Consider the following 72,089-nt stretch of genomic DNA (forward strand, 5'->3'; position numbering starts at 1 on the left):
CGAGCCCATAAACAAGATGAGTCGGGGTGAAGAGGTTGGGTGGCGTTACGAGCTTTGCAGAGGATGGGCCGCCCTTGGGAGCCTTGTCATAGATTGCTGAAGTTGTTCCCAACTCCAGATTCTCGAGTTTCTCAAGGAGGACTTCAAATGAAAGAAACCGTGTGTAATTCAAGCAGGCGATTCAGGAAAATTACAACGCAGCAAGTTCATTAATTGAAATGCAGTCTATATTTGTTTTTTTTTTTAAGTAAGCTAGTAATTTTTAGCTATTTTTCAAAATGCCTAAAATGTTTCTTATTTCACATATATTATAAAGAATTCCGGAACAAGGAAAGTGTGTGTTTCGTATTTGCACTTAAGTTAAATTTATTAAAGTCACAGAAAATGAAATTTGATGCCTATGCTAGTGCTTGGACCAAAGGCAGGGCTAACACCAAAGCTGAAGCTGCTGAATTGCATGTAGAACTCAGGACAGGTCGGCACTAATCAAAAACATAAATTCACATAAAAATATCAGGGAGCAGCATCCACATGGACGTTGATGTAAGGACACCTGCATAATGTCCTTGCCGATGCTAAAGTTGAAGGTTTATGAGCTGCACACAAAAATGGAAATTGTCTACTGTAGCTGTCACTGTTGATGCTCCCACTTGTGCATTCATTTACACGGAGAAACTAAATATATTTTAATTTTACATACGCATTTCCGTGATCAAAGCTAGTTTATCTAATTGACTTCATATACTCACGAATATCTACCATTTTTCTATAACAAATCAAAGCTCTGCGAGCATAAATGCACAGAAAAGCACATTGGGACGTATCCCTTGCTAGGAATTCTATGTCGGCGATTCCTACATTTCTAAAGAAATATCTTTAATTTTAAACATATTTTTGCTCAGTGTATCAGCTGTAATAGTTTGGCGCAGACACCTCGGCACTTAAGCAGACTGCTCAGAAATGGGCCTAACTGCCGGAGACACCAGACGACTGTTGACTCCTCGTCTGGTTTGGTCTGGTTGGTCTGTCTTCCCTTGAGTGTGTGCACATGTAATAAGCATAACAACACTAAATGGCTACTTATGCATGCAAAGGCAAAACACTCGGCCCAGTGACAAAAATTGAGTGCATACGAGCACCACAATTACCCACTGCACGATCCCAAGTGCAGTTGCCTGAGCCAATTTTCCCATTTCCCAAGAAGACGTCTCCGGCGACAGGCTGTTTCAGCCAAGCCCCGCTTTATGGCTCATTCCCCAAATGGTCTGCAGCAGCAGTAAGCGGCGGTTTCTGGACTATCTAGTGCTGAGCTAGTTTCAGAACAGGTAAAAACGACTGAGTACTAGTGCGCCATTAATGCACCAGTCTATTATGTTTACTTAACATTTTTTATATATTTAACTGTATGTACACATAACTAATTCCAATATGAAATTAAATATATCTTGGACACCTAAATTAGCTAGAAAATTCATTGTAACGTGATTGTACATATGTGAAATATTCCATGCCATATGAAAGTCAGCAAGCAAATGCTGGGTCCCCAATTTGGCCCGCAATCAACCGAAATATCCTTGTCGCAATGCCCGCTTATCTTGCAGCTGTAACTCTCTGACAGAGCAATTATAACCACATCTCGCCTTGTGTCCTGTCCCTTTGACCGCGGTAATCGCTGGAGGAGATCTGCAACAGTTTTTGGCAGCATTCCGCCTGCAATGGCCATGAAATGGAGCCGGGTTACGGGTCGTTTAGTTCGGTCAATGCGTGTGTAATTCCAACCCATTGGCTCTGCGGCCTGACATCTATGCGATTATACGGCGGGACTCGCATTTCGGGTAGTGGAAAGTAGAAAATCGGAACGGGGTTGCATGTGTCATCTGAGCCCAGTGTGCAATTGACAGTCGGTCAGATGAGGGGCAAAGCAGCCGGGGGGCATTGGAAGCGGAGCGGCAAGTGACGGTGCCCCATTTGCTCTGAATTGCTGTTCTTGTTTTCGATCGCGAACACACATTGCGCATTTCAATTCAATGTTGCTGACTGATGGCCAAAAGGAGGCGTCGCTGCTTTTGTGGCCAAATGGCCCACGTGCCACATGGCCCCCATTCGGCGATGCTTTGACTGAATGCTCCACATTGTTTGGTTCCCCGAGTGGCAAGTGAAACAAGCTGGAGCTGTCACGTCGGAGCGGCATGCTAGACACTCTGATCCACGGAGGTACAGCTTAAAGCACTGGGACAAACTAATAATTTCAACAAGATCAGCACGATAAAATATGAAATAAATTCATTTAAAATCTGAAGGCCCAAAAAGTGGTTGTTCAGAGAGTTTTCGCTTTTTAAATTATGATTGCTATTTTTTAATACATATTCGAAATATATTGACATCACTGATGTCGAGCTAATTATTGCCGAAGTCATAGAAATGAGTTCCATTTCGAACCCAATGAAATGAGCAAAAATTAAATTTGCTCTCTTTGCCAGAAATGAATACTTTACTTCAAGGTACTTGCTGAAAAGTCCCTCACTGCGTTGCGTAACGTTTCGCTTTTCTTTAGATATCTGCAACCCCCATTCTCACCAGTTATCTCATTTGTGCCCTTAACTTTCTGAATGCATCCTTTTGCCAGGCAGCTAGCTGCCCTTTTAGCATATTGCCAAGCACTTGGCTGCCTGCCCAAAGTACGAGTATCACTTGACACGGGATGACCTCCCTTCCGACCCCAAACAACACCTTATCTCGCACAAAAACACACACATGACAGGTGCACGTCTTCTGGATTCGAGGAATGCTAAAATGAATTGCCGCTTTTGTTAAGATTTCTTGCATGCTCCTTAGAACCGTTGCAAATGCAGCTGCCGAGTGTTCGTCTTCCTTCGCCTTTGGCAGGAGTTCTTGTGTAACAAGTTTCACGTGCATGTTCTCAACAATGTCGCCATTGCCAGTTGCATTCGCCGTCGTCGTCGCTGTAGCCATTGCCGTTTCCGTTTCCGCTTTCGTCCTTGGCATCAGGGAACGCTCGGACGCGCTTCCATGGAGAATGCCATGCAAAAACATTAATGCTACCTTTCAACTGCTCCGCACTTGCTGCCGTTATCCGGTAGATAAATTGTTGCTCACACCCTGAGACATTTGGCTACAAATTTTTCCCATTTCTTCACCTGCCAAGCGTTTGTGCATCGCATTAGCCCAGATAAGTGTGGTCGAGCGTTTTTATTTATTAATTCGGTTTGTTTAAGGATATTTATGATATTCTATGCACTTGTACAAGAATATATGCTATTAAACAAATTACCAGTGTGGTACATAAACAACTGACGAGGCCCGATTTGGTTCTAATGAAAAAGTAGAAATGGCAGAAATCGAAGTGCTGTCTATATCGTTTTCCGACCCTCAACCCAATTGCGGTTTAGCTTTTCCCCTTTCCTCGACGAATGCATTTTAAAAATAAATTTTGCCCAACGGTGCAATTTCCGTGCTAACAAATTTATGTGCTCAACAATTGATTTTCCAGTGCAGCAGAGGTAGCAGCCATTTTATAAAAGGCGTCAAATTGGGGGGCAGGGCAGCCGCAAACGGTGCGGCACTTCATAAAATATGAAATTAGATTTGCAAGCAGCTCAAACCGTAGTCCACAGGCCATCGCCCATCGTCCTTTTTGCTACCGAGGATGTCGATGTCCATATATACATACATACATCCGGATGCTAGTCGAAAAAAAGCTTAATGCTCGCGCGCGGCCAAAGAATGAAGGAAATTGCTGGAAGGGGCGGGGCAAGCGGATGGGTATGGCCAAGTGGAAGTGGATGCGGAATGGTCATGGCATGGTCAACCAAGCGACCGACATTGACTTGAATGACTTGACATTCGATCAAAAAGTTCGACGGAGAGCACCACGAACAGAGGCGGAATCAGCAGCCGCGTCGGAGAAAAAAAGAAGCTGAAAAAATTGCCTGGATTGGGTAACAAAGAATACTGAGTCACCCTGAAGTCAATATATTTTTACAAGATTATTAATAATCAGAATTGTGTGTTATATAGGGCAAAAAAAAGAAAAAAACATATAATTAATATCATATTTATGAATGAATGCAGAAATTCAAAAGATTATGTAAAATAATCCTATCTAGGTATTGACTACTCGAATATATATTGTGATATTATTCCTCTAAATTTCAAATCGAGTAAAAGGAGGACTCGACAATGCCTAACACTTTATCCGTGATTTGTAGCGCATTGAATCCGGTTAAAGGGGGTTCCCAATTCTGAGGGAAATATATATCTATATATATGTAGAAAAAAGTAAAAGAGAAGGGGCGTTGGAAAATACAAAGCGCAACGCGCGGCTAATGCCGCTTAATAGTTTTTACATTTTTTGCCCTGGTCTTTGTTCGCTCGCTTGGCCAGAGACCCAGAGACATGCTGACTTAACTGGTTTGCCCCCAATCCTGCCCAGGATTGAAACTCCGACTACCGTCCGATGCTTTAAGACCCAGCCACCGTGTTCAATAGCTGGAAAATGTAAATCCCATTGAGTTGGTCGCTGGTTTTTTGTACTTTCCTTTTAGCCTTCCCTCTTTTTCCATTTTATCCAGACTGAGGGGTTAAATGCTAAGGCTAATGCAACAAAAGGGGGCGTGGTCAAATGTCTTCATCGGTTTGATTTTCAATTTGATTGCATTTAAGCGACATCCGGCATAAGCTTCCAGTCGTCCTTTGTCGTCCTTATATTTATATGAGTGAGTATCGTAAAAATTTATCGCCCGTCGAAAGTCCAGCTTTTGCTATTCCTGCCTTGTCCCGGATTGACGATTTATGCGATGATTGATGATAGCCGACACATCTTGAATGCAATTTACTCGCTTATCATTCGACATAACCATATATGAATAATAGCCACAACCGAGCTGGGATTAAGCAGTGCAGGCCAGGTAGAAGTATTTATTTCGTATTTGAGCTGTCTGGAACATTGTCCAAGCTAATAAACATAAATTTGCAGCTTTTTCCTTCGATTTGTTATTGCCGCTGCGAAAGCCACAATTGTTGACATCCCAGACAGCTGCACAGGGAATAAAAAAGTTACAGATTCTCTAGATAATAATAGAAAAGAATGTGCATTTGTCAGTTATTGGGCGCAAATAATATTTTCATTCCTTTATATATCTACCATTGTAAACACCTTATCATGTCTTATAATAATGATACTTTAACTAATAAGGTCAATCCGCTTCGTCGCAGGTTCTTTCTCTGTACAACATCCGCAAGGTAAACGAGTCAACATTGGAGACAACTCTGCTGCTTGACAACAATCAATCAATATTTATGTCCTAAGGCAGGTTTGTAGGTAGCTGTCAAAACTTGCCACAGTCTTTATATAGACGTGTATCTGGAAGATGCTTTCTACCCCAAACCAGCAGCTGTGATTGTTGGTGGCTGTTGTGGCACTCTAATGATAATGACAATGGCAATAATAGTCAGAACAACAAGGGCGACCAAGGACGAGAAATCTCAACCAACCTCCTGCCAAAGGCAAGGGCCTTGTTCCCGAACTTTTGTCATTTACACTTTGCAGATTTATGTTTATCCGCTCGACGGGCTTTGGCATATACACTCCTTCCCCGCTCCTCTCGTCCTTCGGAAAATCCTTTGATTGATGTCCAGACTAAGCTAATTACGTGACTCAAAAAGTGCCCGGCAACTGAGACGAACTTAAGCTGAGGTGCTCAAAAACTTTCGCCCTGGCTAGTGGCGCGATTAATTGATTATTTTCAAGGGTGCCAAACAAAGCACTCAGCTCGAGGGTATAATAACGATAATAGCAAAAATAATAGTCTTGAGGTGCTGTCATCATAATGTTTATAACATTTCTCTCCTCATCTCTTGCGTGGCAGGCGTTGGCAGAGATTACGCATTAAATAAATCATCGGCCTACGAGCGCGTTGATGTTCCTAACACTTCACTTTGGCCCGGAGACTGCTGGAACGGAGCGCCGGAGTCGAGATTTATTGTAAATAAGCATGATTATCATAGCATCACGTATACGCCATGTTGAGCTCGGCACCATCAGACAAACAATTGAGATGCTGATGGCAAGGCCAGCATTTCAAGTATAATTAGCAGTGGCCAAACAATGGTGTTAGTGCGGGCATTACTTTTTATTTATATTCATTTCCAGAACTCCTTTTGTACAGAAATTCCTGTAATTTCTTTGTTCAGATGAAAACTATTCAAAGCTTGAAAAATGCTACGAAGCTTGTTTATTGCTTCTTCTTATTGGTTCGTAATACTAGAAAAATTTGATTTAAAATATCGAGTGACAGAGGCTTTTGTTAAAGTGCACTTACATATTTTGTAGTTTATGTTTCTATACACTGCATCGGAGTATGCAGCATTGCGCTAAACCCAATATCACAGTCAGACCCTGTCACAACTCGACTTGGCTTGAATCTGAGCTTGATACTGCTGTCTGGCTGTCTCCATTCGCTTCGCGTAACCTCAATGTGTTGCCAGGGCCCATCAGAGTCAGCATCCGCATCGTGTCCTTGGCATCCTGCGCCCTATTTCTGCGCGACCAGCATCCACCGCACACCGTCCCTTTGCCACTCCTTAAACCACCCGAAACGGCAGCTTTGGTCGCATTACTGTGGCGCTTAAAAGGTTAAAACGTTTTTGACTTTGAGCGTCGACGTCTGCAACCAGCAAATCGTCTAATGAAAGCGACTTTTGCAAATGAAATAATTCCGCAGCCATTTTTTCCGCGGTTGTTGTGCTTTTCGCTTTCCATTTCTGGATGTGGCAGGGCTGTGCCATTTTAATTGAGCCAGTTTGTTTAATTAAACATTGAAATTTGAAAATTATAAAGTCAAATATTTCAGGCTGCCGCGTGGGCGTTGAAATTGAATGTGGCAGCAAGGTGAGACTTTCCGTGTCAAGAAGCAAAGGTTTCATTTACGTTTGCTTTAAGGTTCACTACAAGTTTTTCAGTTGAACAAAATCCTTCCATTGGCTTTTTAGAAATACATTTCCAAACAAATATTAAAAAGAGTAATAAAGCAAATTTCAGTATTTGTGTTCCTTACACATCAAAAACATGATTGCGTTGTGGACTATGAAGAATTCGACAAATGTTGTGCAAAAACTCATCATACGCAAATTAAGCGCATTATAAGGCTCATTGCTAGCCAAATGACCTAGACAAGGGCTCAAACTGCTCGTTAGATGAGCCCAGTGAACTTTGTGGTTGGAAAGGGACTGCCAACTGAAGAAAACTCCTCTCAAACTTGACCCAGTCTGTGGCCGAGTTTTCTAGTAGCATCTAGGCAGTGTTACCTGTTTGCCAGAGCGAGAGCGAAAATAGACGTTAAGTCATTTGCAACTCGCTTTTCTATGGTTTTTCCTTTTCACTTTTCGCTTTTCTTTTCCTTTCGTCTCTCTTGAATCTGGGCAAACGACATTCATAATTTTTATTTACTTTCCTTCTCTCATTTTCGTTTCGCCCTTGGTTTTTCTTATTGCATTTTTATGCCCTCTCCCTCGGCGACATGGCGCGTACCACATTTCGTGTACTTAATGAGATTTTTCGCAGACATATTTGCAATTTGGTAAGACCAGTGTGTAAAAGTTGGAACCGCAAAATATTCCATCCCTTTGCCGCCGTCTTTGGTTCAATTTGAAAGTTTCCCTCCAGTTAAACCCAGGAGCAACAAAAACTAATTACAATCTCAAGTTGTTTTTTCAACACTCGGCCAACTTAAAGCTAAATGTTGGTTGGGCTACAAAAAGTATATAATGGAAATTATATTAAACAGTGCTGCAGCCTGCAGTCGCAGAGCCAGTTTAATTTTAGTTTTTCCAACTATTTCTCCTTTGCTGCTTATTCTTATTCGTATCCTTATTGCTGTTTTGTTTGTGCTCTCAACTTGGCACTTTGTGCGCGAATTTATTCTTTCTTTTGCCCGCTGCAAATTGCACCTCTGTGATTATGGCCACTTGGCATCGTCTTCGCCGGGGCTTTGCTACGGCATTTGGCCATTTAAGAGGTGTTCCCGGGATGGTGGCTCTAATGACATTCTTTCCCCCAGCGAAATGCACTAGACACTGTTCATTAGGAGCCATGCCCGCTCGTTGGGCACGAACCCAAGACAACTTCAGCCAATTCGCGATTGGCCGGAGAAAGAGCAGCTGCCGGGATTCCAGATGGATCTTTGGCGTAAGACGGTACCGGAACATCCTTCAAAACTTGCAGCTAATCTCTGCCAGCAGTCCGACGAGCGTCTCCCACTGGGCAAGTCCAATTGGAATCTCCGTTGGTGGCCTGTGCCCTGGGAAAACTGTCAATACACGTCTAAAAATTAAGTGGTTATTTAACTTAAATGTAATATGACCTGCAATACTTTTAAATAATTAAGCATATCTAACTTTCAAAAAGAATCTTCTATATTATTTAAACTTTGTGTTAACATTTAATTATAGTTTTCGGATTCGTTCAATTTTTAGTCGTGCAGTTCCCATTCAAATAGTGTTGCGTCATTATTCAAAATGTCAATGTCATTTCAGTTTCTTGTGCTCTCTGGCGGGCTCCTTTCTCGCTCAGTGACACTGCAGACTCGTTTTTTGGTGGCTGAAGTCTCAACTCACTGCACTGACAGCTGATGATTTTGGAAGGATAATGGAGGGGTGTCCTCCCGAGATGCCCCGGCGTTTTGTCATGCTTAACTGCCGCTGCTTTTGAGGCCTTCTGACAGCCCCCCAGTTTAAAGTTTCATCGAAACTGTGAACAATGGTGGCTGGGCTGTGGATTCCAGTGCCATTTTCTGGCCTCCCTTAAATCATAAGCTCAATATTAGCTTTTCCGGTTATTTCAGCCACTTGTGTCCCTTTTCGTATTTACTTGCTATTTGCCGAGCGGTCCGCAATGGCCATCAATTTATTTAACAAATGACAAACGCTTTGCAAATCAAACAACAATAACTAATAGACAGTTTGTTTGCCGGTCGTTCGTCCGTTTATTTTTTGTTGTTCCAGTTATTTAGTACAAATGGGCCCGAGGGCCGCTTATCTTTGAGTCCAGGCCGAACGAAAAGGCCGCGTGTGGGATCGGGCGTTACAATCAGACAACCGCAGTAATGCACCATCGAAAATATGCGATATAAATGTGTGTGTCTAAAATACGTTTGCATTATAGCTAATAACCGATTTGCGTGCCCAACGCACATAAGCCAACTCTGAGGTCGGAGGTCGCATTTGGCCGACGGCATTGTTGCTATTATCGCCCGGGCCTTGTGTGTTTTTGTTACGGCACAATGCACCATACATGATAATCTTTTATTAAGTTTTCGTATGGGGAAGTCCTTTCAGCAGGATAGTTGCATTAGTGAAATTGTGATTTAAGTTATTAAACTTACTAAATACAAACATTCTTTTAATCGGAAATGTTGAATTGTTTATATCATATCCATCACAAAAATGAAAAAAGGTATACTAGCAGGGACTGGAACCACTTGGTCTATTGCATTAAACGATCAAAGCTCAATTTCCAAATGATCTGCTGTAAGCTTAGCATAGCAAAGACTTCCACCGTGACTCAGATCTGTTCCCACCTGTGCACTGTGGTCCAGAATTCGATTTTTTTGGCATAAAGTCTAAAAATTGAGCTACAGACTTGAAACTTTGTACATTTTGTTGTTAAATCACAAATAGTTTGCACAGAAAATTTGAAGTCTGTGCGACCACGCCCTCTCTTGCCTCCCATATTAACTACTGGTATGACTCAGGAGTCAACGAAATATAATTTTTTTTTTTTTTTTTTTTTAAAGTCGTGTATATTGTTGTTTTAAAAATTATCGCCCTCTTCTTTTTCTAGTTCTACATTTTAAATTTCCGAATCTGAACTCGAATCAGAATCAGATTGTGAATCCAATATTTTGTCTCATGGATCAGGTTTAAAATTATACTGTATTTCCAAAAGACTTATTACTGCCTTCGGAAGTGGTTTTTCCTATTTTTTCTCTCTCTTTCTTTTAAACTAATTGTTGATAATAGTGGGTCCGAGTTATCAATCGCTCTGTGGAAAATATCACTCATCCTATTGATCCGACTATTTTTCCTTGCATGTGATAGTCGATCCCTTTTGTAAAGCTTATTCCGGGCTTCACTCGTATTTTCAGTTTCCTTTTTAATCTTTCTCCTGCATTTTGGTAAGATAAGTTTCGGCGTCCCATTTGCTTCGGCGTCGTGGAGTTTTCAAAATCTCTAACAAGAATAGTTTTCTTTGTCGCCATCCACTTGGTATGTTTGGAAATAAATCGGTCTAGTTATCTGTTACACTCGGGCAGTTTTTTTTTAATAAATAATTCAAAATTTACTATTTTTTTGTCAATATCTTCTGTCTGTTTCGCTTCCTGATTATTGTTGTTGATTGCGGAATAAACGTAATCTGAAACATAACTTATTTGCCTATTGTTACGCCTCCAAATGTCCAGGAGGTCGCTATGTCTGAACTCAAAATTGCCTATATAAAATCAAATTTTTAAGAAAACGAGCAAAAATGGGCAAAAGATATTACTTTACCGTGAAAGACAATAGTTAAAGGTACAAACTGACGTTTTTAACTTTTGTCAGAAATTGTCAGAAAATTAGTTATACTCCACGAAACACAGGGGACACGTTAGAATTTTCTGTTAAAATACACATAAATTGGATGTCACACAACATAAAAACAGTACAACTATACATATATTACCTAAATAAGTTAAAAACATCATACCTTGGCATTTATTTTCCATATTTTACTATAATTTTTTGATGCGTATTAACGATCATACCACATGCAAAAGTAAGCAAGTAATTTTTCGGAAATTGAATTCTCTCAATCAGCTTTTTAACACTTCAACTTTAAAAGCTCATAAAAGGATTTAGTGAAGCTTTCGGTCAATTTTGTTTTTGGTTTTTATTTATATGATCAATTTTCTATTAGAAAATAATTGCTAGAGGACGATATATTGACATAAAAATTTAGACTTTATGCCAAAAAAAACGAATTCTGGACCATAGTGCTGTGCTAGTCAAGTGGGGAGAGTTTCGGCCACAGAAGTCGAAGCACTCTACTTACTATTTTTGATCTTTTAGACGGGTCGTTTAGACGGCTTCATAAACGCGGCTATAAACAAGAGACGTCGCTGCCGACGCCGCCGTCGATAAGGCCGATGCTATTTTCGAATTGGGCGATCTGTCAGCGATACGAAGTCGGTTTTGTTGAGTTGATCAGTTGAATTCACGTCGTCGGCGAGTCGAGAAGCAAAACGCGGAAACGCTTGAGCAAACAAAGCCGAGAACCTGAGCTGAGTGTTAAGATACTTTAAGTGTGGTTTTGCGCGCGGGTTTTTCGCTTTGACATAAATCAGAGCAATTTGCAGATCGTTGTTTCTTGCAAGCGTTGTGAATGAGCCAACTTTAGCGGCGATTATTGTGCAGTGCAGCTTTCAAATCCATCTCAGTGTGGTAATTTTTCAGTTGGCTAATTGTGCAAGTAAAACAAAAATTCAAAACAACAACCACGCTTCGTCTAGTCGGCAATAGTATCTGTGTGCGTTTCGGTGTATTTGTATCTGTGTCCGCTCAATCTTTGCTCAATCGCAATCTTTGGGCATTGCCAAAACAGGTTAACTAAAAGCAAACGTGTTCTTTACGTTTCTGTTGACTTTTGCCAGCCGCAAAGCCAAAAGTTAGTCAGCAAAAAAAAAACAAAACAACAAAAATATAGGGGAAAAATACAAATTACGAGGAAAATCAATAACAGACTGTTGCCACAGTTCCTGCAATCCGTGGTTTCTCGTCGGAATAAAAGCAGCTGCGGTCCATTTAAGAACTTCAAGGAGCACAGGTAACCGCAGGCCATTGGCCTCCTTCACATTAAAATGCCAAGGGCTGAAGTGGATGCTGAGGGGATTTCCCACTCAAGCAGCTCAAGGATGCCCAGATAATGCAGGGCTTCGCATTCCCAAAAGAAAAAAACCATTAAGAAAAAACACCAGCTTCGTCAACGACCTGCTCCAATTCGATTTATGCAGCCCAAGGTCAACAGCAACGGCTTTAAAATGCAAACTCAGGCGAAGTTGAATCTCCAAATGAATGCTTCTGCTTTTGCTGCTGCCTTTGTTGCCGCGACTTTTGTCTCGCGTTTTTTGAACTTTTCAGTTTCGGCCGACTTTTGTCGAAGCGGTGTAAAGATGTAGCGAATGACTTAAGGTTAAAGCACAGAATAACCATGTTTAAAGAAGTACATTTTAAGAGGGATCATTTAAATTTATGTGTACTTTGTTGTAGTTTAGTGGAGAGTAATATTTTGTTGTAACTTTATCTAATACTTTATTTGACTGAACAATTAAGTACATATTTTTTGGCATATATGTAGGTTTTTAAAGGAAATGTCTGGCTTAAATTAACAAAATATTTATGTTTTTGCCGTGCACTAGAGTAAGAGAGAAGTGTCTTCTGCTTAAGAGGTGTGCATATCAGCTGTCCTTCTGCGAAGGGCTCATAACTGTGGCTCTTTAACAGCCGTTTATAATTATTTAATTTGCTGACTGTAACCGGGTACTTAACCTTTCTAAAATTTACACACAAACCGCAACAATGAGAGTTGCCGCAAGAACAACAACAATAATCGAGGTGGCCGCGTTACTTGGCACAATTAAAACCGCAAAACTCGACTCGTTAGTTAACTTTGACCTGCTCAGCAAAAAAAAGCTGTTTTAACCAACTAAAAAAGCAGAAAGGTTACGATGCACCCACTGAGTTTAACGATTACATTTAAAGAGGAGCGCCCAAAGAAGGAACCCATTAAACTCTGACTAATTTTTATATGATGGTTTAACTAATGAAAAATTATTAACTTTATGTTGGTCAAGGCGTGTGCTCTTGAGTCTGCTTATATTAATTATTTCACATAAGTTGCGCAAAAGTGGAAATCCAGTGACTAACACTTATTAAAGCATTTTTTTTCAATTTTTGCCAGGAAAGCCATAAAGCCGATGAGGAGTATGTAGATCCGCGCAAAAGGTTCTTAAGATCTTGCAAGTCAGAATGAGCGACACGAAACTCGCTTTTCGCATTTTATTAAAAATCAACTTAGTCCACAACAACTCAATCAACAATGACTGCCCACCGCCTTTGTTGGAGCATGAGTAATAAATTTCGCATTCATCAGCTGTCAATTCTATTAGCGGAAATTAAATAAAACTTTTCGGGTCATTTTTTTCGCTAAATTGAAATAATTGTGCTTAAATTGCTAATTGTTTTGACCAAAAATTCTAATTAGTGCATCCGTGTTCAATTTGAAGCACTCGTTAGCTGCCAATTGCCGACGGCAATAAATTGCATTTACCATTTCGGCACTTGTTTGGGACTTTTTAAAGTGCAATTAACGCCAAGCCGCTGCACAATTATTTATTTATACATTGAATGCTTTTTTTTTACTTTTCCATTTGTCGAGCTTTGACAACTCTTAACTGTGGGAAGTGGGCCTTTATTGAGTTTGTCAAGGCGCATCGTCGTTTTGGCCATTTGTTACATTTGCATTCCAGCCAGCGGATGCACATGTAATGGCAATTGATTTACAAGCTATACGAATCAATACAAGCCGAGTAGCAAAAAAATTATAGGCATATACGCGGGTATGTGTGTATATAATTATTCAATTAAACGACCGCACAGCGAGCCAAAGGTAACCGCCAATAAAAGTATTCGCTCAAATACAAATAAATATATTTTCCTTTTTTGTACGATTTTCCGGCGTGAGACATGGTGCCACGAATGCAATCAAAGTCAAACTTTATGGAAACGAGGAAAAAATATAAAAAAAAGTCAAAACGACAGCCAAAAGTCTGTGGCAAATTTAATTTATCTGTTTGATTTTATTTGCAAAAAGTGTCAGATATCTGAAAAACATCATAATAAATGAGCAGCGCGTGAGAAGCCAAAGAATGTGCTATAAAAAAAGGTATATTTATTTCTGGATTCGTAAAATGAATTGCAAAAGGGTGTTATAATTGCCCTTAAAATACTGATACAATAATTGTCAATTTAAATTCCCATTCGCCTACAAAAGCAAGCATTTAAAAGTTTATATTTGAGTTGAAACGATATGCAATGCGGCCATTATAAAATATTTGTTGCCCTAATTCCTCGCTGTCTTGGCCCATTAATAAATATCAATAAAATCAATTTGCAAGTTTCCACACTGACAATTCAGTCAAGTTTAATTATTGTAAATAGCGTTTGAGAAGGAAGTAAAATCAATTATGCAAATACCCCTAACAAAGTTATGAAATACGTTGGGCAAATGGCCGGAATAAAATTGACTTTGATGCGAAATCAATGGATTCAATTTGGCGATAAACATAAACAGTCTCCAAAGGCGAAAGTAGATTTTCCAACTCATAGCTTTTTTATGCCGCCAAAAATGTTCATGAGAATATGCAAAGTTTCCTTTCTCGTCATATTTGCAACGTTTATCCCACTTCCTGACAGCCGACAAACACTAACTGTAATAAGCCACTTGTAAGGCAGCAATAATGTAGATCTATGGGCCAGATAGATGTGGTGCCCTCCTTTCGGCACATTTGCATAATCTCAGGAAAATCTTTGCTAACAAGTAATCGAAAATAAATTTGCATAACAAATGCCAGCTTAGTGTGGCAGTGTCAGTGGGAAAAATGAGACATAATCTGCGAGGCTGCTCAGGCCAACAATCAATAAATTGTATACAGATGCAAAAAATATATAGACGACTTTCTGCATTGAAGCGCACTGAAATTTAATCAGAATTTAAATTGAAATTCCCCAGAAGCAAAACGAGACGAAAGGTCGCCGCCATTCGGCTATAAATGTATGTATGTCTTTTTGCACACTTATTTGTATGTCAGCAAATAGAACAAACAGCGGCCTCCAGGCAGAAAAAAAAAAAAAAATATAAAAGAAACAAAGACACCGCTCCGGTGCCGAGTAATTGCCAAATGTTTACGCACATATGTACGATATGTAATATTTGCATATAAACAGGCATATGTAGCCGCTTTTCATTCCGACATTGCAACGCTTTTTTAGGGCTCCCCATTTGCATTTCATTTCAAAGCTGGTTTTTTCAGATACTCCTCCTCCTTCTTTTTTCGGCGCTGGGAATCGGTCTCCTAGGGGCACACCGAATATGAAGTGCCAAACGATGGGCTGTGATTTCATTTGGCGAGCGGAATTCGGTGTTGTTTTATGAATGGAACGGACGGAAAATGCGATGACATGATTTTCAAGGGTTTACAGATCGCTGACATTGAGGGAACTCTTTATGGATGGCATTGCAATGCGCAAATCGCAGCACTTAATTAAATTTCCTTTTGTCACCGTCTTAATTGAAAACTGTACCATCCGCCCGTCCGTCCATCATCGTGTCCAGGGGCGACTCCTTAAGTCACTCTCGACAGATTATTCCGGGTTAATGACTCTTTCAAGTGACACTTGAATGCTTCTCCCCGCTAAAAGCCGCTTACATTCTGGCCTTTTTGGTTGGCGGTCTTGCCCAAGCAAGGAGAAAAGCCAAAAACACAGAAGTGAAGCAAGTAAAGCAGAATTCAGTTTGCGATTACTCACCCAGCAAAGTTGACTAAGCAACTAAGCTCAGCTGGGAGCTGAAAGCCGTGGCTTGAAATTGGATCACAGCGCTCTAGTTTACCATCTATTTTCCATTTTTTTGGAAGTGTTTGTTTTTGACTGAAAGCGCTCAACTGTTAAACCGAATAAAATGCAATGCCAGCGCATTTTTAATTGTTATTGCCACTGTTGTTGGTTTGTTGGCCGATGGCCGTTGGTGTTGACTAAATTTAGTTGAAACTACAGCTGAACCTTGAAAATGAGCGTGGAAATCTGTGCATAATTGTTTGGAAAATGTTTGCACAATTCACACATCACACCGTAAACCAAAACCAAAGTCTGCAGCTCGCGTGAGGCCGTCTGTTAATTATTACAATGCGAACTCTATAAAAGAATACAAATTGAATACTGAATGCCAGGCAAAGTAATTACTGCAGAAATATTAAAGTCCCATACGAATGACCCTCTTTTTTCGGTTAGTTAAATCATAGCCAAACAATTCCTGGCGATAGTCATTGCAAACACTTGAATAAAAGAGAAATACAAAGCATTTGTCACCGATATTTATTTATACCTATATCCAGAAAATACAGCTGTGTTCAACAAAGTAAAAGCACTACAAAAAGTTGTATTTTTACATAACAAGGGTTTTTACTTTCTTACAGAATAAAATAAATAACATTTTGTGGTCTAAATAAGTAACAGTAATTAAATGTTTTGAATAATCAACATTTTCCTAATACTTCGATTACAACTGTATGCATGAATATGGAGACGAAGCGATGTGTATAAAAATGCAATCATATAAATTTGTATTTTCATTTTTATGGTAAAACAAAATGGCTTTTGACTTGTGCATTTCATGTGCATTTGACGCTCGTTTTGCTGCCCTTTATTTATATTCGTATTTTACTGTTTCAGGAGACCCCGGAGACCTTTTGTCGTGAATATTTATTTTAGCCAATTAATTGTCGTTTCGATTGAACAACTTTCTTGCCCTCCTCCCCTGGGGCCGAAGTGACTTAAAAGGTCTTTAAAGCTCTGAAGAGGGCATAATTTGCCCAGTGTCTGCTATTGCCATTCACGAATATGAATGAAAAATTCTGGCCCCGCCAGGAGAAAAGCAATAAAAGCCTTTAAATATTTACACACTCAGCCAGAAAAGAGCAAACAAGCGGGCGCGCAATCTTCTTCTTATATGCAAATAAATGCTAAACAGTTGAGGGCCTTGAATCCCTTCGTATTTTTTTGGCTTATGGGGCGAGTGCGTTTGCAAGGATTTTGACTTCAAGTTTTGCCAGCTTACCACACGGCGTATACTTGATCGATTTGCCAAATGTTGAATGTGAGCCGCGCTTGCCGCATTGTTTGTTTGCTTATGTGAACTGCTGGGCTGAAAAGTGATTGTCGGTGTCGCACAGATTTGTTCTAGCTCCCCTTCGCATTTTACCCTACGGCTGTGTGTTGCGTTTGTCGCACAAATAACAGCAACACTTTGTGTGCAGCTGCAGTTGCATCTGGCATGTTATTTGCTGTCTGATGATACCTAAACCCAGCCCCTGAGCCACCAAGTTTTCATTCCCCCGATAACCGCCCAGACGCAATGCACTTTATGTCTTGATGCTGCTGACGGCGGCGCCAGTTTCTAGGGAGTTTGCTTCTGAAACTGCTTCTGAGCACTGAGATTAAAGGGAAAAGTTGGGAGAATTTGAAAATCAGTGCATTGAAAGCATTAAATTCAATAATCAGTTAAGAAATCTCAATTATATTTGGAGATTATTCCTTCGTTTTTCTTTATAATAGAGTACCCTAGCTTTGTATTGCTTTAATTTATGCATTTAGTTGAATGGGCATTTTTGTCATTTTATTTTAATCATTTTATTGATGAGTTAGATATTATTTGTGTCCTTTGTTCTCTGTGCAACTAGGCTGCTCTGCATCTTTCCCTCTTTTGCACTGATTGTCACCAGCAACAGCAGTACAATATCATCATTACAATCATCATCATCATCGTCGCCGTCGTCGTCGTCATCCCTGTCCTCGTAGTCCTTGTAGTCCTGGGCGTCATCCCCTCCACGCTAATCCTTGTCATGCTCCGACGACCTAGCGACTGCTTCGCTTGTTCCTCCCTGTTGCTATTGTCAAGTGGAAATGTGTCGGTGAAATATGCAAAGACATAAATATTTCAACGTGTTTGAGGGTTCAATGGTGCGGGTGTGGCAAAAACTACTGGGAATGTGTGAAAATCACCGACTGGGAACTAAGAATCACGATGCAATCCTTTGCCCCTGCGACATTGGACATTGGACATTGTCTTATACAACGGCCGTAACTGACCTTAGCCAATTTCCCGGACATTGCGCACATGCGATTCAATTGGAAGCTGGAAAATTTATGAACCCAGACACACAACTCGTGTGCTCATAAATAGAAATCACATTCGCATGCTTGAAGCTTCTAGATTTCCATGGATATATCACAGTTTTTATATTTTATTTAATGGGTAGTGTCCAAATTGCATACACTTTGCAATCATTTGCATTTCGTATTAGCCGGAACCGCATGCGACGGAGTCTGACGTCATTGCACTGGAAGAAAATTAAGGAAAAACTTCGTTAACAATCCCACTCTCTTTGTCTCAAATATAAGGAAAAATATATAAGATTAAAAGGGTGCAATGTTCTCTTTATCTTTATTAGATTCCTCTTAAAAATTTAAATCATACATCAGTAAATTTTTACTGTCCGTTTTTAGTGTATGTCTGTCTGTGTATTGACCAATCATGCCTCCGTTTTGGGCAAACAACGGGCCATATTCATTGCCAAGTGCAGGCCTCAAGTGCTGGGTCGTAAGTCAAAGATACGGAAACTTAACCGCACGAGCTGCCGGTTATGGGTACTTGCGAAACGGCAATGGCTATAAGACGATAGCCGACCAAAGTGCGACCTTAGCTGACCCCCATATTATGACAGATCTGTCATAGGCGAGTTGGTTAACAAGTCGGAATCCGGTTTTTTCACACCAAGCTGTGGCCGAGCGACTGTTGATCTATTGGGACTCAGTTGGTCCAGCCCCTTTTTTAAATCCCCGATGATGACTTCATTGTTTGCCACTTGCGGATGCACATGCCGCGAGATGCACCTAGGTTCTAGATGATTCGGAGGTCAAAGGCGTGGTGTTTTAGGTAGTTCTATAATGTAGTTGTATAAGCTATTTGCCGGCCTAATCATTGCACACTGCAGGTAATTGGCGGGCAATTGCTAATTTAACTCGGTTCAAAGTGCACAGATCAGGCAATGCATATTATGAGAAAGTTCACGTAAAAGGTGGTCGGCAATTAGGAGAAATAACAATTATTTAATATTAGCTCAACCTGATTGGCTGAAAATACTCCACAATAGCTATTAATTTCCCTCTCAATTTGCACTGTAATTAGAGAGCAATCAGCTTAGAACTATTTGTAGAGTTGTTAATGGAAATACATATGAAGCTGTTGAGGTTGAGAGGCTGATTGCATTGAAATCGGATCACTGGTTCAGCTTGTAATTATTATGCGATTCAATTCAGACAAAAGACAACCGTCGAAATATCTTGGCTCCTCAAATTTTAACTCCCATTCCGATTGGAACATGTTTTAATTGCAATCAGCAAACCATTCTGCCGCTGCAGCGATTCGCTTGCCTGATCAGTTATTTGTCAAAGCTGATTTCGTGGCCGTCTGCCTCGTATTTCGACGTTATTTCATTGCATCGAACATGGCTATTCCGCCCAGGCCAGCTGTAAACTAGAATTTTGAATTCACAAATTTCAATTAACATCGCTGGCAAAATGCGCTGACTCAGGCCAGTAGGAAATTGCGAATACCCATGCATCGCATGGTCGCAAAAATACGAGACTGGGAAATCGTTCATAACTGGGCGGGTTACGGCTCTCCACCGACATTGTGACAGCTTAATTGGGCCAGATGTGGGTTGAGTGGGCACCAGTTTGCCTCAGTGTATGCACATGTCTTATGCAACAGCTGGAAACTCACAAATGTATGCTATTCGAAATAGGGCAGGCCTAAACAACTGCAATGGTTTTGCACAATGGCCTTAAAAAGCCACCATCATATCGATTGAATAATTTATTAAGCTTCTCAATCAATTATTGTGTTTTTTTTAGCCATGTACAAGTGCAAGCCAAATAAGTTTGCGCTTTAATAAATTTATGTAGGTCACTTAAAGTGAGGAATTTATACCCATTCAATCAAATTTTTAATAATAATCTTTTTTTTTGCATTTTCTCTAATACAATAACATTTTTTCAATTTGGCCAAATATTTTTGGCAACTCAAAATTTTGGAGCTGCTGTCTGTGATGAGAGCAGGCAGAAACCTCTCGTTATGCATTAGAGCAGGAACTTCTAACAGGAAAACAGGCAACTAATGACTCGTAATAATTGCGGCTCATGTTCGGTAAGAAAAATAGGCTTCATTAAATACAAAAGCGCTTAGCTGAGGGCAGGAGGCCCCCACATGCACATACAAATCCCAGGCAAAGTATAGTAACAACATTGGCAAAACCAAACCAACGAGCATAACAAACGATCTATGAACATTTCTGGCCATTTCAACAACCTCGAACATTTTGCGGTTACACCCAGGAAATTGTTTGTTGGATTTCTGAATTATATTTTGCCAGCCAAGCAGGCAGGATGCAAAATTTAAACCGGCGAACAAATATTCCAGCATATGTGTGCCAGTTTGTCTCGAGTGAGTTAAAGTCGGTTGATTAAGTTGTGCGGCAGCCTTTCAATTTTTAGGAGCTTCAAAATTATGTGAAAATGGAATTTAAATGCAAACAATTTGTTATTAGCCATTTAAGCCGGTTTCCCAATGCAATTATCCTCCTCTGTGGCCGAGTACACGAGGCGTATACAATTATGTTAAACGGTTTAAGGCCTAAAGCCGAGCAGCCCTGAAGAGGAATCCTCCTTTGACTTGTGCCAAATTATTTGCACATTTGCAGCTCACCGAATGGAGAATGGGTTGCTCCGAATTATTTGCTAACTATTTGGTAAACCTTTTACTCCTCACACGAAATGTGTGGCCATTACTAACACATGAGCGCATTTTTTGGCGCTGTCCGGCGAAATTTTTGTTGTGCAAATTTATTGAGCGTAAAATTTCGTGGAAATTCGCTTTTTTTCCCCGCATGTGCAAAACTAAAAATAAACATAAATATTTATCAGTCTGCAAGAGTTGTCCCATCGCTTTGCATATATATGTGTGCATGCAAATGACAGTGTGGCGATCTGGGGCCTGTCATTGACCCATTTCCGGATGGCCTCAAACTCGTGGCAAAGCACACAGTTAATGTGCTGGAAGCTTAGGCCTGTACTCAAAAGATTCACTCAGGCAGATTCGAGTGTGCATAATTTTCAACACCAAAATTGATAGATATTGAATATAATAAACAATTAACCAACATATATTTAGAGGCTAGAAGATTTAGAAGGTTACAACGACTGCTGGTTATGAGAGCACAGCTTTTGGGATTACTTCTTACCAAGCCTAGATCGTATCTGTAATCGAAGGCTTAGTTAACTCTAAACACACCCCATAAATGCGGCAAAAATCGAGCCGTATATACACTCGGCACATTGTGCGCACAAATAAAAACGCACTAAAGCAAATGCTCGGAAAAGATGTGACTCGCATTCCGTGGGGGTTAAACATTTCGGTTATTTACCTGCCTAAAAACAAATCCCCGTATAGAGAGATACGTGTATCTATGGCTAGACAAGTGTCAGGCACCAGATAATCATTTCAGTTTACAACTTTTTCCCTGTTCCCCGTGTTGTTGTTGCTGCCGTTGTTTGTTTTGGCAAAAAAGTTTTTGGCATCCCTCTCGACTCATTGTCGCGCCTGCTTTATGGACGTAGCTATTGCCATTGAAGTCGTCGTGGCCGTTGTTCCTTTTTATTGCGGCGTTTATATTTGTTGGCAGGAAATAGCTTTCGTGTGCTCACATTCGATAGATACAATCGCAGCACGCAACAATTTGCACTTCTTTATGTTGCTGAACTTCAAACTTTGTTTGGGATCTTTACCTCGCACCACGAAGCCCCACCGATACTTCGGTCTTTTATTTATATAAACATATTTTACCTTTCATGCATGTGCGCACCTGTTCCCCCTGCCATCTGTCGGTTTATCCGGTGCTATGTGTGATTTTATTTATTTCCGACTGCCTGCCAACTCTTACAAAAAGCCCATAAAGATTCCCAGAATGCGGATACAAATCTGTGCAGGCACACGTACCTACTATCCGAAAGATACACTCTGGGCAAGGCCAAGTTTAAAGATTCGCCCGGCCGCAAAACAGTTTCCCTTTCGCCTCCGCATTCCGCAATCGGATTCTGCAGGCTTTATTACATTAAAGGATACTCGTAACGGGTTTGGGAATTTGCCACTAACACCTTCCTCTTCGTGCCTTGAAAAATGACTGCAGCAAAGTTTTATTGTTTTTTTGTAACTTCCAGGCAATCTCCGCATTAGCAGCGCAGGCTAACATTTGAGGTCCAAGGTTGACCTAAACAAATCGATGAATTTTTAGAAGATATCGTGTTTAATTTACCCTAATAAATTGAAATCATGATTAGCTAACAAATTTTTTCAGTCTAACTTTTAACAAAAGATGTAATGTGTAATTAAAATCATATCCATATCCATATTTGGTCATATCTAAGGCACTTTGCCTGTGGGTGTACACAAAATACGATACGATAGCTTTTGATCATCTTGAATTTCTATTCCTTGATATTAATTACTATTTTTGCCGGAAGTCTTTTATAATATGTGAGGAGAGTAAGAGAGGTAGTTATGTATGTTTGTTTCTGGCCGTACAGTTCTTAGAAATGAAATTCTCTGGGATGGTTCAAAAGTTTTAATTAGAGCCCAAGATTCATTCAGAGTCCCTTTGGTCAATGGTCTTGTGCTGTGCATATTAATTGGATTAAAAACAAGTTAATTAACATTGAAGTCTGTGAGCGGTTGACCGAACCACAGGGCGGATGAGCAATAAGTTCCGCAGCTGTGGCTCCCGGAGTGAATCCACTTGCAGTTATAATCAGCTTAGCACCAAAGTTGCATCATCATCAGTATCTGTAGCATCAGCATCTGTATCAGTATCAAAAGGATGATTGCTGCAACACATCTGGCTACTTACATGTTTAAACAATATTTCTTAATTGAAATGCCGGAGGGCAAACCCACTAACATTAGCAGTGACAGCATATAGCTCATGAGTCGGTTGCCGCAAAACACCAGGATGCCAGGATACCAGATCCTGCCGTACCAGGGAATTGTCTGGCCCTTCCTTCCATTTTTTGGCTGCAAGCGAGAGCTGAGCAGAAATTAATTACATTGAAGTCATTTATCAAGAAAGTTTATTTCTTGCAGTCAGAGCTGGCCAAAAAAGCCAAAACTAAACCAAACCAACCAAACCAAACCGAAACGAAACGAACTGAAATACAACAGAGTAGAACCGAAATCCAGGCCAACTCAACCACATCCCGTCAGTTGTTGTTTCCGTTACTTGGTTGGTTGTTGTTATGCTTATTTTTATTTTTATTTATTTGCCCTGGCCCTGCGTATTGTTAGTGAGAAGTAAATCAATAAATGGCATCGGGCTTTGGATTTCGTTTCGGTTTCTTTAGCATTTTTTTCCCTTGGAAAACCCCAGACCCGGCCCATTGTTTTTTCCGTTGAGCTGTGCAAAATAATTGCAAAAGTTTTGCCCAAGCTGGCAAATTGTTTGCTGCATTTTCGATTAGCAAAATGTCAATTTCGAATGAAAATGAAAATAAAAAGCAACTACCAAAGCACTTGGCCAAATTGTCGTTAACTGGCAAATGCCACTACACAAGCGAATCGCTGGCAGTTGGGTTGGGATGGCAAATAGTGGACGCAGGACACTGGTTATCCGGACATCGGGCTCTCTGGCGACGAGGGGATCCATTTTCAAAATTTGATTTCGTTCGACCCAAAAATGGGCAGTGTCCAAACGCCATCCGCAGCACCATCCGCACGAAAAATGGTGCAAGGATCCGGGGTCGCATCTACATGACAGCAATATCCATCACGAGGCTAAACCTTCCACTATGCTCCGTTCTGGCTTGACGATATACAAAAATTGGTTTAATCAACTGTGAAACAACTGCAGCAGCGACACTAGCTAAAATAGCCAGCAACAACAAAGGCAGCAGCAGCAGCGACAAATGTTGCAACTTGGCTGGGTTATAGTGACAGGAATGGGCAAAACCAATGGCTGCATCTAAATGAAGAGATTGGATGAAGTAGGACTCCAAATGTCCTTTTCAAAGTAAAAATTCTACTTTCTAGGGCAACATGTACTAAGAAGATGGAAAAGGCGTACAAGTTCAGATATTCAAAAATAATGAATGCAAGTTTTTGTCATTTAAATTGTTTTATATTCGTGGGCAGATCCCAAACGCTTTTCAAAATGTAGATCCTCGGCCAATTTCAGCGTACTCAGATGTTGTTGCGTGGGTCATGTCGGGCTATCACTATCGATATTCACTTTCCTTGTCAATGCACAACAGCAACAGCAATAGCAGCAGCAGCAAAAGCAGGAGCAACGGGAGCAATGGCAACTGCAGTGGCCAAGAGCTGTGCCAATTTTAGTTTAACTTATTCCAACATCTGTCTATATCCCAGCAAGGACCAACACTAATATCGATTTATGGGCTATTTGCAGAACTGCCGCGAAATGGACGCCGCTGCCGACGGAGTACCGCCAACGGCGCCAGCTGCGACGGCGACGACGGCCAACAGCGATCTGGACTTGGCGGCACGTCGGCGTCTCTTCATCTCACAGCCCTCGACGCTGGCGACGCGCCGCCAGCAGGCGGTTTGTGTGCGGCGGGCGCACAAAATGTATGGCAGCAGCAAGAACCCCAACGTTGTCCTCGACGGCCTGAACATGACAGTGCCCAAGGGTTCCATGTGAGTACCCATCCGAATGGATTAAGATATACGTACGGTCTAGTTCTCAGTTGCATTCAGACTGTGTGGCTTAGATGGTTGCACACATGCTGCAAGTACTGCATGTGCAACAAGAGAAATTATGCTTAAGTGTTAAAGTGCTTTTAAATTAGTAAGATCTGTTAGTTTATGCCACATAGTATCTTTTTGAAGATAATAATTGCTTAACTTTACAAACAGCTGGCATACGTGATGTCTGACAGCTTATCGAAAAGGCCAACTATTTCCAGTTTTCCAGGCCAAATGTTTTCATTTTCTAATTAAGCGCGGGGAATATGATTTGTATAATGCCAGCATATGCAAATTTGGTGTTTTTCTATCCCAAACTAAGCTCATTAGACGCCAGCCAATGATTAAAAGCAATGTGTGGGTACAAAACAGAAAAAGCGGAAATCATATGCAGCTCCCCACACGCCAACCGCACAGAACCGTGATGACCAAAATCCGAAATCGAATATGCAAATTTTGGACTGTGGGCATTGGGATATTGGAATTACGATTGGGATTTCGGGGGGAAGTTGCCGCTAACGAAATGCAAATGCAGTTTCCGCGAGATGTATTGAGCAGTAGCGTTCGCAATTGTTTGAGTTTGAGTGTTGTGTGAATGGCCGCGAAATGTTACTGACCGCAATTAGCACTCAACAACCGACGAACGAATACAGTCGCACACTCAAATGAGGCAGCAAAGTGGCCAAGACGATGAGCCGCAGTCGACAGACTGAAAGTGGGTCAATGTCAGCTCTGCGCTTGAAAAACTGTCAAATTAACAGCGGCAACAACAAAAGTAGACTATTGTGGAGCCCCAGCATCCATTGAGATAAAAAACCAGTTTTTAAGCCAAGACCAAAACCCGTCTAAGCGATCTTCAGAGTTGCCACATCGCCCAGATGGTGTACCTAGGAAATTTATGACTGCCTTAAGTACCGCAGATTATTTAAAATGTATTCATTACTTTAATAACATAAAATAATTGTAAATTGATACACGATGAATGATAAGTGGCAGGTAAACTTAACTTTTTTTCTTAACCAACCGTCTTTAATAATGCTAATTGGCATTTAATGATTGCTAATCTGTAGGCTAACTTCATGCCATTTTTCATGTATAGGTTAGTACCATACATTTTTTTACAAGAGAGTTAGTTGGAATTTCTAATAAAAAGCCGAAGATACCTATTCTAGGAATAAGAGGATGCCTTATCTATCGCTAATTCTAAGCCAGAAATTTGAAACGTGCCCAGGTAAAAACATTTCCGTCAGTACCTTCCACAAAGTTGGGCCCAAAGCAGGGGTATGGCGTTAGCCTGGCCTTGTTATAACTATTGCCTTGACGTGGGTGTTTGTTTTGGTCATTTAGCGAAATATTTCACACTGCTCAGGCAGCCCAACAGACTGACTGACTGACTGTCACACTTGAAAATCTGTGAAAACCAACAACAACCCCACACAAAAGAGGCGCAGCTGGAAAAAAATCACAAAACTGAAACACCAAAATGAAGAAAGAAAAACTGTCAGCGGCGCGTTAGTGTGAACAAGAAGATTTAGCACAAAATATGTCGCCCGGACTCACACTCCGGACGGGGACTACGGCCTCAGGACTCCCGGGCTCGGGACTCTGGACCCGCTTCCACTTCCTCATCCGATTCCGTGAGCTTTTGGGCCCACGCTGTCAGTCACCGCACCCGAAATGCCTGAGCCCTTTACACTTAAAAACAAAAATAACTTGTTGACTTATTAATTCAATAACTTAATCATCAATGTGTCTAGAGTTATAATGTCTAAAGGAAATGTGTTCCACGTTTAAAAATGATTTAAGACCAAATATTCCAGTTTACAGTTAAATATTTTCTTCAGTGCACACAAAAATTGGGGAAAAAATTCGAGAAGATTTGTGTTTTTGTTGTCGCCCAAAACTTTGAGCCGCTTTTGTAGGCGCGGCACAGACAGTCTTCCCCTGAATTTTTTTGTCTGTGGGCGGCTGACTGACATTTGTTTTGTTGAATTCTTTGTCCGTGTCCGTGGAAAAGCGGAAGGAGTGGGTGGTGTGGGCTGTGCGGGAGGAAGGTGGTAGGCTGTGAGCCTGTGGCCATCATTCGGATGTCTGACTGCTTCATGATAAATAATTGTGTTTTTCTTGCTTTATTTGCAATGAATTATAGTTATTTTTTTACCCAGCCGCAGAGAGCAGAAATCATATATACACTCGTACGGATAGGCAAACAAGACAAGTGTAGACAACAATGAACACTTGAAGTGATGTTTGTGGTCTGGGCCAGAGTGTTTGCAAATAAATCACGCCATTGATGCATAAATAAAGCGCAGAAATTACGCGGTCTCTGCAGCGACTGAATTTATGGCCATCGGAGTGTGTTTGATTTGGGGGATTGAAAAGTCGCGCATCGGTTGAATAAATTGAATTGCGAAAATGGTTTTTGCAAATGGCAGGCAAATAAAAGCAAGATAACCAGAAATTCCACTGACCCACGCCTGCAGCCGCCAAGCCGACGAATTAATTGTGGCCATCAATTCAACACGTAAGCTCTTAAGATTCATTTACACATCCTGACCATTTTTAAAACAGTTATTTTTGAAGAAAAGTTAAAGGTCATTTCATATTTCCAAGGGCTGGCTAGAAATTAACTAAATTAGGAACAATAACCAAAATCATACAATAACCGAGCAGTAAGTTCCTTGTGGTTTTCCAGCTCAGTTCACTGGAGTGGTTAATTTGCTGACGATTTCATAATCGACTTCCATGCCCATCCGTTTCCGCAGTCAATTACTTAAAGACAAAGTGGTTTTCTTTAAGGCGTCGCTGCCAACAAATTGATCAACTAATTGCTATCCTTAACTGTGCCGATGTCTCGTGCGAGTAATTAAATGTTCTATTTCACTGACCCCAAAAACGAAGTGTCTTGCAATGACAGCAAATAAAACCGCAACACTCGAAACTTTTCCTCAAACTTCCATTTTCATTCCATCTCACTGCAAACTTGTTGCTCTTGACCACAGGTCGAAGGTTTTCTTGGCCCAGACAGACGGACATCTTGTGTCTTGTCCAGCGGTCATCGCCGTTTTTGCCTCCTATATTGAAAATTGTATTTAATGTGAAGGAAGTTGAAACCTTTCATTTTACTTGCTCTACAGTGTTCTTTGTTACTTAAATTCTGAAATAACAAGCTGAGGGCGAAATATTCAATTTCAATAATAAAATTAATTGTATAGGTTCTTGAACTCATTTAAGTGCAAGAACATAATTAATTAATATTTAATTCTGTTTGTAAATGTGATGGAGTGCTAAATATCAATTTATTTTTCAAATATAACTTTTGGAATTCTATATGGCCAACAGATACACGTACATCGTGTAGAGAATTGTTCAGAATTATAAAATCGCTCGACCAAAACCATTTGAACACACCCAGTAGCAGGAATGCAGCACTTTCGGGTGTGCAGTCACCATCGGGTTTTTCGGATGATAATGATGATGATGACGTGACCGCCATCCTTTGCCAGGTAAAACAACCAGGACAATAACAATGACTGCCCGTTGCCGCCATTATTTTGACATACGAGAACCTGAGCCCACTGAGCGGGTGAAAAGCAGGGAACAGACCAGTTTGGAACAATGGAGAACACGGCGATGTTTTGGGGCGGGGACCCTGCTCCCAGGACCAAAAGGCATTACAATGCTAAAAGCTCAGGGGAAAGGGGTTTTCCGAGAACGCAGTGGATGGGGAAACATGGGCAGCACGAAGAAACATAATGGCTGCTTACAATTTGTGAACGAGCATAATGCGAACATTACATCCGCGCCATTGTTCTTGGCCGAAAGCAGGAGGGATCGGGTCAACAGGGTGTGGTTGGATGGGGTAGTGGGCCGAGTAGGTAGGCTGGGTGGCTCAAATTAAATTAAAGCTGTTTAGTTGTAATTGGTCGTTGAGAGGGGTCCAGACAGTTGCCGGGTTGCCATTTGGTCCCTCCTCTCGACTGGAAGTGACCCTTTTTCTGGGTCCTTGACGGCGTCGACTTTTGGTTGTGTTTCGCTTGGTCTCTGGCTTTTTTTGCACTTTATTGCACCTACCATGAAAATGGCGAATTAATGGACCATGAGTAACGCTAAATTGAGTTCAGGCACACATAATAAACTTGGCCAATGTCTGAGATTTTTAATCTCCGCCAGCCGCTTTTAATTGATTGTAAATTGTTATTGAATTATTCAATACAAAGTCAGGGACAAGGCTGAGGTTAAGTGTAAGCCATTTTGCAGAGCAGTTTAATGGGTTTATAATTATTATGTGATAAATGACATACACGTAAAGGCTCCATATTTTCTTTGCTACTATGTTGCAATCACAAGTTTTATTTATGCGTAATAGAAGCTCCATTTCGAAGTTATAAATAAAGTCGTTGATACTTGACTTGGCCTTAAACATTAATGTGTTATTAAGTATAATTTGATTGTAAAAAAGAACACCGCAATGTGAATCAACTGCAAAAGTAAAGAAGTTGTACAAATGCTAGCTAACAATAGTCTTGGGAATATTGAAATGAATTGCAGAACGAAAGAAAATTATAAACATACCATCATTTCGACAATATACAAAGACCTTAAAGTTACTTTTGCAAGGAACAATACAATAATAACATGCTCAAATTCACCAGAATTAAGCTCTTACTGTTGCTATGCTATTTGTTGCAAACTATATTTAGCCGATATCATAAACTTAACACTGCAATTGACTTCACGTGTATGGGTAATTTATCTCGAGTCTGTAGTTATTTGAGGTCAATAGCAAAATCATTATCTACTAATTACAGACCGATTTATGCATAAACAAATCTACATTTATTGCACCGGACTCAATAGTATTGGCCATCATGGCATGTGGTCATTAGGCCGCAAAAAACCTGCCAATCAATAGTTTGTTTAACCTTATAGTGTTGATGTCGGCGGAACGCCTTGTGAATTTGAACTGTATTTGCGTAAGAAAATGCTTGCCCGGGAAATAATCGGTCCTGTATCTGAGGTAGTGCGTCAATCCAATTATTATTTCAGTGTCGGCTATTGATGAAGCTTGATTTCCCTCAGTCACAGCCCGGCAATCACAGCCGGGAGTACAAGACATTAGTAAATTATTGAATGGCTTTCAACGGCAACTCATACGCCCTGTTGGCCCGTCGATCGATGACCACCCAGATGACTTTGACCAGTTACAATACTCCTAGCTGGCTTCCGATTTGCGTGTGTGACTACGATTTATCCAGCACAAATAAACCAGCACCCAGCGATGCACTGAAAACTATTTTAACGATAAATAACACTATTGGAAATGTTGAATGATAGATAGGCTTTATTAGTACCAAAATTAACTATTTTTTAATTATGTTCATTTCTTTCTGTGTGCACCATTTGCTGTGCCTAATTTGAAGTTCGAGTGGTTGATGGTAAGTCAAATCGTTTAGCCATACCACTTTGCCTTACTGGCAATCATATCAGTTTTGGTAATTTGTGCTCTGTCACTGGTGTCGTTCACGCGTGGTTCTTGAGATATTGTCATGTTAAATGAACCCAATTAATGGAATTCTCTAGGGGAGTGGAGATCGGAATAACCCTTTACGGGGGAAATCTAAATCGTGACTGACAGCTTCGGGATACTGGCAAACCAATTAAGGTCTCGCTTAATTCTTGAAAAATATTCAAAAGGCAAACAGAAAGCCCAAAGAGTGCTGCAAGGATTAGTCCCTTCAGCCCAGACCACAACGATAGACTTATTTCCTATTAAAAAGCGGAAATTAAAATCTTATGGCAAATGATTAACCAATAAGGAAGAACCAACAGAAAAGGGCCACTCAAAGGAAAATCAGCGAAGAACTTGAAATTTGGTGTTGTTTGGAAGCTATCACTAAAAAAAAAATCTCTTATTTTTTGGAAAAATTGTGGAGGTTACTAAAATTATGATACAGTTTGGCCTGGTTATAATAATTTTTAAAGTACATTATAAAGAAGTTTGGTGCTTGACTTGAAATCTGACCCAATATCCTTCGCACTTAAATTAAAATATTTTTTAGTGTGAAGGCCAACTGCCGCTTCAACGCCGCTGAACTGTTTTGGCATATAATTACCGAAAGTGGCCGAAGGCTTAGCCATCCAGCCACATCCCCGTCGCGCCGGAAGTTCAACAGCCGTTGCAATGGCCAGCTTATTAGTCAAATTAGGCATCCAACGGTTGGCGAGGGCTAAGGCCTGGGGACTGGGGGAAAGGACATCGCGCCACGTCGAGAGTTTGTTTGCCCATTTAGAGAGGGCCAATTGAAGCGTCAAGTGAGTGACGAGCGAGGGTAAGACGAAAAACGCAGACAGGACCGGGCCAACGAGTCCGTAATGAAAATCGATTAAAAATGGCAGAGGGCAATCCGCAGTTCCCTCGCCTCAAGATTCCGGCGTAATGGCAAATTAATTGTAAAGTATGCGTCCATTTTGCTTTGGTTTTTGCCTTCGCCTAAGGACACAAGGGGTTCTCTTCCCACTTTGCGCGTTTTGTGTTTTTTCTCCCATTTCCCCTGCACTTGGTCCGTTTGAACGATTCAAAGCGGCATAAAACAATAATTAATTGATTGAAAGAGGACTGAAGTACTGGTCGCGCCAGAAGGCAAAACGTCGTCGAACTTTATAGCCATCGTCATCGAATTTTCCGCACAACCCCTCGGTTAAGTGGCATAGAAAATTAGTTCTGCCCAAGAGGTAAAATGTTAATTTTCCGCATATATTTGCCTGCCATCGAGCATTGCAGTTATTTAGCTAACCTATGCATAGCTATGCTAGGACTTAATTTAAAAATATTCAAAATGTCCTATATATTTGAAAGCCTTTAAAGGACATATTTAAACAGATAAAATTTATATCTCTGGCCCAAAAGACTGTTATTCACTTATGGTGTCGTAAGTTGAGCTAAAATACAGCGCTAGGATATCTTGCTGGCGGCTTTCGCCCCAATTTGGTTCGCTGGAAATTCAATTTGCATTGAGGCTGTGACAAGTGCAGGATAACCGAGAGCATTCAGCAGCGTTTTAAGGCGACCCCCCCTTGCCAGCCAGCCGTTCGAATTGAAATTCAAGCAGCAATTATCCAGAAATGAAACGAATTTCGGTCGGTGAAGGGGAAGAAACCCGTACAGGACTCGGCGTAGGGCTAGGACTTTACATGGGTGGCTAGGACGCGGCATTTGAGTGTTGGCCGCAATTAGGAGAATGCGACGATTTCAATTTGCTTAAGCCCAGTGGCCGCTGTTGCTGCTGCTGTTACTATTACTGGGAAATGTTTAAATAATTGCATAATGCTCTCCAGTCTGAATCTCGAGATCTGATGCGCCCTCCTTGGCTTCTGTTTGCCCATCCATTTGCTGTCAGTGCTGTGATTTTGCGCTTAATTTGCTTAAGCTGCGCTTCATTCTTGGCTTTCCGCACTCCCTCGACCTTTTTCCCAGACCATTCAAGTGCACTGAGGCAAATTTTGCGAGTGTTTAAGACTACTTTCACAGCTGTTGGATTGTTTGTAGATAGATTGTGCAATGCAGATTGTAGACGGTACAAATTTCCGCAACAATAATAAATTAATGTCGAAATATTATCTCTTTTAGCATACAAAGACGTACGATGTACAACAGGAAAGATTCTGATTTTTTCCCGTGAATACTGCGGTTGATGCGGAATGGTCGGCTGCTGTCAATGTTTATCCGTGTTAACGCTTTTCCTCTTTGCGGCCACGCACTTAAAATGCTGGTAATTTGCTGTGCACAGCAATATCAAAATGTCAGGCTTTCTTTCTTGTGATACCGATGCATCCATCAGTCAGTTGTTCAGTCCCTCCGTCCTTCAGTCCTTCAGGCAGTCAGTCAGTCAGTCAGTCATTCAGTCGCTCAGTGCGGCATAGTATGCGCTGTTGAAAATTAACAATTACGCACCGCAAAAGGAGGCGACGGTAGTGGAAGTCCCGTGTTGCGGGTTATAAAAATAAACTATGCCGCAGGCATTACAGCGGAAACGGAAGTGCGCATTAAAATTGTGCTCGGCTGGCATGTGTGTGTATGGACCCGCAATTAGCAACTCACACGTGCACACACGGTTATGTGTGTGAGTAATTAAAACGGAGTGTGCGCATTTAATAAGTTAAGCGTTCCCTCACCAAAAGCGACTTGTACACTGCACCGATACCTATGATTATAAATCAATATAAAATAATACAGTAGAAGCATACAAAAATATATGGTATTAATTGTCAAATCAGTTCGAAAAAACACTTGCTCTTAATCTATGAATATAAGTTATTTTCTGTATCTTAAGGCGTCCTTTTTCCAAGTGTAGATCGCTGTCCAAACATGACTGGGCAGTCAGATACATAGTTGCTCTCTGATTTTTTATGTCCATTTTCCAGTAAAGTGGGCTTCGTGTATAAATCAGGTGTGCCACACTTTATGTCCTTTGATAAGGAGGAGATTACCCCAAAAGGATTATGGGAGCCGAGAATTTACAACTATTTGGGCCGAAATAAATATTTAAAGCGTAGTAGCTGGGCAAATAAAATAGTGCAGGTTGTCAGGCAGGATAAAACTTTAACTAGCTGGCTTCTTGCGATGCCACGTGTGTGAGCACCCTTTTTATTTCCACCATTAGAATACGTTCCCCATATAACGGCACATAACTGGCGGCGTTTTTTCGTCTGACCTTCCTTCAACATGGCGTATGCGCAACTTCCGGCAGAAATATTACATAAATGCGAAACTACAGAAGCCTGCATGGCCATAATGGCAAAATAAGCAATTAAATTACGTTGGCCAGCACCTTTATTTATATGCTGCATCGCCTCAGGCGAGCCGCAAAAATAACAACGCCAGTGCTAAGTAGAAAATTTCCATTAAAATGGAATTATGTGCGTCAAAACTGAATTTGCATTATTTAGCAAATGCATTTTATTCGCTCATTGTTATGCACCCCTGACAAAATGGCTGCCATTGCAATCGCTAAATTGTTAATTACATGGAATCTACGCGTCCAAATTGCATGGAATTTTCCAATTGGCTTCGCATCCGCACGCACAGCTCAATGCGATAAATTTAAATAAATACCCACACGGACGTAACTCGGATCCGTTTAGCTTGTCAATAGAGCAGCAACGAATCGAGGCTTACGACATCAAAAAACAGTAATTGGCATATGTATATACAAAGATACAAACGATGTTTGAAGCTGCACTCGATGCTGCTGCGTGTTCTGTGCAATTTGTCTCTCAGCTGATTTTGTTGATTCACGCTACATTGTCATGATTTCATTTAGCCTGTAAACAAATGGCCAAACAAAAGGCCTACACTGTGATTTATTTTGCGCAATTGAAATGGCTGAACATTTGTGCGCGCAAAGAAAGGAAGGCAAAACCCCATACCGTAATTAAGTGGTTTCAACTGATTAAATTTTGAAAATGCCCAGCAGAAACAACAGTAAAATTCACTTTAAATATGTTTAGAGGTATGCTACACAATGCGTATTTAATCAGATAATAAATTAACTTTTATTTATTTAGGGAACAAATATAAATTAACTCTCACAAAAACGAACCAGTTTTTATTCTTAACGTATTTAAATGAAAATAGGTATAAAACCATTTGTGGAGAGTGTTAATGTAAAAATGTGTTCGGTTTAAAGAGCTCGTAAAAAGCAATTTAATGTATTCTATTTACAGGAGGGGATAATACATATATTGATTAATAAATACAAAGTCGAATGGAATAGCAAGCTCAGCAGTTTTGATGAATTTGCTCATCTTTGCTGCTGACTTTCAAATGTATTTCTTCCTTCCGGATGACCTACGGATATTTCGTGTAATTTATATAGACTTGCCCCTAGAAGTTAGCGCGAAATTAATGTCTGTCCTTGAATTTTTCATAAACTGCCAATTCAACAGAAAGTTAGCGGGTGCACGAGCACAGGGTCCTCTGAAACAGACAGATACGGGGAAATCGCGAAAAGTTGGTGGGAAAGTTCATTTGAACAGAGTGGGCAGTGAATTCTTTTGAAAAGCATCTTAATCAGCAGTAAATTCAGAACTAATCAGTGGCCCCATTGTTTGGTCCTTCTTCTGCATTTACTTTCCTTACAAATTCGCAGTTGAAGTGCCTGATCACATACTTGTAACCAGCGCATTAGCAATGCCCGCACTTCGAGCCGGGCCAACTTATTGCAACATAATTACAACTTACAAGAGCTTCGATGCATATTAAGTTCGTACTTGAAGGCGTATGAGAGATGCAGCTAAGTCGATAAAACATGATCAGATTGCCGAAAATAAATTTGAGAATAATTTAAAACTTAAGCGACATCAGTAAGTTCGGTCTTTTTAATGCCGTACTATTAAATTCTATCTTAAGAATAAGCTTTCAGCTTTTATTAATTCTTCATGAACTTTCTCTATCAGCGATAACTCTTTAAAGTCTTTGAGATTTTCTTGAAATTTTTCACATCCTATGCTTTGACCGCAATTCAATTATAATTCGTTTTCTTGCTTCTGCTGTTAACCGAATTAAATGTAATTATTTCCTAAACTGTATTATCTCTCGCAATAATTGTGTTTGAATGCAAATTAAATTGCAAATATTTGGAATTTCTCTGCTCATCTCTAGTCGTCGAGATTCTTGACTATCTCCGTTGTCTGGAGCAGCGCATTGAACTTACTTTTAATTATGCTGGCCACATGGACACGGACATTGTTTGCGCTTTGCTTGGCTCTTGGCTTAATAAATTGCAATTGTTTGCAAGCCAAACTTTGCACGTCCCTCTGATGGCCCAGTTCTGTTGGTTCCCTGGCTGTGTGGATTTTGTAATTGGTTTGGTCTGCATTTGACAAAAGGAATGAAATAAAAGAGTCCGGCCAACAGCAAAAAATGTATTTGAACGCAAGAAAGTTTAGCATTATGGCCAGCAACGGGCGGCAAACAAAGTTTTCGCAAACATTCAGTCGCAGGAAGACCACGTTTTTTTTCGTGTGCGGTTAACGAAGCAAATAGAAAAATGTTGCAAATGTTGTCGACCGGCCCGAGCCAAAGTCAAATATTTGGCCAAAGTTCCATAAACCAAATGGCCAGACAGTCCGAAGTTAGAACAAACTCTCTGTCTGATTTTGCCATTTAATAAGCAATTGTCGTGCATCCAAGAAAAGTTGATTAAAATGGCAAAAGCCAGTCCAAAAATGAAAACAAAAACGCAAGAGATACTATTTGAATATGCGAACCCTTTGGAAAATTGTCTAAATTATAGGAAAATAACGATATGCTGGTCACTGATATGCAACAGACACGCTGCCAGACAGAGTAAACAAACAAACTGGACATGAGTGCATCCAGCCAGGGTGAAGGGTCTTCTCAAAACCAGATACCAAACTGGAGGACTGGGATGCAGGACGACCAGAGGATCGGGGCCACATGTTATTGTTTTCATTTGTTTCTTCATGCCAGAGCACCCGCAATATACACTCGAAAAAATGGATACCGAGCCATTCAATTCAAAGAATGCTTCCTTAAATCCAGAATGCATAAGAATGCAAATGCACTAAGTACCCTATTTTCTATGTGTACTCCCACAAAACGGACTCACTTGACTAGCAAAAATATTTGGTTAGAAGACGAAACACGAGGAGCAAATAAGAAACATTGGAAGGAACAAAGAAAGCTAAACAAATGCTGACTCGGCAACCGCAAGTAATAGGCCAAGTCTGGACGGGAGTCGAGGTAACAAATAATAACCGAGCACTTTCCTCTTCCGCTCTGCAGTTCTTTTTGCCTTATTCCTGTCGGACTGGACATGGAATTGTTTAAATTATTTACACAAGCTGGAAAATTAAAATGGACAGCTGCTGTTCGGGGCCTGAAAACGAAAAGCAGAGAACAGTGGAGCAGTGGAGTAGCTGTAGCAGTCATTGTTATGACTGTTGCAACTGCTTGGGTCAAGTGTTGTGTATAGCGGCACGTACTGTACATGGGTGTGGATTTTGTGGAGTGGACTGGACTGGACTGAACTGAACTGAACTGGACCAGCAACTGCCCATGCTGTAGTTCATAACTTTTCATTTTGGCCCCTCTGTGGCACTCCTTCACTTTGTCTTTCGGGGCTTATCCTTTGTGGCAGGCAAATTTTAATTATTACCAGGCAGTCGAGAAAAGGTCCGATTGCGAATCTGTTGCCAAGTCTGAGTTTTATGAGTTTGATTGTTCTTCGGTCCGCAGGCATTGCGTATGCGTAATGCGTGCGTCTGTATCTAATTGAAAAAATCAAGTATATGCCATGTTGTGCCACTGCTTTTGACGAAGCACAAGCTGGCAATCGGATGGCCATAATGCACAGCTGTTGCTACATAGTAGCACACTTCCTTTGGCAAACAAAATGGGAGGATTTCTTCGGAATAAACTAATGAAGCAAAGAATACACTAGGAAAAATATAAAAATAGCATTATTAAACATTAATTTACTCGACTTATGTGTTCATCAAATATTCTACATTGAAAAATAATCATAGATTTCGGCAGGAGTATCTGGAAATTTCTCGTGGAAAGCTTGCTCTATAATGTAATATTTTGCATACAGACCACCGCCAGGTGGTAGATTTGGAATGTTAATGGCCATTCTTTTCATCAGTCGAATGAGTGTTTCAAAGTCGTGTATTTCGTGCTTCTCAATCACTTCCTTGGTTATTTGCACAATAGTTTGATCAAGACTCCTTTCGGCCTTAACTGCATCCATATCGACTTTCGGTGCTCCAGGCAAAAGTAGGAGGAGCAGTGTCATATTGTCCCTGCTGCCTTTATGCAGGCAAATATCCAATACGCTGTTAACAATCATCGTCAGGTCATAGGTCACCAAAAGTCGTGAACTAATAAATTCACAAACCTCCGTGCTAGTCATCACATCCCAAATGCCATCACAAGCTACAACTATAAATTCATCGTGTTCTGAACGATTGCAGACTGTTATATCAGGTTCCGGAGACACCATCTGATCGACAGGAGACTTTGAGCTATCATTCTTAAAATCATAGTCCCCGAAGGCCCGGGAAACGGCCAGAGTGCCATTTATCCTTTTAATCATTACACTGCCTCCGGCATTTTGAATGCGTTCTTGTTCTTTGGGAGAAAACGGCTTGTGATCAATTGTACAGATGACAGCTGCTCCATTTCGCGATATCACAGCACGCGAGTCGCCACAATTGACCAGATATATTTTGTCCGGCGATACAAAAACACAAATGGCCGTCGAGCCGCCTTGCTTGTCCTGATACAGCTTCCTCATATCCTCATCCAACTGCAGGAAGCCCTCTCGTATGCCAGCCTCGTATTTGTGCTTTGAAAAAGATTCGGATTCCAATATAGTACTCAATAGATGTTCAGCGCAATGCAGTGATATTTGACTGCCAGCGTGACCATCGAATACCGCAAAATATGACCACATTGCGAATGGATCCTTCAGCCGGCAAACAGCCGAGTGGCTATCCTCCATTTCCAATCGCCAACCTTGCATAGAACTTACGCAGTAGCGTAGCCCATTTCCGTGACCCTCTTGAGCCTGCTTTTCAGTTTCAGGTTTTTCCAAGAAGCCACCCATCTTATGACCCATATGATTTTTACACAATCCCCAAAAATTCCTTAGCTGTAGCTGTATATCTATAATTTGAAAATGAAATTTGGGGCAGGGCTTTTTAGAATCAGTTCTTCTCAGTGTAGGGCTGCTTCTTGTGTTCTGAAGCATATAACTTCCATCCAGACGACTGGAAGTTATTGCTTTTGCAGTATCGAACAATTTTCGGCGTGGCTCAATTAATCAATGACAATTCAATTAGCATCGAGTCCATAAGCACACAGAAATCCCACTCACTCATGGATGACTTCCATTCCGAGTACCCCGAAAACTTTCGATTACGGACATCTTTCGACGCCGAACTACTGAATAACTGAACAGATCGGTCTGGGAATTGAATGGCCATAAGAAAAGTTTACCGTTTAATTAGACAGGCAAATAGGCAGCAGGGAGCGTTACAGACTCGTTGAGAGTCTAAATGTCAGTTAGTTCGATCCCCCGGCACGGCTACTGCTACTGCTACTGCCATTCGGTCGCATTCGCATTCTGGCGAACAATGAGCTAAATTTTCCATGGAAAACTACTAAGTAAGCTTGTTAATTAAATACGCATTACCGCCCCTGTAATTGCCTGTGACGCGCTGCTTAGCAACAACTACACCTACTAATGAAATGGGGTGGTACAAGGTGCGGATTGGGCTGAAGCTTCACCGGAATTCCCCCTCCGCCATTGGATGGGGGAGGACACAAACTAATTGTTAAAGTCAAGTGCAAAGTTTCAGCGTCCTAACCATCTCAGTTTCGCTCCCAGATTTTTACCCGTGCACTCGTCAATGTGTCACGGCAAGGTAAATGAAATGATATGGGTGCTAAGTTTATCCTAGATCTATTGAGTAAGCAACTACTTATAAGAATTTTAATTAAAAATGTTTTTGCTCTAAATAAAATGATCAAAAATGCAGAGAAGCCAACTTCGATTAATGGTAAAATTATGAAAATGGTAACTTCAATTAGCCAATGTGGCTTAAAACTTATCTGTCGCTAAAAAGTAATTTTAAAATCAAATACGAAGTAATGATCCTTGCAAATCACGCGACTTGCCAACGGCAGTCTTCAATTAATAAGCGCATAATTCATTCCCAACGAAATGCATGCCAGGCGACCTAATTGCACACACTAATGAACTAATGTACGTTGAAATCATCAATCACGGCCATCCAGAAATGAATTGCGGAATGCATCAGACTCAGACTAAATGCCGTCGCAGCAGAACAGCAAAATCACAGCAAAAAAAAAAGGTTAATGGGTTGAAATATCAACATCAACATCAACTCGGGTCGTCAACGTCAACGTCTGCATCGCTGCTTATTGTTTGTTTGCACTGTTTTCCTGCGGGCAAAACAGCAGACCCAGCTGAAGGTGGACAAAAACAGGGCTTACTAAGGGGCTGAAATATGCGCACACCGCAGGTAAATGTTGGTAATTTGTGACTTGGAATTCACTTTTTCAGCGTCTGCTTTAGAGTCCCTGCATAGTTTAACGGCAGCGACCTCTTCTAACACGACACTTGCCCATTTAACGCTTTATGGCATTGCATTTATGCTATGCGATATGCAAAAAGGCAATTGCATGCAAAGCAACGGAATTTGCCACAGGAAACCGAAATAAAACTGGGCGGGAATACTGAATTGAACAAAACAGGGAAAATATCACTCAAAAACCTTACAGGCGAATTCAATTATCCTGCCATGGGTTGTGACCATTGAAGCATATGAATCGCTCGCAACCGAAAAATATCCTTGTAATGCTTAAAAAACTTATGCAAATTCAAAACCATTTTTATGTTGCTTAAAACTTTATTCATCGATTCATGTTTATCATTGTTTTTTACCTTTTACCTTAAGCGCTAAAAAGTTAATTTTATCAGAATTAATAAAAGTTAACAAGCTGACTTTGAGTTTAATTAATAATGTTTGAACATATTGAACTTTTCCACAACTATTCTCTTTTTTCACATTGCACATAAATGTGTTTAATTGGGTTTTGCGAGTTCCACGCTATTTTCGCATATTTTTCAAAACTAGTCTGACAAAAGTTCATTTGAGATGAAACACTCAATTAAAGCCAACAAATTATCCACTTTTCGTTAGTTTTATCTCCGTGCTTCAGTTTAGTGTAGTGTTTAATCATATCTGGCTTCATTGTCCAACCCGATGCTTGTTTTTCCCACTCACCGGTTTTAACCAACCAACCCCCTTTTTGGCCAACTCGGGTGTCCTTAAGCTGGACCGACCAGGACTGTGCTTTTATTTACCCCTTTGGCTTTTGCTTTGGCTTTGGCTTATACAAGTGTGGCTCTTTCTCCCCCACCTGCAATCGACCTGCATGTTATTCATGGCTAAACACACACCTGCACACCCGCCAACACACCCGCCTGCACACCTTAACCGACCTCAAACCGCGACCCCGTACCGCTCGACCCATGACCCCTGCGCCATCTAACTGCCAACTGCCAGACCAACAATTTTCTAAACTCGCGCGCTGCGCACGTAATAAAAAATACGCCAACTTGGGTAAGGTCGTCTAGGGGGTGGTAAGTGGGCGGTGGGCGGAGGCTGACTGGCGCGCTAAGCTGTGCTAAACATTCCCTAAATATATTTTGCAACAGCTCCTCCACACACGAGATAAGCGGCGCACATACCACACCGACCTGAACCTGAACACATGAAGATAGTGTGGGTGGAAAATGTGGGCTATACGACAAGAGCGCTGGGAAAATGGGGTGGAAAATGGGCGCTTGCAAGGCGGAGGGAAACAGAGGGGTTTTGGGCACTAAGAGAGCGCTCAGAGAATACCGTGCACCGAGCAATGAAACTTTTTGCGCCTGAATATTTTTGCAAAACTATTCACAGTTGATTTTTCACCTGATGCTTTTCATCCTTGTGCCTCTGAAAGTGAGGCTGTATGTGTGTGTGAGTGTGTTGGCTTGTATCTGTGTGGGCAAGTGCACCTGCCGCCGAGTCTTTGTGTGAGTGCTTAAAATATTTGAGCGGCATGCACACACGGGCGACTCCTTGCCCGAAAAATATCCGACTATCTGACCAGCAGTGTTCTGGCCTCCTTTTGGGCCCAACTTAAATGCAGCTCCAATGCCAGTTGAATTTTTCCGATAGCTTTGCCCTTTTTCCAGTGGTCCCACTGCCGGAATTTACAGATTTACTTGTAATTATCCTTCCTCACAATCCAAAGGAATTTAACCTGGGAATTCCAAGGAGATTTTGAATTTGAATGGGTATAAAGGGAAATGGAAAAGACAGCACTTCACTTCTACGATATATTGAGTGCATATAAAGATTACTAAAGAACAAGTATTGGCTTTAGCAAAATGTTATTTTAAATTAATGATGAAATCAAATATTAAGTTTTAATACTACTTTTGGGCTAATCTTGCATATGAGCCACTTCTGCTGTAAACTATCTGCATACGTTTTTAACTTAGCTCATTATAAAAACGAATTTAAGCTCAACTAACCGTGTGCAATTGCAGATACGGTCTCCTGGGCGCCTCTGGATGCGGGAAAACAACGCTGCTCAGCTGCATCGTCGGACGACGTCGCCTTAATTCTGGCGAGATTTGGGTGCTCGGCGGACGACCCGGATCTCGGGGTTCCGGAGTGCCTGGTCCCCGGATTGGCTATATGCCACAGGTGAGTTGACCTCGCCCAAACTGCGCCTCCTACCTTCCATTTTCCACCTGGAAGCTACTAAATTTTTCATGTGCTTTTTATTATACCACGCCAGAAGCGACTAAATTAAATCAACGCAATAAAATGGTGAATGCACAAAAGAAAACATTTGCCCACTCATAAAGAAACGAGGGAAAACTTTTAATTTCACAAACCATAGGAATAACTCAACTGTACTTAATTTAGTTTTGTCTAAGCAACAGCGGGGTCAATTTTAAGCTAGATATTTTTTTCCCTTGAGTAAATATAAAAACATAAATTATGGTCTTGTTAAACTTGAAAATATTTAATGAAAATTCTAAATACGGCCTTTGGGCTTAATTATTATATTCTTCAGTTAAAAGCATATGTTATATTTGTGGTCTGGAACAAGTCAAATTGGCATTCTTCGTTGAAATCTGTTGGGAATAGTGCAGTGGGAATAGTGCAGTGGAGTCATAAACCAGTGAAGCCGGAAAGTGGGCTGTGTTTTTAGGAGGAAATGGTGTTCAGCTGTTGAAAATTAATAACATCCGGATTCCAATTTTGGTTTATTGCAGGAGATAGCCCTTTACGGCGAGTTCACGATGCGTGAGACCTTAATCTACTTCGGCATCATTTCTGCAATGTCCAAAAGCGACATCGAGGATCGTACAGAATTCCTTCTCAAATTACTCAATTTGCCAAATGCCTCCAAATTTGTCAAGAATCTGAGTGGTGGCCAGCAGCGGCGAGTGAGTCTGGCAGTGGCTCTGCTCCATGAGCCAGAGCTACTCATCCTGGATGAGCCCACAGTGGGTGTGGACCCCGTTTTGCGTCAGAGGTGAGTCCAGAACTAAATGGTTGTTACACTGGGACTAAATTAATGTATTTTCCACTGAAGCTTCAGCTATATATATTTATTTTAATACGTGCTGTGCACACACTGTGCACAATTTGCATCTAGATGACAACTGATTAACTCTTCATTTTCCTGATTGCAGCATCTGGGATCATTTGGTGGACATTACGAAAAATGGTCACACGACTGTGATAATCACCACGCATTACATCGACGAGTGTGCCCAGGCACATATGGTAAGTAGTCAGAGGATTTCCGGGGAAGTGATAAGCGGGTGGGGACGAAGGGATTTCGGTGGCGCTGTGTGCCAAGCAAGTGTCAATGGCTCTTGGCGCCCACGCATTGTTCATCCGGGTGATTTATGATCAGCCAGCACATCCATGTGTAATATGCGGCGTATGAGCAATATTATGCTGCCACTGCCAAGGTGAAAGTTCAGCTATCAGCTCCGGCGAGCGCTGTCAACATGCGGCGCTAAGTGCTTCCGCCTGCCCCTTGGCAAATTTGTATCCTGCGGCCGGCTGCAACAAATCCGTGTCCTGTCCGAAAATAAAAAAAATGAATGGCCAAAAGAGGAAAGCCGAGGAGTACAATATTACTGACGTCTGTCTTCTCTGTTGACCCATGGCCGTGGCACGATTTACGACGCATTTCCGAGCGAGACACATTGCAAAAATTTACTTCAGATTTATTTATGCCACCAGCGGAACAGATGAGATCTGTATAGGGAAATATAACTGCGCTAGTCATTTAATGCGTGCAGCAAACAATGAACTCTGGCGTTTTCAGGCGTGGAAAAAATACAAGAATAAATCGTGACAAAGCTCGCAAGCAAACGCCCATCACAATGGACAGTTGGATAGACAGATAGATACACGGCCAAAGCGACAGGCTGAGATACAGATACTTGGCAACACGCACGGGATATGCACACATAAAACAAACAGAATCCTTACCCAGAGACACACACGCAAGCTCAAGTGGAGTGTGAGATGCATGAATATATCAATGACAACACTCTGGAAAAGATTGATGTGGGGAGCGGCGAAGAAAGTGTGAATTGGGCCCAAGATCGACACTAGAGACACTCTACAAGGGGCCCGTTTAATTTGATTGATAGGGAGCAAGAAAATATTCATCAAAATGGCTGACTTTAAGGTACATTTCATATTACAAAATATATTACAATTTTTATCATTATCTGATCATAATTGTATAGCTTAACGCTTCGCGGGTATCGAAAAAATGGGTTTGATTACATGATATCATAGTGCTAGAGTCTTGAAACTAAATTTATCCATCTATAAAAAGCATTAAAGCTGAAGATGTTTTTTTTTAATAATTTTGTTTGGCATTGCTTTAAAGTTAAGTTAATCACTTGGCTTGCGAATCAATATATCGATTCGATAGAAATGATTGATTGAGGCAAGAAGCTATTAATCAGCAACATGTGCATAGAATATGTATTAGTTTGAAAATATATTTTTGGCAAAATACCTATTTACACATTAAATGCTCTTTATTACACATAATTCAAATCAAAGCCTTTTGGGTCCGATTCCCCGATTATGGAAACAATCAGACAGTTCTGGGGCTTGATCTCTCTAACACCACTTGACCCCCAAGGACATTCACGGTGTTAAATGGCTCACATGCTGTGCCGCTGCCAGCAATTGACAACACGTTAACGCCACACCCAAATCGGCCCCAACCCTTTCGTAAGTAAACAACATACCACCCATGTGATGCGCCGGATGGGATTCCGTTGTCATGCCGCTCTGCCGCCGAAAGTCATTGCGGTAAAGAGTTATGGCCAATAAACAAAATCACTGGCAGGAATAGAAAACTCGCCTTTGTTTGCGGGCAATCGGCATTCAGCATTTGGCACATGGGAATCGCACTGGGATTGGGTGTCAAGCAGAACAATCGACTGAGCCGCAGTCCAAGTCCATAAAACAAGGCAGAAGGATCGAAAACGAGGTATTCTGGCCAAGTTAATCCGAGCGTCAGGCGTTGAAATGTGAATTTAATGCGAATTGTTGGACCAAATTTATGGTTTATGGGTTCTATAAAAAACCAACTTGCGGAAGAAGTTCCCATACTACGTCCGTATATGCAAACCCTCTGGGACCACGACCACGCGGAGCGGAATGAGAAGTTGTTGTGTCTGTGTAACTTCTGGTGACAGTGTTTAATTGCTCATATTGAACACGTGTTGGCCTCGCAGCTCAGCTCAAATGGAACAGCAAACGGGTCTCAGCTTAGATTGTGCACGCCTGAGCTGGCTAAAAGGACGAAATCACTGGAAAAAATTCTACATATTTTTGACACGCCCATATTTCAAGTACTATCTGAATAAGTACGTTTTTGAACACATGAAAGGTTATTTCTAAGTATTTTAAAAAGACCATAAGGATGAAAACCTTATTCTTGGTATTTCCTTTCGGTGTACGAGTATTATGGCCGGCAGCAAATTGCTTTTTCAGCTTTGTCACTTTTTCGTGGCACGCTTTGGCTTCGGCCAGCTCAAGTCGAGTCCGGGACAGAAGAGGACAAGTCTTCAGTTCAACTTGGCCCAAGGTAGTTATCTGCACATATTTTTCGCCAATTCTGCACGTCACGTGGAGTTCGCCGTAGAGTTTTTCTGCTGGATTTCCTTGTGTAGTCTCTGTTTCCTTGCTGCCTTTGTTTTGGCCAATTTTTTCTGTTGAGTCAACAGAATTGCGTGCCCGAAATGGGATTCCCTCAGCCAATATCTGCTAAAGTAGAGCTCAATGCAGCACAGACAGACACATAAATTTAACTGCCCTGGAGCCTGATTGAGTGAACCACTTCAGTGGAAACCTACATGGCACTTGATCTATTTCCCACCCCAATGCCAGAAGCACCTTAAAAGCAGGGGCTTTAAAGTGATTATTGCCTGCTGGCAATTTATAAGCTGGAAATTCATGTGGCAATAAAAACTATATGCAGTATGGTGGCAAAAACAGCTATTAGTTTTTTGATTCTACTGCTGCAGCGAGGATGCACTCAAACAAAAGCAGGGGCATTAAACATAATCGTAAAATGCATTTACGACTGCATCCCAGAGTGTTGTTAAAACTTTGCCGTGCTTAAATTCGGTTATTGTTATTTGTATGATGCAGAGATTAAAAGTTTTATTTTAATTGAAAAATATTTATGGACATTAAAAATTTGTACGTGTTTGCCGGTATGTGATTGGGGGTATTCTGCACATATGCAGCATAAACCGTTTCTGCGGCATCGTCTTCACAATTGCCCAATTTTGCCCAAACATTTTTTACATAAAAGTTTAATGTGTAAAAGGTTTTAAATATAGATGTATTTATCACAAAAATATGAAATACTTAAGCGTCGAGGTGTTGTTATATTTTAATAGCAGCCGAAGAGCAGTCCTGTAAGCTAGCAAAATGGGCCACAGAAGGATTTGGTTTTTGTGGTAAATGTAACTTTGCTCTTTAATGCTGCCTGGTTTTTAAATAACAATAACAACTTTATATTGGCAGTTTACAAGTTTCTGCCGTGTAAAGTAATCCTATTAAACGATGTTCAATACAAAAGTGCACACTTTATTTTCCTTTAGATCTAGTAAAGTAACCCTTTAACTCTTGTTCAAGATTCCTAGTGAAAAACAATTTTTAATTTAATTGCATTAATACAGAATATTTTTTGGCTTCTGTTCAACATAAATGTAACACCTACGGTGACATTGGAACCCACATCAAAGTGAGGTCCGCATTATGACAAGCCTCAACGCCTGCAGTACCCCCGGTGCTAGCCCACAAGCACCCACTATACCTTCCCACCCGCCAACAAACCACGAGGTCAACCAACTCGTCCCACACAACAGAATCTCAAATGGCTTCTAGTCGCTCGCTCCTAACAAAGTGCAGCGCTTCACTTTTTTTGACAGACATTGCTCCCCAAATTTAATGTCAGCACTGCTGCCTTTGCCTTTGGCTCTGGGGAAATTGTTGGTTGGCCCAAAAAAAATAGAAAATAACAGCGTAGGAAAAAAGAAAGCAGTTGAAACAAAAAAAGAGGAAAGCCAGGACAAAAAAAGCAGAGAATCGCGTATACGCCACATGGCCACACAGCAAAGACACAGGGGCGTGTCTTCGCCTGCGACTGTCCCCAGTTGTACATGCAGCACTTTCTGCTCTAATAAATGAAATCAGGGAGCGTAACATTATGTGATGGATATATTGTTACGAGTGCTCCACTTCAGCGTTTACGGGGGGAGGGAGCCCACGAATTCCCTCCTGGTGCGCCTTTAATAGTTGATATTGTTGCATTTCCTCTTGTATTGCTGCCGTTTTTCCGTTTTTATCCTTATTGTTTGTCGCGTAATTTTCCGCATGTTGCCTTTGAGCAGCCAACTCAAAAAAAGACACAACCGAAATGCAAATGGACAGTTGAATAATTGCTAAAGCTGATGAGTGACGGGAGATACACAATAACCAAGAAAAAATATCATTACCAACTGGTTTTCCGTTCGCTGATGAAGTGTTGATGTGTTTCAACCGCTTTGATTGCCACTTTAATGCTACGTTGCACGTGGCGTGCCATTAAGCATTAAGCTGCAAGAACTGTAGCATAAAAAACTGTAGGCTTACGGCTTGTATCGTGAGTTTTGCGTACTTTGTTGTATAAAACCTGAACGATTTGCGGATTAACAATCCACATATTATTCTGTTGAAACTAATTGTAAAGGCTTACGGAGATTTAAAAAAGTCTATTGCTAATATCATAACGTACGTAAGCAAATGTAGCTTATGTAGATTGCCAATTTAATATTATACAAGCAGAACACTAATGAAAATGTATCGAGCATCCTTATGTTTCCAAAAAATTCAGATCCCATGTAAATTTAGGGAATTTCAAATGAACATCCAAGATTTATTTAGCCAGCTGCATATATTCTAGAATAAATTTCGAGCCCGCTCACATCCAGTAAGTGCCACCTACGAACCCAGCCATAAATATCATGTGCATTTTTCAATTTCCTCTTCGTGCCGGGCACGAGGCGAACGGAAAATTATTTATGGCATGCAAAATTGCCGGTCATAATAATGCATATCACATAGTTGGCCAATAAAATTACAATTGGCTGCCTCGCCAGGAAGACCGTAATTTAGTTTGCCATTGCAATTCAATTAAGACGTTAATTGGCCCTGAGAAGTCGAAAAGACAGTCGCCAGTCGAATTGCCCAAACACACAACATGCTCTGGGGGAAATGGGTGATTTCCTTCCTTGCTGCCCAAAATCAGGAGCCGAACGAAGCCAAATCAAGTGGCAAAACTTTGTTAGCTATGTGTGCGAGTGTGGCTTATTTAGCATAGAATTTGCCTGTGCACTCGGAAAAATCCGGGCGTAAAATCTGTACAAAGGGGTCCTGCAGAAGCCAACCCACTCATGTGCATGCCTAATGAAGCCATCCATTTGATGTGGAACTGATGAACAGGCAGCGTCTTCTTCATGGCAAACTTTTCCGCCCGCAGAGGGGCTAAGGGGATGACGGCTGGTCATGTACGGACACAGAAATCAATTAAGTTAATTTCCGCACGTTGCGTGAGCAAGGGATTACGCCGAGCATTGGTAGTCGATAAAACTTCATCGACACATCCACAACAACAGCGCCAGGAACAGGAACAGGATGTGCATAGAGGGCGCAAACTTTGACAAAGATTCTGGGACGCGGACATGGACAAGGGCAAGGACGACTGGCAAGTCACATCAAAGTCGAAAAGTTAAATTGGCTTGACGACACTTTCCCAGAGCACGCTCCAAATCAATTGAGTGACAAAACAGGGATGTTACACAAATCTATTTCAACTTAATTTCGAGGACATTCGGATGTGCTACTAAGGGCAGCCAGGCCATTAGCTGGGGGATATTTTCAAATCAAACATTATTTTATAATTATTTATTTTATCTTCTATACAAATTTCAGATCGGTCTATTGCGCGGTGGAAAAATGCTGGCAGAGGAATCGCCGGACTATCTGCGTCAGCAGTATAATGCCGACTCGCTGGAGGATGTCTTCCTGAAGCTCTCGGTTTTGCAGAACATGGGAAAACGCCGCCGATCGTCGATAGCTCAGGAAATTGTGGAACAGGTTACGGTGCCGGCGATCTCTAATCCCGCCTTGGACATGTCCGATGAGCAGCATGCCGCCGAAATTTCCGGCGAGTTCGGTGACAATATTTCAATGTCGTCCGCGGCTCGGGATCCGATCAGTACTACCGCGCCCGCAGCTCCACCGTTGCCACCGCCCCAGGAAATACCCACATCCTTCTGGTATAATCTACATGTGATGCAGTCGCATCACCTGCACGCCCTCATCTGGAAAAACTTCTTGTGGATGATGCGCAACGTGGGGTGAGTAATAAAGTTCCGTATATCATCAAATATCAGCGAACAAATAACTGAAAGTTATAATACTTGAATGCATTTGAATTATTTATTTAAAAAAAATCCCGCTTTTTCATCAATCCAAGCTCAGCATACATGGGTTGCATAATAATAAGCCCAGCTTACTAGTCCTCATCAATTGTTAACCATCTTTGGGTGATTTTTCCGCAGGGTGATGCTGTTCATCGTGGGTCTGCCCGTGGTGCAGATACTGCTCTTCTGTTACGCCATCGGCCATGATCCAACTGGCCTCAAATTGGCCGTGGCGAATCACGAGATGTCGGGGGAAATGATTATGGAACAATTCTGTCCAGTGCACACCGGATGCAATCAGACGATGCTGAGCTGCCGTTATCTCGATATGCTGGTCAAGAACAAGAGCATGGTTGTGGTGAGTGCAATGCAAATTACCTACTCGACTTCACCAACGCCCCCTTTTCGCAACCGCCTGGGAGCAGAAGGACATGAACAGTGGGCAGGTTGAAACGGAGGATGAGGCAGTGGCAAATGCAGATGAAGATGCAGCCCGGGGGTGCAATATCAGCTGTCATTGGCTTTTCGTTACAATAACCACTCATGTGGCTTATATTCAGAGCCCCCGATTCGAATACGTTCGCCCTGCCGGCCGCTCCTGTAATTTATTTCAATTTGTGTGGACAGCCGAGTGGCTCCCCCTGTTGGGCCCGAGTGGAGGCTGGTGCTGCCGGGTCTTCAATCTACTGCACACATCATTTTGCCCTGCCGCACTCCTAAATCACCCCCTCCATATACTTGCCTTTGTCTTGGCCAAATCGCCCAAACAGTGCTGCCTACTTGGCCATTTTCTGTATAAAGTTTGGCTATCTTGAGGATCTTAAGTTCCTAAAAACTTAATAATATAAACTACAAACTACGAAACGAATCATTTAATTTTTTAGAACATGGTTCGAAATGTACATAAAAAATTACTTAAATTCAAGAAACCTTAAAAGTCATATATCTTTATATACATATATATATTTTTAGATATTTTTTAAATAATTAAGCTGCTTTTTCCATACCAAACGAACAACTCTGCTCCTGGTCCTGCTCGTGGTCCTTCTTCGATGCAAAATGAAGAGGATGCTGGCACTGACTCTGCCTCCGATGTGGCCGTTGCCCTTGGTGTTGGCGAACACAAATTACAGCTGCTTATCTTTGGCACAGCAACAACAGGCCAGTCGGTCGAGATCATCAATAAATTTACTGCCCTGCCATGGGCGGCGATGGCCAGAAATAGTGGGCCAGGGCAGAGCAGAACCGTATTACCGAGGCCAAGAAAAGCCGCTTGTGGCAATTTATTGCAAATTACGCTTCAAAAACAAAGTCGCTTTTGTTGCCTAATTTGAGTTTCGTTTCGGTCGAGGGCACGAGTCCTGGCTTATGATTCCATGCATTTTACATTAGACACTATAATAAGCATAATAACAGTAAAGAGGCGCTGAGAGTGTGGGTATTTTTACGATTAGTTTGCACAGCATTCATGTAAAATTGAAACTTCTTAGCGGGATTGTTGTAAATTTCTGGTGAACTCGGTGATACTCTTCTGCATAGTCCTTTCGCGGAATCCGTTTCGACAATCAATTGCGTTCCGATGAAAGATAATAAAACAAAATCAGCATTGAGACCTCAATGTCCCATCAAATTATCCCGCCAACAGACCGTGACCTCCTTAACTTTTCGAAAATTTTCAAATAACAATATAATAAAGACCGCAATAATAAGGCCAGCAACCGTCCGCATGCCTCAACTGGCAATTTGTGAAGAAAACTTTTTACCTTTGGAAATTGAAAAGCATCCCCAAACCGCTGGCTATCAGACTAAATTTGTATAACTTCAGACAAAAATAAAGGAAAAATGGTGAAAAAATAATACGCGACCGTGTATCTTTAGGCCGCATCAAAAGACCCAGAATGAAAGAAGGGGGAGCACGAAGGCAATGTTAATTTTGGTCAATGAACAGCGTATCAACGTGCCATCAGCACTTGGCTAAAACCCTGCCCCAGCTTACCTTCCCAAAATCCTGTGGAGGATTGAAGCTCCAGGCGCACCTCAAGGGGAGGTCAAGAAAATTTGAATTTTTCTCGTGTATAGAAGTCGAAGCGTTTCTGTTTTTTCCATACCACTTTTCCAAGACGGCTACGTGGTAGTGTAGTAGGGGTTTGACGTATTAATCGAAAAGACTTTGAAATTTCTAGGCAACAGACTGCGAAAAACAGCTGTTGAACCTACAATAATTAAAATATAATTACATAGAATAGGAATATAGGGAATTATTGATTTTTATTTGCATATTACTTGTTTAACGCTGTAAAATGTAATTTTTGTGACTTTTGGTATATAGAAAGCGAAACTGAAAGGGTATAGCGATAATTCTCGTTGTCCCTTGAATTTTCCCGACCTTTTTGCCTTGTGGTTATGTTTTTTCCAGATCAAAAGCATTTCCTTTACCCTTGTCTTGGCGACACTAAAATCGCCCTTTGTGTTGTTGGACCCACCTCCCAATTTTCTGAAGGCAGCTCCCTGAATGGTTGCAGTAATAATTTTAGAAACTTCCCCCACGGCTGGGAGCCCGAAAAAGAAGTCTTAATTTATGGGAAAATTGAAAAACATATTGTGGTCAGCCGATGTCGTTGGTTGTTGTCCTTGCTTCTAATTAAAAGTTCATTAACCATGAAAATGTAGCTCATTAGTGTAGAATCTGGCCAATTTCATGCTATTCGGCGTTGCAGAAAATCTTAGATATCCTAGTAGGAGTAGTAGTATTCTAGGTAATATATATGTATCTTTTTAGAATCATTTAATATACAAATAATAATTCATACATTTAAAAATGCTTTCTAAACTCTTCGAGCATTCAAAGCATTTTAATAATTGATTTAATCAAAAGGTCTTCAATTATTTTTGTTTCAGCTAAAATCCCTTTTTCACTACGCTTCTGATGGTACTTGATTAGCGACAAGCTTTTACTTGAAGAAAGTGCTCGAAAGTGCATCCTTGGCTTTATTTTTTCCCTAGCTAGAGAGATTTTATGAGCGAAGTTAAGGCAAAGTCGAAACAAAAATTGCCAAGGTAGCTAGGGAAAGTTTTTCTCCCAGCTCCTTTCGAGCTCATTTGCGTCGGGCTTCTGACCAAGTTGACTTCATTTGCGCATAGTTTGTGGCTCAAGTTTGTCATAAACAATGTTGAAGTTGGGGTTAAATAGTAGCATAAAAGTTGTTCAGGACCTACAATTTGATTGTCAGTAGCCAAGGCTCTTGGCATTATAATTTATTCCAGGTCTCTAGTGTAAAACCCACCCGAATCTCTAGTTCAGGTGAATCCAAATCCACTCTGCACCACATAGTTTGGCCAAAACCCGCACTCACGCACACATCCCTTTCTGGGCCATCAAATCTAATGAGGCCAATTAAACCACACACTCCAGTGTTGGCCCCAAAATCGAGGAATGTGTGTGCAGCATTAAGACGGCAATTGCGTAAATTTCACGCCTGTTTGCGAGGCGTCTGTCCCTATGCCATTTTCGTTTAAATAACTGCAGATCGAAGCCGCAAAATTGCCCGAACTAAGCCCAAATACAAATGCCAATACACGCAGCCTCGGTTTTGTGGCCAGGCCTTTCTCCCTCGGCTGTGATTGTGATTCCTGTGGCTGTTGTGCCACATAAGTGACTGGCAAAAGTTTAGGCAAAGTTTTACGCCCCTCCAGTTCGATGGTGACTTAATAAATGTGTGAGCACTTGCCGGAACTAGCTCAAGATCCTTGGGACTGCTCCACTTTCTGCTGGCTGCCGCTGCCGTTGCCGCTGCCAGTTCATTATTTATTTCACAGTGAAATGAAATTGTTACAGATAACACAAACAACATATTGTTGACAACAAGGAGAACAGGGTCCGCAAAAAAGTAGGCAACGAATCGCAACGCAACGAAAACGCCTCTCCTTTGTTGTTGATTTGTTTGCCTCGCTGAATTTATCGCCTGGCGCAAAGTACGCACATTAATTACGGGGAGTTACTTTTATTGTTGCTACAACAGAACGCCCCACATGCAGCAAACAATGCGACAGGAAATGAAGCGGGACGCACAAAGAGACAGCTCACAAAGCTGCCAAGAAAGGAAGTGCCGTGGGCAGGAACCACCGAATCCTGTCCTGACTGCCGAGTCCTCGAATCGCGACATGCGTTGCTCAATAATTCAACGGCTCCGATTTTAATTGCACGGCAACGGCGAAAACAATACCCAGCCATTTGGCATCTGTCTGGCTGGCAGGTGCAATGACTTTTTAAGCTAATTGAATGAGCTTTTGATTGACTGTTGGCGTTCACCGACACGGCTGCTCATGTAAAGTCCCGAAAGCACCTAAATATTTTTAGATGGAAATGTCTGCGGTTTTCAATAGATTTATATTTCTAGAAATGTCAAGAAAATTATAAAAACTGTCCATATTTTGATTTTAAGTAATATTATCTTTATCTTTATAGTTTAGTGCAATCATTTTATTGACACATTGCCTGTTACTTCATTTGCAGCAATATGTGACCGACGATGAAATGGCTTACGAAGAGGTAAGGAAAGGTAGAGCCTGGGCCGCCCTGGTAATCCAACCCAACTATACCGCTTCTCTGATGGAACGCGTTGAGGATGGTCGGTATGCAGAAGATGGAACCATCGAGTCATCCGACCTGGCAGTACGAATGGACTGGTCAAGTAAATATAATAGATAACAATAGTATTAGATAAAGAGAAATTAATGGCTTATATCTACTTGCTAGATCAACAAATCTCACAGTTGCTGTACCGCGATCTCCAGTACACATTCTTCAACTTTGTGGGCGACATGCTAAGCGACTGTGATGTGAATCCGAAACTAGGACGTGTGCCCGTGGACTTTCAGCATCCTGTGTATGGCTATCGCAATCCCAACTTCACAGACTTTGCTGCTCCCGGTGTTATCCTGACGATCATCTTCTTTTTGGCCGTGGCTGTTACCTCCGGAGCTATGTTAATCGATCGGAATGAGGGCATGTTGGAGCGCTGCTTGGTGGCTGGAATTACGGGTCCGGAGATCCTTCTCTCCCAGGTGGTCACCCAGTTCACGGTGATGCTGAGCCAGACGATCTTCGTCCTGATAGTCAGCTTCTACTTCTTCGAACTTACCTTGGTGGGTAACATATGGCTTGTGGTGGCACTCTGCATCCTGAATGGACTGTGCGGCATGAGCTTTGGATTCGTTATTTCCTGTGCTGTGGACACGGAGCGAACTGCTACTTATGTGGCGATGGGTTCCTTCTTGCCCATCGTTATGTTGTGCGGCATTATCTGGCCGATCGAGGGCATGTTCCCGCTTCTGCAGTTCTTCACAGCCTTCCTGCCGCTCACCAAGCCAACGGAATCAATGCGATCCATTCTGCAACGCGGCTGGGGCATCGACAATCCCGTCGTCTACAATGGGTTTATTTCCATTACTTCCTGGGTTCTGGTATTCCTCGTACTCACCATCCTGCTGCTCAAGTTCAAGAAGGGATAAGATCTTCTCTTGGGTCTACCCGACACAGGAAGAAAATGTGATGTTATGTTGGAAGCTGAAATCTATCTGTCTATCCCAACTTAAAGTAGTGATTGCTTTTGGCATATATTAAGGGACTTTTCATGACCTCTAAATTCGCATTAATTCCTGTGCCTATTTCTTATGATTTTACTAGGTTTTAAGGGTAGACTTACGCTATCTTAGCCAGTAATTAGTCTTAGACTTCCCTCACTGACAATAGGTTCCGGATCACCACTACTACTAAGTATGGAAATTGTTGTGCCTTGTAGAATAAGCCTTCCCATTTCATTTTACTTTCATCCCCATTCACCCACAAAACAACATCGAAACATTCTATTTATGTTGTAAGCTCGTGAACAAAAATTTCAAAAGTTTGAATAAATTGATAGAAAAACTTTGACGAGATTTACCTCAGAAATTATTGCAGAGAGCTTTGCTTTCGGTAATTGTGATTTATTCACATAGGAGAGAGCAATGTGATTGCTCTGATTGCACTTGGTGAGTCGGTAAGCAAACTGGGCGAAATGTCCGGACTTCGGACTTCGGACTCCGGACAAACGGCAGACCAAGTTGCTGCATTGTCGAAGTTGGTGCCAAGTGGTCCTGTGGTCCTTTCAATCAGTCATTGGTTTTGCCAATATTTATTTACCAAGTATCTGCAATCAAAGACCTCAAAAAGAAAGGACCTCAGTTCGGGCCACCGCTCAGAGACCCCTTCGCCCAGGACATTATTCGAGGGCCTCCCGTTGGGAGATGGAATGTCAGGGGCGATGTCATGGTGCCTCGTTTTCGACACATTTCACATTTTGTGGCAAAATCAATTAAGCCGGAAATGCATGTAGACCATGACAGAGTGAGTGAGTGGGTGGTAAGGTGGTTGGCACACAGCATCCGCTTAACACGAAAATTCAACTTAACAAGCGGACAAAGTGCTAAGGAAGCAAGCGGAAAGAGTTACTTCCCAGGTGCACTTGAAATAAATGCGGAACTGAGTAGATCCTTAATCTGCAATGCAACGGTTACTACAATGGATTTTCATAAAAAAGGAATTCAAAGAATGGTGCAATTTTTAATTTTTGGCTTGCATATTACAATGTTTAAATAGGAAAAAATAACTGAAATTCTGAAACAATTTTTTCGGAGTGTGACTAACAGGCAATAAAAAAGCAGAGACGCGCACACACACATGCCGACTTATGCTATTAGGTGTTACATATGCATATGTAGGTCAGCCAGCATGGGGCGTGGTTGGAACAACACTAACTGGATCCACATGTCGTCCGGTTCCGTGACTGCCGCTCTCTATCGAACTGCATCGATGCCAGAGCTGGGACTTAATTTATCCGTTCGATGTGTCCAGTGGCACCCAGTCCACTGCAATCCAAATCAGTCAGACGTTGAGTTTCCACAGGACTCCAGTCCAGAATGGCGCCCGATACGTGTGTACTTACAATTAGATAACCGTCAGCAATCGATAACATTTCAAAGCATCAGCCACCAGGACATTCGAAGGAGCCACATTTGCCATTATTTTTCTGGCATTCCGCTTTCGATTGGCGGCGTCTGGGATTGCGATGCCGATCCTGATGCCTCGCCCATCATTGATTACTCGAGTGTAGCTGACGGCGGCACTCGAGCACACAAATTGGAAAATACAGCAGCCGTGGCGAGGCAGGGAATCCGAATCTCATTTTGGATGGAGGAGTATTTCGTTCTCATTTACCCATCACTGCCTCCAACTTGGCGCTTTTCGCTTTCCACTTAATTGAAAGTTCAAAGTTTTCGTCTTGCCGCTGAATTAATTTTTCAACTTCATAATTTCACGTGCTCCGTGAAGCTTTAATAACCTCTCGGCCCATTTTGCATTTGCCATTTTCATCGCCATCGCCATCTCCAGCCGCCAGCTGCCTTCGATGGCTTTCTTTGTTTGCGGCTGAGTCGGAGGCAATCTGAGCCTTTTCCCGCCATCAAATTGAAACCCTCTGCCTTTTCAACGGCGTGTTAATTAATTGCTCAATTAATTTAATGTGCAGAGTCCTGGGATACCTCGTTGTTTCTTCTGCAAAAGTCAATTGTCCGCTATCTTGGGTGGCTTTTGAATTTTACAAGAAATGTCAAGTTACCCAGCTAGGACCTTAATCCCTCTTGCTTTGTTTATCTGGGGTCAACATAAGCATGTAAATTAATAGCCCTTCTGGGCAGGTGATCCAATGAGATTCCATCACACACTTGAGCCGACGAAGGACCATCCAATCCGGTTGAATTATTGCCTCTGCTTCGGCCCTGCTCATTTTTGCATTATTGATGCTCCATAATTAACCATTGGCCAACCGTCAACGGGCAAGATATCTTCAATTATTCAATCGCAATTAAAACACGCTTACTTAAGGCACAGTGCATACGTCGCTCATATGCACTTTATTATTTTAATGATTGGCATTAATTATTTGTGGTGAATAATGTGCAATTTGTTTGCTGGCGGCAAACGGCAACAGCATCAGCATCTGAACTGAGAAGCCGTTGAGGTGACCCGCTCCATTATCCTTCGGTTTGCTTTGTCTGGCAAATTGTGTAATGAAAATGTCAATCAATTTTCCCATGATTTGCCATTAAAGTGGGTGGGAATTTTCCGGACACACATCTACACCTTCGTGCACTCGCACACTCAATGCCAATTGCAAATTGAGTTCATCTGCTGGCGGCAAATATTGACATGACAGACACATTTTTATTTTATTTTATTTGCATTTTTATTTCACTCTCCGCCCGCTGGCAACCACTCTGGCCCATTTCTGGTATATTTTTCGCCTTTTTTCAATTTCCCCCAGCATCAAGTTTTCTGTGTGTGTGTGTGTGTATGTGTGGAGGGGGCAACTCCTTGGCTCTCCTTTCTGGTGTGGCCTTCGTCTCCTGGTTGAGTCTGAATAGTCTGTGTAGGTGGCAGAAATGACATATTAATTTCCAAAGGGGAAACGAAATAATATAAATGGAGTTGTCGCTTCGAGCTTAAGCGTGTAAGCCACCTCTTATTTTTTTTGCCATGCTTTGCTTTCCTTGGGAGCACATTCATATGCAAATTGCCTGGCAAAATCTAAGTAAATATGATCGGGGAAATCAACACTTTGCATTTGGCTTCCTAGGTAATTGTTTGAGCCTTCCATTGCGCGTATGCCGCGTATTAAACCGTGACGATATTTCGGGATATTTCTGGCGTTTTTGATGAAGTCGTTCGCTGACAGCATGCCAGAATCCTCCATCAATCAACCTTCGATTTTCCCACATACGTATATGTAGCACCAAAAATGAGCGGAAAGACTTGAATGGAGGGATGTGGTCGTCAGTCTGTCTTTGAGTCAGTTAGTCAGCCAGCCGCCTCTGTCCATACCTCAATTGAAAAGCACTTTGGAAAGGATAATAACGATAAATTTTTTATTGTAATGTGTCTTGCAGTGTTTACATGCCGGCTGCGCCTTATGGCAGCTGGAGAGGGTGGATTTTAAAGTTGTGTTTAATGAGAGTAAACAATTATTAAAATATTTGAATGCGGTTAGTTGTTAAGTAATTGCCGTTCCTTAACTCACGAGTTTAAGATTTAATACAACTTAAATAGTTACTAGCCTACTTTATTGAGTCTTTGATCGGCTCAGTGGAAAGTTATTTGGAGTAAATAATTATATTATAGCAAAGCTTTAAATTTTAATTCCCGTTAGTGTGACTTATCAAATAATCTGGTTTTATCCAAGATGAAAGGAAATACTTGACTAGCAACCCTCGCTGAGCCATAACAACTGCCAAAATAGCGTGTATTGCCATTATTTTCCAAGCAGGGTCTGATGTCTTCGCCGATGCTTTTCTAGTCCTTCGTTGTCCTGGTACCCGCCGTTCCCCCACCACTCCCCTTCATCCGCAATCCTAATATGAGGACAATTTGCAGTCTCTGCCGCCTTCATGCTGTTGCGCGCGCTTACAGGCAACACTTAATCGGCTTCCGGGGATATTTGGGATTTGGGGCGGAAACCTATTTGTGTCAAGACGCAGCCAGCGTTCCACTCTGCTTATCCACCACTACCTCCACCACCGCCTTCGCCCTCATTTCCCTGCACTTCCTACCGTCCTTTTGTCGCCGCCCGCTTTTCTTTTTAGGCATTTTCCTTTGGCCGAAGCATATTTAGTCTTTTGTTTCGTCACAGTTTTAAGCTTGTTTTTTTACTTAGCCATACTTAAAATTTATAACAAAAGAGGCTCCATCTTAAAATGAACTACTTAGTTTTTTTCCTTTTCTTTGCGCCGGCTTGAGGCGATAACATTACCACAATGAAGCCAATTCCGTCAACAGCCCGCGGGCTGTTGTGTACATAAATACACATTTCTTTTGGCTTCTGGGATAGTACGTGATAATGGCCAAGGAGCGAATGACACCAAGCCAAAAGTCAGCCATGAGGAATCGGCAGTCTCTCCCCATAAATATGAGCACGAGAATATTCCTTGTCCTGCCACGCCTTTTCTCTTCGACTAATAACAGCAGCCAGATGCTGCGGGACCATTGAAAAATGCTGAACATCATGACACATGCACGTACATATATACGTATGGAATAGATATTCCCTGGCTAAGCGTCGTCCTGCCATATATGTACGGTTCGCACTGTATATGTCTGCCAATTCCCTGCTAATGGCTCTTTTGTGAGCATTCCCACAGCTTGGCTCAATGAAATGCCAGCGGCAGTTGTTCCATCCGTCGACTGGTCGCTCATTTTCAGTTATTTCCTTTTAAATATTTATGATTTTCGAAATACCAGAGAGCCGTTCGGGAACTCTGAGTATTTATACACTCCCATTGCAGCGAAAGTTACTGGACTTTGCTATGGTGAACGATTAATGCATATAAAGTATTTTCATTTACCTTCCAGCCTAAAAGTATGCAGACGGTATGAAATTGATTTTCATATTATGTAAAACACGTGATATTTTGCCCTAAAGCGCACCCTATGCAAATGAAAACTTAATTTCACTTCACTTAAATTAAAAAACCAATCTTTTTAGCGGTAAATAATGGGTTTTATGATGGGCATAAATTAAAATGGAAAAAAAGTATATCATGGGGTATGATATTGTTGATATGCAAATTTGTGTTGTGAATAGTTTTTAATAATCCATAGCCAGAGCTACAATTCATTACGAAAAAAAGCAAATACTTTTAATGCATTCATGAAGCCTCACCTGAGTAGAGCATAAAAAATTCTTAAATTAAATAATACCTTTCCGTTTGTATACTCAATTATTATTGATATTTGCCCCTCAATTTTGTTTTCAGAGTTTAGAGCCACATTAACCGAAAATATGCCTTCATTAATATTGCTTAAAGCATCTTAGTCTCTGTCCGCCGTCTATTGTAATCATCGTTATAAAAAAAAGAGAAAATATGCAAAAACCATAGAAACGTTGGCAGCGGCTTCTAAAAATCAATAAATGACACGTGCCTGGACCGAATCACGCATCCGCCATGTGGCACGTTGGGTTGCGACATGATGCCTGGCCCTAGGCTCGGCTCATTTATTAGCCGGCACTCAAACACAGACGCTTTTACGGACACGCAACGATAAAGGCAAATAAAAATTAAACATAAACGCATTGTGGCCGATTTTAAGTGAGTATTGAACATATTGGTATAATCAAATGTGCATTGGACACTATTCAATCGATGCAGCAGCGTGTAAAAATATATGCGATAACAGAGATATCACATGCTGCTGATCAAGTACTTTATTGTTTATGTTAATAGAAAGGCAGTAAATAAAAAATAATATCCATAAATCTAAGTTACGTATCCATTTGCATAACATCATCTATAAATATATTTCTGCAAAGATGTGTAAGCCGCAAACTTTAATTCTTTATGCTCCGCATATACCCTTGCCACGCGAACAGCTTATAAAACTGCCCTTGCATCACATGCATTAATAATGATTTTAATGCCATTTTTAAATGCAATTTAATTGCCACCATTGGGCAGAAGGGATAAGGAAGGGGCTTATCGATGCACATGATGCGCGTGCAAAGCACTTTTAAATTATCAACACAATTTTATTAATAAAAAACGTTGACAACAAGGAGAGCTGCGCGCACCAATGAAATACATGCATCAACGGCCGATGAATGAAAGGGACGTGTGCCAGCCACTTACAAAACTTTTGATTATTAAAATGTAATCAAAAATTAACTTAATTAACGGTGCAGAAATGCGAACAACAATTTTTTATTGAATCGCTCAACAACAGGGAGGCGGAAAAAAGCAGAGCAAACTGATAATAAAAATCAAAAATAACGCATACGCAACGTGTGCCACGAGCATGACAATGAAGACGGGCGCTCGTGAACGTGTGTCGTGCATAAAAATTACATATTAAAAGATATTAGTGTGAAAATTGATATAAAAATCAATGAAGCAGCATCGAGAGCCGAGCTCACAGCCCGGCGACAATTTTAAAGGGTGTCCGTAGATGGGCTTCTTGTAAAGCGTCATGGCCGTGTACTGTAAGTGTTGACATAATCATTAAATTTTATTGTCCTTTTATAGTTGGTCGTGGATGTAGCTGTTGTTTTTTCTTGCTCCAGGCATCTTTCCACATACTTTGCACTTTAGTTTTCACGCTGCGAATTAACGAGCAGGTTGCCCTGCCCTCATTTCCTTCCACCCCCATATAAATTAGTTGCCCATCCGCTCCGCCCACAGGAACACACACGCATGACATTAAAGTGGCTTTGGCCAGGACATGTCTTGAGGCGCGTCCTGCTGGGCAATAAAACGTATTTTTACGAGTCCTCTCATTCGAGTGGCACACTTTGCATGCAAGGCAAGCCACCGAGATGCTCGGCCCAGCCCGTAAAGGGAGTCATATCAGCGACAAATAGTGCCACTAAATGGCCACGGATTATAATGATACAAAGGTTGGCCCGAGGCCGTAGTCCTTGGTAGACGGCCGCTGCCTGGGCCATTAAAAGTATGCCAAACTAGCCGTGAACTAGGCACAGTCACAGCCAGAAAGTCATCAGCTATAAATGTTAGATTTTACGAGTCACTGAGCCTGGAAGCATCAGATACACATAGTAAGCACTACAAGAAATATTTGAAAAATTCGGTCTCTAAAATTCTACTCAATTAGTTTTAAATTACATATTTATTTTTTAAGTTTTCTAAATTGCAGGTCAAGGAGTTTTATTCGTATTAAGTAATACCCCATTTTTTCTCTGAGTGAGATGAAAAGCGACAGGTCCCAGCACGGGACATTGGAATAGTTTTTGGTCTGGCGAACATCAATGTCAATTGATTGCAACCCTTTCCAGGACCAGAGCGTCCTGCACCACTAAGTGTTTTGTATGCTGACCGATCCCATTGCCATTCTCTACCCGGCTATTTGAGAGCCAGTGGAGCATGTCGGTTGGATGCTGATTCCTTCATCGGATTTCTTTTTTCCCAAGCGCCACGGGATGCTTAAATAATTGAGCAGTTAATCGCACCAAATTGCTCGAATAGAATTCCCTGCACTCTCGACTTTTTGCTTATACTTTTGCCGCTGCTTTTATTTTTTCCACTGACCACGTGCATGATTATGTGGGCTGCCATTGATTGTATGCTCATTGAATTATGCAAATGTTGCATGGCCTTACAGGAAATTGTCAATGCAGATGGCCTGGCCTCGTTCATTTCGAGTCGAGTATGAGCAAATTATCCAAAGTGAGAGTAAATTGATTGCCCGTGTTCAGCAGAAAATTCTAGGACTTACGTGAGTGAGTTTTGCAGCCTAAGCCGATTATACAAAAATATTTCGAACTTGAGCATCCTCAGTAAATGTGAATCGAACTTAACCAAATACGACATAATTATCTTGCAAGTTATATAATAATTGTTGGTATCGTTTGGTTTCTTCCGATTTCATCGTACATTTCCATGGTTCGACCAACATTCAATGGTTAGATTTTCCGAGGGTATAAATCTTTGATTGGCTTTGAACGTTGCCCCCACTGTCAACACTGGATCTCCGCAATAATTCTCTTGTTTCTCCCCTGTGGCTGCCATTGTTGCAACTGCAACTTGCAACTGGCATACACAAATGCCAATCCCCCACCTGTCGTTTTCAGTTACGCACTCAGCAAAGCCAATCACGTTCTATGTGTTACATATCCGAAACTCCACGGATCCAGTTCAGCAGCTAAAAACAATTCAATCGGATCCAAAAATCCAGCGCGTATTTGTTTTTTCAATGATGCCTGATTATTGAAAATCTAAATTCTACGCGCTGATGATGTCAATGTTGATGATGATGACGTATTCGGGGAGGACCCTCACACGCCAGGACGATGCAGCTGTTCAGGATTCAGGTCCCACGTAAGCCCTATTTCCCATCCTCGACCACCCTCGCTGCAAGTTTTTGTTTGTTTTGGTCATAAAGCTGAGCTGAGCTCAGCGTTAAATGTGCGGGGATTTGTCGGGTGGATGGAAAATCGTCGCCGGCTGATTGGAAAATAGCTGCAGGTGATTGCCTGCCATTTTCATTTATGAGTGAAGCAAAATGAATCGCAAGCATAACGCAGCAACTTTGCTTTTTTCCACTCGTTTTTATGTTGACATTGGAGTCGATGAGAGCTGAGAACGCTGAACTATTACTTTTAGGAATAATCCACTTTAATTAAATTGGTAATAAGAAAAAACTTCATTTACACAAATGCTTATTAGCCAAGGTAGCTAATCAAAGATTTTTAAATTTTAAATTATCCATATAACTTTGAATGTGCATTTGATTTCAAGTCTGTAAATTGCCGTTCACTCAGTAGTTTTTGGGTATCGGAATATTGCTCATTTGATTTCCGCATGCAACAGCAAAGCTTCTGTTCCCCGGCAATCCACTCATATGTAAATTTCGCTGACACATTCCTGTCAGTCAAGAGCCGTTGCCTTGGGGGCAGTGGCTCCTCGCGAAGAGCGACAAAATGTCGAGCATTCATAAAACCGCTCGGATACAATTTATTACCAATTTAAACATAATTTAAAAAGATATTGCGACCGGGTTGTGTTGAAGGAGAAGTTTTGAGACTGGCTCATAAAAAGACATAAATGTCAAAAGGAATTGTGGCAAGCGTCGTCTTAATGTTGTCATCGCTGGCTGGAACAGTTCCCATGTTCCCAGATCTGCGACTGCAGCTTCATATTGTGCTTATGTGCTGGCCATGATGAACTGCGAGAGACAATGTTGGAATTTTTATTAACCATCAAAAATCCGCGCTTACTGTGGCCGAGAGCAGTGTTCTGCGGGCATCCCCAGGATGTGGGGATCCTTGGATCCTAGGCAAGAACGCCTGGCGTGCGGCACGCACATAGCCACAGATTATCTCATGCAACGCGCATTCCAAACACACACAACCACTAGTAGTTCCAGTTAGCACACTGAGAGAAAACCAGATTGCCTAAAGTGAAAAATTACTTTTTTAGGAGTTTTTTGATTGGTATACTTAACTGTTTGAGTAACTACATCAATCAATTCACTTTTATGAAATTTAGATTTAGAGGCTATCTCTATTGTTGCGTTTAGTATATTTTTCTCTGTGCAGCCTGCGACTTGGAAAACGCTCTTGAGCAATCAGCGTGCCCTGGTAGTCATCATAATGGCAGCAAAGCGGTAGCACGCAGTTCAGTGGGGGTGGAGATGGGGGCGTGGCTGCGGGCATGGTCGTGGTCGGGTTGCAGGCACTTGTGGTCTTAATATAAAAATCACTTTGTGTGTTGTGTTTGCCTCGTGTGCTGCTTTGCATTTCTAAGCAGGCTGAGCGCAGGCAACATTGTTGATGGGGAAAAAGCGAGAGACTGCAGTTGAGCCCCACCCCGTTGCTTTTGTTCTGGGGAAACGGAAGTACAGTGAAGCTATATGGCAGGGGAAAACTTGCAGAATGGGCCTGCATATGCTGGTGCACTTTAAGTGCTGGTCCGAGTAGACAGAAACAGCAAAGGGATGCGAGACGTATGACGATGACTACTACTTGGCCGGCCACTGACAATGCCAAGGGTCAACGAGGCGTATGAGTAATGTCATAAACAGCTGCCGCCATCGCAATCACAGCAGTAGCAGTAGGAGCAGAAAAGCAAACCGAGCGACATTTTAAGCTCTCAGTGCAGTCAGGCGAAAATGTCGCCAGGCCACACAGACAATTCACTGTCTCTTTCTCATTTTATCCGGCCCTCTCTCTCACTCTCAGCTCTTCTGCTTGCCAGCGTCTTCCCAATCCTCTTTTTCTTCCCATTTGTTTTCAGCTGCCTGCCTGCGTTGATGGCTTAAATGGATAAAAGTTAAGTAGCTTTGAAGTTGGCCAGATTAGCGCGCATATCGCGTTCGCCTGAAAAGGAGCAGCAAAAGAAATAATGAAAGCATAAGGACTACAGGATCCGTAAGCTCTAAATGGCCAAAAAGCTGCGATACCCTTTTCACATATCCGCTTAAATGAAAATAGTCGAATTATTAGAAATGAATTTTTTATTTAACGAAAAGAAGGAGCATTTCAAAACATTAAACATTTTAATAGGCGGCCATATCTTTAAGTAAAAAATCAAATACATAAATCATTTTTTAATACAATCTCATAATGAATATGCCCCAACTAGGCAATCCAAGTTAGACCCGCCTAAAAGTATGAGCCATCTGTCTGCTTCAGAGCCCCGTGCAAATATTTTAAGCAAGTGGACTTTTCCACAAAAGCCGAACAATAAAAGTAAGCTCAACTTTCAAGCAACTAAACGCAGTCAGATCCACAATTCAGTCAGTCAGTCGATGCCTTTTGTTTGGGGTTCCCATACAAAAATTGCCAAATTTTTTGGTTGTACAATTTTCATGAGCTCGGTAAAGTTTTCATAAGCTGACGGCACTCGGTGACTATACTATGAACAGCCAAACAAAAAACTATCAACGGACACTGTTTCGCGAAGGAAGGCTGTAAAAACTAACTGCATTTTTAATTATTCGATATTTCCACTCAATGAAACGAACTACTTTTTGGTCAGATCCGCGGAGTCGTGAATGGTGAGCTATCAAGCGGGGCATAAAATATTTTGAAAGGTTTTCAGTTATTTATAAAAGGCAAAAACTGAAGCTGTGTCTTGTGAAAACTCTTTTGCGACAGTCATTGCAATTTTCAACAGGGAAAGGAAATGAATCACTTGGCATTCGCTTTGACCTTAAAAGAATTAAAAAAAAGTATTGTCTGGTGGTGCGGAAACTAAAATGAAAGAAAGTTAATTTCCTTAATTAGATTTCACTTTCATTGGAACCAAGTACACAAGTACATGCTTTTGAAAATAAATAACTGTTTAATATTTTGCGATTTAAAAAAGAAGTTCAGATTATAGAATTTCCACACTCTGACCCTAAAAACCATATAAGAAATACAGTGCCATACAGTCATTTGCTTTAAACAGCCCTTACCCCACTAAACATTAATGCCCATTACTGGCAGCTTTCGTATCAGGAACTCAAGCTGAGTGTGAAACTCGCATTGTTGTCGCTGCTGATTGTTTGGCATTGATTTGGCACAAATTAATAACAATTTATTTATGTGCGCAATTAGTCCAGCCATACGAAATGGCAAACAATGTGAGGCAAAGCTCTCTGGTATATGGCGACAAGATTGGTTGAACAAATACGCATAATTTGCATATTTATGCACTGGCCGCGACTCGCAAAGCCCAGCAATTGCTTTTATTGCTATTTTTTGTTTGGGCCTCAATAAACAAACAAACTAACGTTATCGTTTCGCGGTCGCTGTGACTCCATTTATTGTGTTTCTGTTTAATATTTATTTATTTGGCTTCCATTTTGTTTGCGACTGCCGGCCTAGCTGCCTGTCAATTGATAAACTTTTTAAGCAAAACATGCAACATACCATCTTATCAGCTATATATAAATATATATTTTTTAAGGAAATTTCACTAATCCTGCGCCAACTGCCAACTGCTTGTTCTATAAATTTACTTTTAAAGTCAGAATATTCCATTAAATACGCGTAAGTCTCAATTCCAGGAATACTCAATTCAACGCGAATATGTCGGAATTGTTGTTCCCGGAACTCACACCCATGCAAGAACAGCAGGACACATCCTTCACTGTCGAGTGTCAGTCATGCTGGGCGAATATCCTTCGGAAAATTTGTACAACCGCCGTGCGGCCTCGTGCCGAAATTAGCAGCTAAATGCTACAATTCATTAAGGTGGCACCGATGCCAGGTAAGACTTAATGAAGTTGGCCCACAAAACACGAATGGTCCTCGCATTTGTTTGAGTTACGTGTGTTTTTCGGAAGTGCTTCTGTTTGCTTGCCCGTTTTTGGCAGTTTTGTAATTGGACTGAAAAATGCTTGAACACCTGCTGTGACCGTGTGTGTGTTTGTGTGTGAGTTGTAGTTGTTGGGGTGAGCGCGTTATGGCATTAAAAATGTTGAAATCACACGAGCAGCGAGTAAATATTTTACATTTGCATTTTGACGCTAGTTTTTTTATAGTTCCCCCAACAAATTTGCATATTTTTTGTGAGCTGATGGTATTTTTCCTGATTTCATATTTTATTCTCGCTTTCGTTTAATGAAGTCAGCCAGTCGTATAAAAAAATAATACTCTTACCGGAAACACCTGAGTTTTGGGCACCTACCCCGTGGACCTTTGTGTTTCGGCCAACTAAATATTTGTTACAAATTATGCTCTTAATTAAGTGACTCTGTGAGCGGGGGCTATACAAACACATGCACAGCACCCGAAACGGCCAAAACAAGGACTCAGAAAGGGGTCCTCGAGGGGGGAAAAGTGGTGGCCCCAAAGCCCAAAGGCTAAAGGATAAAGGAAGCTACGTGGCAGACGCATGACAACCGCACAAAGCGCACACAAAACGAAAATAAAAACTGCAGCCCAGTGGCTTAAGGACACCAAATGCTTTTGGCAGAGTCCTTTGGACTGGTCAGAATTGTTCGTAAAATTTGTCAAAGGAGTTTTTGACAGATGCGTGCCACTTTGTCACCTGGGATGCTAATTAATTACTTAACGTGTCAAGGGAAAGGGACATTTTCTACGGAGTATAAATAATAGCTTATGAAGCAGTCCGAATATTTCTGAAACATAATAATATTTATATTTAATTCAAGAAGAAATTAAATGTAGCATAATCAATCATTGTTGTTTCAGGTAAGTTCCTAATCTGATTTTGTAAATCCTAATTTCAATCGTCCAATTCATAGGATCAAATACAATTTCAAAAATTTGATCAGTATCAACCAGTTGATCCACGTTTTCCACTTAATAACCCAAATTAAATTACAGAGTATCACATCGTTTTCTCAAGCCAAATTCAGGCCTTGGGAAAATGCCGGCCTGGAACCAGAAACTATGTCGAATTGGCAGCATTCTTTGGTGTACGTGCCGCAACGACTGGCGCTCCCCATGCTGACCAGTTGCAGAACGCTTCGAAGGTAGCCTCCAATTAAGCTCATCAGTTTAATGTGCTCTCTGTCGCCGGGCGGCATTAATATGTGTCGCCCCGGAGCCCCAAGCCCCGAGTCGTGGACCCCGAACGCCTCTGACCCCTTGACCCCTTAACCCCGTGGCCATTCAACCACCCACGTAAATGGCATGTCGACGCTTTTACGTACGTGCTGTGGAATTGGGCGGACCAAAGAGTGGGTGGGGATGGCCGAATAAAATGACTTAAATTTCAACTGGACCAAGAGTCGGACTTCGTGTACTATTGACACGTTTTGTTGTAAACTTGGCATTGCTCATAAGCCAGCACATGGAACAAGCATAATCCTCATATATCCCAGCGCACACATTTGCTTATGACTCATGCAAACACAAACAGACACCCTTACAGACACCAGCGCACATACCCACACTGAACAAAAATAATCCCCTTTTGCGCATATGTATAACATAATTTATATAATTTTTGAGCTCTGATTTAAGACCAAACTTTACTTTTACTTCATTTTGCTTTGGAACGCATTTCAAAAACCACCTTGTCAAGAACTACGAATAGAACCATTATAATATTAGAGAAAGTAAAGTTGTTTATAGCTTATAATAAATACATATTGCACCAAAATTTATTTCTCTGCACTAACACTGGAGCGGAGAGTATCGACAGCTTTTAGAGCTGAATCTGGATTACGGGTCGTATGTGTAATGCAGAAAATGTTGACCTCCCCTTGCCGCGCCCGACTGCCTGGTTACTTGGCCACTCGGTTGCCTGTTTATTTGTTGCCATTTTTAGTTGCTTTAAACTTGCAGCTTAATAGCAATTCTCCGCTTGGCCACCACTTGGACGGCAGGCAAGCCTTTTTCGGAGCACTTGACTTGTTTGCCGTTCCGTTTGTCGTTTGCCCGCTGGTCGGTTGGTCAGTTGGCCAACGCAGACGTCTCCGTAAACCTACTGCATGTTGTTTTATGTGGGCCAGAGCTCCTGATTCCTGGCAACTGGCTGCCTGGCTGCTGGCTGCCGGTTCCGCCTGTTGCCTTTGACAGTTGTCCGGGCTAATACAGCATTTTCCCTGCATCTGCATGTTGAATCAGTTGTCGCACTACTCCTGTATGTGTTACTTAAAGTGCAGTAGCAATATCTGATTGTGAAGGGGCACTAAAACATTTTGATTGGCTTCTCTCCTCCCGATGATGAACAGTTCACGACCACAGATCTGGGTAGTAAGGTGCATCATTTGACATTTGGCTGCAAAAGCTTTTCATTGAAATTCTTTTTAAAAAAATGTCAGCTTACCTTGGATTTCACTTGGTTCGGTTAATTAAATTTTTAAGTATCTGCTATCAATGACTTTTTGTTTGCTCTTTGGATGCATGGCAATAGTGGAGGTATCTTATAGAAATATAAGCATGCCAAGTTCCTTATTTACGATTGTCATACTAAACTTTCACTAATAGTAAAATCCTAATATAAATTTTATTAACAAGTAAATGCTATACGATTCGGTGATGCAGTGTTTTTGTAGAGCTGTTCTCAGTCAAGAGCGGGAAAACATTGTTTTCAATAGGGACAGACTTCAAATAATAGACAAAAATTGAAACGTGCCGGAAAAACGTGCCACAATGCAGTAGGAGATAAGGATTTCCCATTTTTTGTGGGTTTCAGGTAACGGATGAACAAAGGTTTGCTGTTTGATTGTGCCAAAAATAAATATGTCATTGTTCCAAATACAAAACATCCCCAAAAAGGGATCATGGGATGGATATCACAGCGAAAGTGGATCAGAGGAAAGGGAGTTTAAAACCGGGTAATTTGTTTGCTTGGGGCCTCAGCGGTTGAGGGGTCACTTTGGTCAACAAACTGCGATTGCCATGGGGGCGCGACTGAATTCCCTTTGAATTTAGTTTACACATTCCCTCGCAGGCCGGCTCTTTAACCTAATTAAACCGACAAAAGGCCCGCGAGTCCTTTAGCGTGGATCCAGCAGCCACGATTCGTGTCTTTTATAATATACTAAAAATTGGTTTATAATTTTATGAAATATTTCGCAAAAGCTGCATAAATTTTAGCCTGCGAAATTTTTCGGCAACGAGAATTAATGCAATTGTGCGTTCAGCGAAAGTGCTTACCATCTGTGTGGCAACTTTGTGCGGCACTTGCCCGCTGACTGTGTTTGTATTTTTACGAACAGCAGACCCTAATTGTTATCTATGTAATGTCCTGGTTTCCATCTTTTAGAACAATTTTTGCCAGCATGCAGCGAAAACATTTTCCTTTGCCATTTTCTGGAATTTTAAATACCTTCGCTGGCTGGCAATGCTGTTGAAAATTTAATGAATTTAATGCGCCACTCCAAGGAAAATGGCCATTTCCTGTGGGATAATCTACGGCGTGAATGAAAAGGGCTGTCTTTAAAAATATGCGGCAGAGCACACCATTATTTAATTAGGGTGCAGAAATTATAAAGATATCAAAATAATCACGAGTGCAGCTTTCAGCGAGCAAAAGCAATCTTGGAATTTTCAGAGGCAGAGGGAAAAATCGCTCCAGCAATTAAATGAGCCTGCGGGTGAGATTTTTCCGGGGCCAGAAATGAGATGAGCTTTTATAAATAAACATGAAAGTAAATCGTGGTATTTTAAGCAATTGAAAATGTTATTTTAAGACCCTTTTGATGGAGATGCTGCATAAATTATTTCGAAGGTTCGACAGCGAGGTCATCTTTGAATTCCATTTGCAGAATGAACACTTTAAGCCTAAAATTTATATTTTAAAATTGTCTTTTACTATTCATTACTGAATGTATTTAAATAAAATATAACTTTTAATTCAAATGGCTCTGTAAGTGTGGTAACATTAAATTACGATATCAATCCATTAATTTCAACATTTCCAGAATTTACCCCCTGGTAGCCTTTCCAATTGAATAAGCGCAGTTAAACAATTTGATGCACTTAATTTGCCCATTACCCCCACTTTTAATGCCCAATTCGCTCTTTGCGTCACGCGCTAACAATCTCAAATAACCTCATGCCTCATGGGCCCAAAACCCCGAACGCAACTTCGGTCCAAGCAGGCGACCATTTATGGCATTTCAACAATTTCAAGTAGTTCCAAAGACCACTCCCCCTAGTCAACACCCAATAGCCACCGCCCCCAAGGACGCCGAAAAGAATTTTTGTTTACGCTGTAAACTCATTCCGAGCGTCTGCTACAAGCCGAAGCTTTAAGGTACAACAACAGCGGAAAATGGAGGCCAAAGATGAAAATCCAAAGCAACAACAATGGATGGTTGGGGAAATTGTCCCTTTGTCAATGGCCGCCCCACCACATCGCCCATTTCATTCCACATTTCTCTCTGTGTATCTCTGTTTCCATGCCCACGAAGTCTGTTAACTGTTTGTTAAACATTTTTGGCATTTTAGGTGTGTGCCTTCCCCGTTTTTTTCTTTGTGTTGCCTCTTTGAGGCGGATGACGGAGACCCAAGTGTGTTTACCCTGCGATGGCACATCTGTGTTTTATAATCGACCCTAAGCCTAGGCAGCCGCCAGGAGTGTTCGAAAAAATCGTTGAATTCTGGCCAAAAATGGAGGTCAGACCACCGAAAAGAGCTGGAAAATGCACTTGTAGTTTTTTGTCACAAGACTCGTCTCATTACCTCAGCTGCCTAAGAGTGTGCAACACTTAATGGCTAACAGAATATTCCATCAGATTTTAG

General features: G+C 41.4%; 2 protein-coding genes and 1 long non-coding RNA gene across 3 annotated transcripts; 1 reads left to right on the forward strand and 2 right to left on the reverse strand.

Annotated features, from left to right (window-relative positions):
* Positions 1–11,238: 11,238 nt before the first annotated feature.
* Positions 11,239–55,275, forward strand: LOC6729732 (ABC transporter G family member 20). The gene is made up of 9 exons (XM_016177575.3): positions 11,239–11,878; positions 24,402–24,649; positions 41,851–42,010; positions 42,589–42,851; positions 43,012–43,105; positions 48,845–49,272; positions 49,477–49,696; positions 53,852–54,029; positions 54,095–55,275. The coding sequence occupies exons 2-9, from the start codon at positions 24,414–24,416 to the stop codon at positions 54,847–54,849; spliced, it is 2,334 nt and encodes a 777-aa protein (XP_016036393.1). The 5' UTR covers positions 11,239–11,878; positions 24,402–24,413; the 3' UTR covers positions 54,850–55,275.
* Positions 17,482–18,308, reverse strand: LOC27207707. The gene is made up of 2 exons (XR_001600523.3): positions 17,977–18,308; positions 17,482–17,768 (listed from the first exon to the last, which is right to left on the reverse strand). It is a non-coding gene; the product is annotated as an uncharacterized LOC27207707 (long non-coding RNA).
* Positions 37,179–38,411, reverse strand: LOC6729733 (protein phosphatase 1B). The gene has a single exon (XM_016174646.3). It carries the CDS (start codon positions 38,341–38,343, stop codon positions 37,228–37,230), a length of 1,116 nt encoding a protein of 371 aa, XP_016036394.1. The 5' UTR covers positions 38,344–38,411; the 3' UTR covers positions 37,179–37,227.
* Positions 55,276–72,089: the final 16,814 nt, after the last annotated feature.

The sequence above is a fragment of the Drosophila simulans genome, chromosome 3R (genome assembly GCF_016746395.2).
Source record: "Drosophila simulans strain w501 chromosome 3R, Prin_Dsim_3.1, whole genome shotgun sequence".
Classification (NCBI taxonomy): Eukaryota; Metazoa; Arthropoda; class Insecta; order Diptera; family Drosophilidae; genus Drosophila; species Drosophila simulans.

Coding starts and splice junctions, on each gene's coding strand:
- LOC6729733 (XM_016174646.3), bottom strand. CDS start 38,343: ATGGGTCATAAGATGGGTGGCTTCTTGGAAAAACCTGAAACTGAAAAG.
- LOC6729732 (XM_016177575.3), top strand. CDS start 24,414: ATGGACGCCGCTGCCGACGGAGTACCGCCAACGGCGCCAGCTGCGACG. Junction 49,273..49,476: donor TGGATGATGCGCAACGTGGG/GTGAGTAATAAA, acceptor ATTTTTCCGCAG/GGTGATGCTGTTCATCGTGG. Junction 49,697..53,851: donor AGAACAAGAGCATGGTTGTG/GTGAGTGCAATG, acceptor CTTCATTTGCAG/CAATATGTGACCGACGATGA.